Raw genomic sequence first — 65,439 nt, forward strand, 5'->3', positions numbered from 1 at the left:
ATAGTTTTGGCTATCGATATTATGGGACAAAAAACATAGTTTATTTTTTTAGTTTTTGCCACGATCGTAAAGGAGGATACATTGCACCATGGACAAGTATATAAAAACCACTCCAAAATGTTCGTATAGGTACTATTAATAAAGAAATATCTATTAAAGTATTTTTGTTTGTGTGTATTTTTCCTTAGTCTCTGGCAAAGAAAACGTTGAAGTGGTGGCCAGCAGCGACACCAGTTTTGAAGAAGAAGACCCAAAAATGACAAGAAGGAAGACATCGGAAGCGTGGGGATATTTCGATAGATCAAAAGATTGCAAATTTGCCAAATGCCGAATGTGCACAAAAGTATATAACACCAGCGGCAATATCACTAAACTTATGGACCATCTTAAAAGAGCACATCCATCATTTCGGCAAAATCCAAAGCTCGGCAAAAGTATCGAGTCTTTTTTTCCAGAAATCAACTAAATATGAACCCACCTCGCAGCGGAAGAAAGAAATTGATTACGCCTTAATGGCACACATCCAGCCATTTAGAATTGTGGAGGACAGGGGATTTCAAGAATTTGTAAGGTGTTTGGATCCGCTATATACTTTACTATCACGCGATATACTCTACCATCACGCAATTGATAATTGCTCAATTACCGGATGGACAGCCCGTGCAAATGAAGGATACTTGACCGTAACGTGCCACTTTGTATCAAATGATTTCGTTTGGCATTTTGCATTGTTATCAACAAAAAAACTTCGAGATTCTACTAACACTGTGCCGACAATATAGCATCCTCTTTGTGTGAGGTATTCGAGGATTGGAATGTGCATAAAGAAATTGTAACAATCGTCACCGATAATGACAGTACAATGCTTAAATCATGTGAATTATTACAAATAAGGATTATGCCATGCTTTGCTCACACGTTAAATCTTGCCATCCGCGATTGTTTAGCCCAACCAGTAGTTAAAGAAATCATATCTAAATGCAAGGGCATTGTAACGTTCTTTAAGTCGAGTACCATAGCGTATGAAAAATTCATAAACGCCCAAAGTAAAGCAAAGCCGTTTAGCCTTATACAGGAAGTACCTACTAGATGGAATAGCGCTTTCAAAATGATTGAAAGAATTCTAGAAACAAACGAATACATATCTGCTGTTCTGTTGGCAACATCGAAAGCGCCATCACCACTCACAGCAGATGAAATTGAGATTTTACAAGACCTAATTGATCATGCGACCCTCCAGGTATCATCAAGTTCGTTGGTCATAATTTCCTTAATAATCCCCCAGTCATATGGACTCTTACAAACCTTTGTGGAACAAAGAAGCAAAATGAAATCTGCGGAAGGGAAAGATGCGTTTAGGTTTTTAATACAAAGAATCAGAAAACGATTGTTTCCATATGAAGAGCGTACGGCTACTCGATTGGGTACTTTATTGCATCCCAGGTTCAAAAATGAGGCAATTCGAAATGCTAGTAATGGAGAACAAGATTTTCTAGACTCTGTTCAGTACACTATGCCAAAGTTCGAGCAAATCCAAAGATATATACTGACTTTTGTGCACCATTTTCATAAAATTGGTCAAAACTATATATGGTAGGTCTACTAAGTTTGAACCGATTTTCACGAAATTTAGCACACATCATTATAGATTCAATTCAGTACGCAATGTCAAATTTCGTGCAAATCGAAGGATATATAGGGACTTTGGTGCACCATTTACCTTTAATCGGACGAAAGTAGATATGGGAGCTATATATGAATCTGAACCGACTTTCACGAAATGTAGTACACATCATTATAGACACAATTCAGTAATAATTTCAATGTGGGTTTGCGCGACCTTTTTAAATAACTAAATGAAAAAAATATTTTAGTCATTAATAAGCAAAAGTTCAATAACATCTACTATTTTAAATAGTTTTGGGAAAAAAAGTCATAACCCTAATATGTATATTCGAAATAATATTTTTAAAACATATTTATACCCTACACAACTATGTTGTCGATCTAGATATGTGTGTTTGTCCGTCCGTCTGTCCATTATAATTTGTAAACACGATACAGGCCACAGTTATGGACCAATCTTCACGAAATTTTGCATGTAGGAAGGGTTCGGCCCAATGAAGGCCCCTATTGTTTTTGGTAAAGATCGGTTAATATTTAGGGGATGAAATGGACCAAATACTTAATTTTTGTCGGTTTTTCTGGTCGCTCCAGAGGCCGCAATTATGACCCAAACATCTCGAATTTTTCATGGAGAAGGGAATTGCCAAAGAATAACCATGCCTCTTTTGATAAAGATCGGTCAATATTTAGCGAGTCAAATGGACCCTGAATTTTGTGTGAAAAATGACAAAATTTGTATTCAATAGCGTATATATTTACTCCTGAAGGACATAGAGCCGAGAATTTGAGAGTATATCCAAGAGGAGTGGTTGGTGTTTAAATTGATACCAATTATATTGTCGTATGTACTCGGATGTGGGAGATACACTTAAATATTTACAGGTGCTTACGTATTTAGATATTATTTAATAAACCATTACCACACTGGAGGGCGGAAATATAGAACTGATCGCTTTTAAATGTTCCATGAGGTTCCAGTTATGGTCAAGGACAATGCCAATAATTTTCTGATGATCAGACAACAATTTTGGGATGAAGTGGACCGAAAACTTATTTTTTTTTTGATTTTTCGAGTCGATCTATAGGCCACAATTGAAAGCATTGAACATCACAACACAGCCCACGGTGAAGGGAATGTGGACAAGTAATTGGAAGGGCTGTACTGAATATGAATTGTAATATTCGGAAAATATGTCAGTGAAAGGAAGATGTGCTGTTTACCTCTAATCAGGCTAGAAGGACGAAATATTACCCAGGCTCGGAATAAACATCCGCAGAAAGTTAAAGTTCCGTGGTAGTTGTGTAGGGTATCGTATGTTCGGCCCCGTCCGACTATACTGCTCTGCTCACTGGTTTTAGACTCGTTGATTGTACAAACAAATGTGAATGACAATTTCATCCAAGTACACATAGTTAAGTAGTATTTGTGGGTGTCGGGGTGTTTGTATGTGTGGAAGTCGTTAAAATAAATCAAATTTAAAGATTCACTCAATATGGGTCAAAATTATTATATACTAGATAGTTTTTGTGGGTGTCGGGGGTGTTTGTATGTGTGGAAGTCGTTAAAATAAATCAAATTTAAAGATTCACTCAATATGGGTCAAAATTATTATATACTTAGGAGTTAATAATATCGTATACAATAAGAGTTTTCAAATGCCTAATCCGACTATTTTTTAAATTCATTCAATTGAAAATATTTTTTGTAATCTACCCCTATTTTCAGATAATATAAAAATTTTAATCTTCAATATCTCTTCAATTAACTCAGACAACTCGAATAATATTATAGAACTGGAATGTGATTTACGCACTTACTGTATAAAACATGTCCGTATACAAACATGTATTGTACGTTAGGTACAAAGGTGACTAATATCCGGATAACCGAACCTATTATAGGAGCACGGTTTGTAATATTTAATGTTTCTATTACATCGATCTAAATACTCCCACATGTGTTTTATATAATCCATATTCCGCGAACAGTGGTATTGTGTTTCAGGCCGTTATCTTTTTGGAAGGAAAGAAGTTTACCTCGATATTTCCATGGCACAATGAATAGGTAGTCCATTTAGAGCAGCCGATGTCTTGATTTTTGTAAAAACATTATTTTAATTATATGCCTAAAACTATGCTACACCAAATTATTAAATTTGATTATAATAGTACGTTTACATTGTACGGGATTTATTAAATCCAACAGTACCAAATTCTCAATACCATTACAGATATGTCAAATAAATCCTCATAGAAGTGATTAACCCTCAAGAAGTTCTAATGTAAATGCATATACCAAATGAAATTTAATATGTACAGATTAAAACGCCATTTACATTAGAAAGGAATTAACTATTTAATAAACCCAGTACAATTTAAACGTAATATAAAATTGTTCTAACATTTAATTTACATGAACTTTTTGTAGAAAAAAATTAAGTAAACGTCAACAATAGAAAATAGCATTAAATTTAAATTGGTAAAATTGGTAGAGTATCATTCCATTAAGCTTAAATTTATCAAAATTTTCAAAACAATTTATTTTTCAATTTGATTGACTTGTGTTGAAACTATTTTGGAAAAATAATTGAGAAGTATATCAACGTAGATACACGTGATCATTGTATGTCCACGTTTGCCAAAGAATGGACGTACATTTTGGTACAAATTCCTAGATCCATGTCCAAGTTTACTTAGCGTGAAAAAAATAACAATAGTTCTATAGCAACATGTTGCTCCTTCATGTATCTAAAATGTTGCTATGCAACAGGAAATATCAAATCAGGTGGTACCTTTATGTGGCGATTATATGTCTTTTCGTTGGGCACTATCTTTGAACTTATAAAGACAAAACCTCACATACATCCGATAACAAAAATGTGCATCACAGAGAAAATAACTATCCTAGGATATTTTCTTTGCAAAGTTCATTAACTCGTTTGGAGCCACCGTCCTTTTAAAAGAATACAATAATCTACAATAGAACTGCTAAAAAACTGTAAAAGCTGTAAAAAATCGATGGCAATATAGATAGTATCGACTCTTTTTTTTAATTGAATATCGATTGATAGTTTTGGCTATCGATATTATGGGACAAAAAACATAGTTTATTTTTTTAGTTTTTGCCACGATCGTAAAGGAGGATACATTGCACCATGGACAAGTATATAAAAACCACTCCAAAATGTTCGTATAGGTACTATTAATAAAGAAATATCTATTAAAGTATTTTTGTTTGTGTGTATTTTTCCTTAGTCTCTGGCAAAGAAAACGTTGAAGTGGTGGCCAGCAGCGACACCAGTTTTGAAGAAGAAGACCCAAAAATGACAAGAAGGAAGACATCGGAAGCGTGGGGATATTTCGATAGATCAAAAGATTGCAAATTTGCCAAATGCCGAATGTGCACAAAAGTATATAACACCAGCGGCAATATCACTAAACTTATGGACCATCTTAAAAGAGCACATCCATCATTTCGGCAAAATCCAAAGCTCGGCAAAAGTATCGAGTCTTTTTTTCCAGAAATCAACTAAATATGAACCCACCTCGCAGCGGAAGAAAGAAATTGATTACGCCTTAATGGCACACATCCAGCCATTTAGAATTGTGGAGGACAGGGGATTTCAAGAATTTGTAAGGTGTTTGGATCCGCTATATACTTTACTATCACGCGATATACTCTACCATCACGCAATTGATAATTGCTCAATTACCGGATGGACAGCCCGTGCAAATGAAGGATACTTGACCGTAACGTGCCACTTTGTATCAAATGATTTCGTTTGGCATTTTGCATTGTTATCAACAAAAAAACTTCGAGATTCTACTAACACTGTGCCGACAATATAGCATCCTCTTTGTGTGAGGTATTCGAGGATTGGAATGTGCATAAAGAAATTGTAACAATCGTCACCGATAATGACAGTACAATGCTTAAATCATGTGAATTATTACAAATAAGGATTATGCCATGCTTTGCTCACACGTTAAATCTTGCCATCCGCGATTGTTTAGCCCAACCAGTAGTTAAAGAAATCATATCTAAATGCAAGGGCATTGTAACGTTCTTTAAGTCGAGTACCATAGCGTATGAAAAATTCATAAACGCCCAAAGTAAAGCAAAGCCGTTTAGCCTTATACAGGAAGTACCTACTAGATGGAATAGCGCTTTCAAAATGATTGAAAGAATTCTAGAAACAAACGAATACATATCTGCTGTTCTGTTGGCAACATCGAAAGCGCCATCACCACTCACAGCAGATGAAATTGAGATTTTACAAGACCTAATTGATCATGCGACCCTCCAGGTATCATCAAGTTCGTTGGTCATAATTTCCTTAATAATCCCCCAGTCATATGGACTCTTACAAACCTTTGTGGAACAAAGAAGCAAAATGAAATCTGCGGAAGGGAAAGATGCGTTTAGGTTTTTAATACAAAGAATCAGAAAACGATTGTTTCCATATGAAGAGCGTACGGCTACTCGATTGGGTACTTTATTGCATCCCAGGTTCAAAAATGAGGCAATTCGAAATGCTAGTAATGGAGAACAAGATTTTCTAGACTCTGTTCAGTACACTATGCCAAAGTTCGAGCAAATCCAAAGATATATACTGACTTTTGTGCACCATTTTCATAAAATTGGTCAAAACTATATATGGTAGGTCTACTAAGTTTGAACCGATTTTCACGAAATTTAGCACACATCATTATAGATTCAATTCAGTACGCAATGTCAAATTTCGTGCAAATCGAAGGATATATAGGGACTTTGGTGCACCATTTACCTTTAATCGGACGAAAGTAGATATGGGAGCTATATATGAATCTGAACCGACTTTCACGAAATGTAGTACACATCATTATAGACACAATTCAGTAATAATTTCAATGTGGGTTTGCGCGACCTTTTTAAATAACTAAATGAAAAAAATATTTTAGTCATTAATAAGCAAAAGTTCAATAACATCTACTATTTTAAATAGTTTTGGGAAAAAAAGTCATAACCCTAATATGTATATTCGAAATAATATTTTTAAAACATATTTATACCCTACACAACTATGTTGTCGATCTAGATATGTGTGTTTGTCCGTCCGTCTGTCCATTATAATTTGTAAACACGATACAGGCCACAGTTATGGACCAATCTTCACGAAATTTTGCATGTAGGAAGGGTTCGGCCCAATGAAGGCCCCTATTGTTTTTGGTAAAGATCGGTTAATATTTAGGGGATGAAATGGACCAAATACTTAATTTTTGTCGGTTTTTCTGGTCGCTCCAGAGGCCGCAATTATGACCCAAACATCTCGAATTTTTCATGGAGAAGGGAATTGCCAAAGAATAACCATGCCTCTTTTGATAAAGATCGGTCAATATTTAGCGAGTCAAATGGACCCTGAATTTTGTGTGAAAAATGACAAAATTTGTATTCAATAGCGTATATATTTACTCCTGAAGGACATAGAGCCGAGAATTTGAGAGTATATCCAAGAGGAGTGGTTGGTGTTTAAATTGATACCAATTATATTGTCGTATGTACTCGGATGTGGGAGATACACTTAAATATTTACAGGTGCTTACGTATTTAGATATTATTTAATAAACCATTACCACACTGGAGGGCGGAAATATAGAACTGATCGCTTTTAAATGTTCCATGAGGTTCCAGTTATGGTCAAGGACAATGCCAATAATTTTCTGATGATCAGACAACAATTTTGGGATGAAGTGGACCGAAAACTTATTTTTTTTTTGATTTTTCGAGTCGATCTATAGGCCACAATTGAAAGCATTGAACATCACAACACAGCCCACGGTGAAGGGAATGTGGACAAGTAATTGGAAGGGCTGTACTGAATATGAATTGTAATATTCGGAAAATATGTCAGTGAAAGGAAGATGTGCTGTTTACCTCTAATCAGGCTAGAAGGACGAAATATTACCCAGGCTCGGAATAAACATCCGCAGAAAGTTAAAGTTCCGTGGTAGTTGTGTAGGGTATCGTATGTTCGGCCCCGTCCGACTATACTGCTCTGCTCACTGGTTTTAGACTCGTTGATTGTACAAACAAATGTGAATGACAATTTCATCCAAGTACACATAGTTAAGTAGTATTTGTGGGTGTCGGGGTGTTTGTATGTGTGGAAGTCGTTAAAATAAATCAAATTTAAAGATTCACTCAATATGGGTCAAAATTATTATATACTAGATAGTTTTTGTGGGTGTCGGGGGTGTTTGTATGTGTGGAAGTCGTTAAAATAAATCAAATTTAAAGATTCACTCAATATGGGTCAAAATTATTATATACTTAGGAGTTAATAATATCGTATACAATAAGAGTTTTCAAATGCCTAATCCGACTATTTTTTAAATTCATTCAATTGAAAATATTTTTTGTAATCTACCCCTATTTTCAGATAATATAAAAATTTTAATCTTCAATATCTCTTCAATTAACTCAGACAACTCGAATAATATTATAGAACTGGAATGTGATTTACGCACTTACTGTATAAAACATGTCCGTATACCAACATGTATTGTACGTTAGGTACAAAGGTGACTAATATCCGGATAACCGAACCTATTATAGGAGCACGGTTTGTAATATTTAATGTTTCTATTACATCGATCTAAATACTCCCACATGTGTTTTATATAATCCATATTCCGCGAACAGTGGTATTGTGTTTCAGGCCGTTATCTTTTTGGAAGGAAAGAAGTTTACCTCGATATTTCCATGGCACAATGAATAGGTAGTCCATTTAGAGCAGCCGATGTCTTGATTTTTGTAAAAACATTATTTTAATTATATGCCTAAAACTATGCTACACCAAATTATTAAATTTGATTATAATAGTACGTTTACATTGTACGGGATTTATTAAATCCAACAGTACCAAATTCTCAATACCATTACAGATATGTCAAATAAATCCTCATAGAAGTGATTAACCCTCAAGAAGTTCTAATGTAAATGCATATACCAAATGAAATTTAATATGTACAGATTAAAACGCCATTTACATTAGAAAGGAATTAACTATTTAATAAACCCAGTACAATTTAAACGTACTATAAAATTGTGCTAACATTTAATTTACATGAACTTTTTGTAGAAAAAAATTAAGTAAACGTCAACAATAGAAAATAGCATTAAATTTAAATTGGTAAAATTGGTAGAGTATCATTCCATTAAGCTTAAATTTATCAAAATTTTCAAAACAATTTATTTTTCAATTTGATTGACTTGTGTTGAAACTATTTTGGAAAAATAATTGAGAAGTATATCAACGTAGATACACGTGATCATTGTATGTCCACGTTTGCCAAAGAATGGACGTACATTTTGGTACAAATTCCTAGATCCATGTCCAAGTTTACTTAGCTTGAAAAAAATAACAATAGTTCTATAGCAACATGTTGCTCCTTCATGTATCTAAAATGTTGCTATGCAACAGGAAATATCAAATCAGGTGGTACCTTTATGTGGCGATTATATGTCTTTTCGTTGGGCACTATCTTTGAACTTATAAAGACAAAACCTCACATACATCCGATAACAAAAATGTGCATCACAGAGAAAATAACTATCCTAGGATATTTTCTTTGCAAAGTTCATTAACTCGTTTGGAGCCACCGTCCTTTTAAAAGAATACAATAATCTACAATAGAACTGCTAAAAAACTGTAAAAGCTGTAAAAAATCGATGGCAATATAGATAGTATCGACTCTTTTTTTTTAATTGAATATCGATTGATAGTTTTGGCTATCGATATTATGGGACAAAAAACATAGTTTTTTTTTTAGTTTTTGCCACGATCGTAAAGGAGGATACATTGCACCATGGACAAGTATATAAAAACCACTCCAAAATTTTCGTATAGGTACTATTAATAAAGAAATATCTATTAAAGTATTTTTGTTTGTGTGTATTTTTCCTTAGTCTCTGGCAAAGAAAACGTTGAAGTGGTGGCCAGCAGCGACACCAGTTTTGAAGAAGAAGACCCAAAAATGACAATAAGGAAGACATCGGAAGCGTGGGGATATTTCGATAGATCAAAAGATTGCAAATTTGCCAAATGCCGAATGTGCACAAAAGTATATAACACCAGCGGCAATATCACTAAACTTATGGACCATCTTAAAAGAGCACATCCATCATTTCGGCAAAATCCAAAGCTCGGCAAAAGTATCGAGTCTTTTTTTCCAGAAATCAACTAAATATGAACCCACCTCGCAGCGGAAGAAAGAAATTGATTACGCCTTAATGGCACACATCCAGCCATTTAGAATTGTGGAGGACAGGGGATTTCAAGAATTTGTAAGGTGTTTGGATCCGCTATATACTTTACCATCACGCGATATACTCTACCATCACGCAATTGATAATTGCTCAATTACCGGATGGACAGCCCGTGCAAATGAAGGATACTTGACCGTAACGTGCCACTTTGTATCAAATGATTTCGTTTGGCATTTTGCATTGTTATCAACAAAAAAACTTCGAGATTCTACTAACACTGTGCCGACAATATAGCATCCTCTTTGTGTGAGGTATTCGAGGATTGGAATGTGCATAAAGAAATTGTAACAATCGTCACCGATAATGACAGTACAATGCTCAAATCATGTGAATTATTACAAATAAGGATTATGCCATGCTTTGCTCACACGTTAAATCTTGCCATCCGCGATTGTTTAGCCCAACCAGTAGTTAAAGAAATCATATCTAAATGCAAGGGCATTGTAACGTTCTTTAAGTCGAGTACCATAGCGTATGAAAAATTCATAAACGCCCAAAGTAAAGCAAAGCCGTTTAGCCTTATACAGGAAGTACCTACTAGATGGAATAGCGCTTTCAAAATGATTGAAAGAATTCTAGAAACAAACGAATACATATCTGCTGTTCTGTTGGCAACATCGAAAGCGCCATCACCACTCACAGCAGATGAAATTGAGATTTTACAAGACCTAATTGATCATGCGAACCTCCAGGTATCATCAAGTTCGTTGGTCATAATTTCCTTAATAATCCCCCAGCCATATGGACTCTTACAAACCTTTGTGGAACAAAGAAGCAAAATGAAATCTGCGGAAGGGAAAGATGCGTTTAGGTTTTTAATACAAAGAATCAGAAAACGATTGTTTCCATATGAAGAGCGTACGGCTACTCGATTGGGTACTTTATTGCATCCCAGGTTCAAAAATGAGGCAATTCGAAATGCTAGTAATGGAGAACAAGTTGCCAACTTCGAATGCTATTCACAGTCAACCTGAGCAACCACTTTTAAAGTTTCTTGAAAATAAAGTAGCCATTAAATCAAGGACTAATAGAGCGGATGCTATTGTTACGATGCGACAGTACCTTGAAAACGAAAATACTCCAACCAATATACTGGAAGGTATAACATATTACTTATAAAAGCTTTATTTGTAATATTAAACATATTATTTAGGTAGGTTAATGGAAATAAGATGGGCTCCCTCCAGAAGTGTGCAAAGCGTTACCTGTGCATTCCTGCTACGTCGACAGAATCGGAGCGAATATTTAGCAATGCTGGAGATATAGTTTCAGATCGTAGAACACGTTTAAAATCTAAACATGTTGACATGCTGTTATTTCTCAACAAACATTTTTGGATTACGAAATAATTAATTTTTAAAATGTTACAGAATGAAAGTCAATAGAATAATTATATATTTATGTTATTCGTATGATATCTAATTAATAGCATGTTTGGAATATCAATGTATTTACAGCTCCAATAAGATTGTATGCTACTTATTAAGATTGTATGTTACATCTTTTGAAAATGTGTATCTCGGAAACATTCCTCTGGAGTCGCTCTTCATTGCGAAATTCTATCATTAAGTTCAACTCGAAAGAGATCCACTAACTCTAACCCAGCAATATAAAAAATAGCCTATAAATAGGAATAATATCTAAAAACTTCCCTCAAAACAATCTATATATATATATATATATAAAATAGAAAAAAAATTGTTTGTTTGTATGTTACCGATAGACGCAAAAACCGCTGAACAGATGTTGATGAGATTTACACAGTATGTCATGACATTCCCTAAAAGTAACATAAGCTACATAAACTATTAAAATTCCGCGTGGATGCAGAGTTATATCTTCAATAGTAAACATACCTCAAAAATTCAGAACATGTAATATGCGTATAACTTAAGAACGGTTACAGATACCATCTTCAAAATTTGTGTGAATAACGTAGGTGTAAATACACATCATCCATGCAAAAATGAGCCTGCTACAATTGGGGGAAATGCACTCACAGTTGCACTTTAATTATTTATATGTAGGAAATAAAAAATGTTTCGTTTCTAGATGCAAACACCGTAAAGTGATTTTACTGAGATTTTCACCGCACATCACACCATCCGAGGAAAATAACATGGACTATACAAACTTCTAAAATTAGGCGTGGAGTTATAGCATCGAAAGAAATCATAAATCTGAAATAATATTTCAATTCTATGCTTATATCATAAAAATGATTACAGATTCCAACTTCAAAATTTGTCTGAGTAACTTAGTTCCAAATATGAATCATCCCTACAAAAATTTACGATATAGAATGGGGGAAATTTACTCTCAATTGCGTTTAATTTATCTATACATAGGAAATAGAAACTATTTTGGTTGTAGACAAAAAATCTCTTAATAAACTCTACATAAATGTCCGCAGTGTTATTCCTTCCCATAGAAGTAAGACAGGCAAGATAAACTTCCAAAATTCCGCAATCACGAAGAGATATAGCATCCAAAGTATACATCTGAACTAATATTTAGTTTCTATGCATACCTATGAATATCTTGAATAAATTGGTTTATAAACATGTGGATGGTACTCAGATGATTACATATCCAATCTTAAAAGACCAGGAAGTAAAAATTTGGTCCAAATTAAGAATTTCCGACTCATAATTTTTGGTCGTTTACATATGTCATTATCAGTAATGATAACAACCACCAGTTAAATAATTCCGTTATCATCACATAATGGATAAAAATTTGTGTGAGATTAAAAATTATTGAAATTTTTACATTTTCTGAAAAAAAAAACAAATCAAACACACACACAATTATAAATGAGAAAATTTGAAAAATGAAACAAATATTTTTAAAATTGTAATTTATTTTCTTTTGTTTTCATACACTGAACGAAAAATGAGGATATTTTTGGCCAAAATCCGTTTGGCACAAGTCGAAGTATATGATTAATACAAAGGCAGGAGGTCAAAAAAGAAGCAAATATATCTTAAAATGGGAAAATATATCATCAACAAACTAATTTGCAATTCCTTAAATTATTAAATAAAAAATTTTACAATTTCTTAACAAATGAATGACAGAGAAACAGAAATGAAGAGAAAAATAAATTTTGAAATTTTTGTATTTAAAACAAATACAATCACACAAATTTTATATTAGTGTGGACAGCGCTGCTATAAATTCTATAAAATTATGCACCAACAATATGAGGGAGATATCAACAATAAAATGGCCTGAACTGAATATGACTAAAGCTGTTATTTCGAGAATGTATAAAGTAAACGACTAATTCAGTTGTCATTCTATATTGGGTATTGATCTTGGTTTGTTAAAAATACCAAGGTATGTACAGTTAAGCCCAATACTACATTGAGGTTCGGTTAAAATATAAAGTGGCGAAAATGTATTCATTTTTAAAACATTTTCTGGCAATGAAACAAATATACAAAATTCCAACTTAGTAAGAATTATACAGCAGGGGTCCATTGTTAACCGTGGGAATTATAGGTCATGAATCAAATCCCATATTTATTTAAGTTTGGCAGAATGCCATCAAATAGTAGCTTCTTTAAAAAAGCATTGCATTTACGTGGACTATCGTAGGTTAAAAACTGTAGTAGGGGCAGCGAAGCGCCACGGGTTCAGCTAGTTTATTATAAAATGGAGTCTCTTAAGTAAAAACGTTGTAATGTTTGACCTGTATGTAGGGACTGTATCAACATTTGGACCTAAATAAAAAAATATGTATTTTACCCTCCAATATTTCGAAATTACGTATTACAACCACTTGAAAGGGAAAAAGTGGTTGAAACCGAAACTGTGTCGGTGACATTATATATACACCAAAACATATATGGATTAGTCGAAATATTCTGTAACTGGCAAAATATGAAATTATAGCTGATTAGGTAGAAAAACGTGTCCAAACCCCCAAAATATCGAATAATGTCCCCATTATATGGGGGCTATTCTGAATCTTGGGCCAGTATGGATTTTTTCTGGTAAGAAGTTTGGTAGGATATTTTCCAGAATAATGACCTAAACTATTTGATTAAAATAGTTTTTCTAATATTCATCACAGTCCTTATAATTATTTGTCCATATTCCCTTCAACGTAGGTTGTATTGTTAAGTTCGGCTTATAATTGTGGCCTATACATCGACTCGAAAAAATCAAAAGAAAAAGTTTTCGGGCCATTTCATCCCAATATTATTATCTGATCATCACCGAAAATTATAGGTGTTTTCCTTGACCATACCTGGATCCTCATGGAAAATTTCAAAGCGATCAGCGCTTTTTCCGCCCTCTAGTGCAGGGTTTCCGTTGTGCGACTAAAGTCGCAATTTGCAATCTTTTTGATGCTCCGTAACTCTGTTTGCGACTTTTTAAGCTTTGTGCGATTTTCTTTCCTGCTTTTCTTAAGTTATATTTTTCTTTTTATGTGTAAATCCAAACTTATTTTGATTCATCTACCTGTTTTTGAGGTCTAAGGGAATCTGACATATTCGAGGAACAGTTTTATTGGCGATTTTACTTACAAATTCTCGGGTCTATGCCCTTCAGGGGTAAATTTTTTAGCTATAGAATACAAATTTTGTACTTTTTCACATAAAAGTCGGGGTCCATTTGACCAGCTAAATATTAACTAACTTTAATAAATATTAAATATTATCAAACCGGCATGCTTATTCTTTGGCCCGATCCCCTTTTCCATTTTAAAATACGGTCCATTTCATCCCCTAAATATTAACCGATCTTTACCAAAAACAATAGGAGTCTTCATTGGACCCACGGATGGTCGGACACACATGTCTAGATCGACTCAGCTAGTCGAGATATGATCGATATACTTAAAGGGGCAATATATCTCCTCGTTACAAACTATTGAGGCTGCACAAAGCTATAATACCCTGACAACATAATTGTGTAGGGTAAAAAATATACATTTCCGTAAGAGTTTAAATAGAACAATTCGACATGACAATATGGTACAACACTATTGGTATTATGAAGATGAGCCAAGAAACATTCCTTCACCAAGCCTTTAGAAATGCGGGCATTTTCATTAGATGTCAGATCTCTAATATCTAAAGCGATGAGTGGAATATCGAAGTTCGTTGAATTTGTGGAAGGTAAAAAACAAGGTTACACCTCTGCCATCGTCACCAGGAGTTTTGAGAGATGTACAAAATAATCCATCGTACATTTAAAAGCTATCTGTTCCTGTTTCTATGAGACCATCTACGTCATCTGCTATTAAAGTGGACACTCAAAAGCTACATGCTCCTTTGATACCATCTACATCATCAGTTATTCAAGAGAACAATGATTACTTGCTTCACCCCATCCAAAATATCTTCCGAGAAGCGATACCACCTAATGAGACAACGCCCCGAAATACATCGAGATTATTTGGACCACCAGACAAGTCACAACCGAAAAGGGAGACGAATATCTCGACAGTATCTTCATACCGTGTATAGTATTGACATACCCATACCTATCTTGCCGAACTTCCAAATTCCACATCGTTCGCAGTTTTACTCCTTCTTCATTCCACAGAAAATAGGACATCCTAGCCTTTATCCGATACAACCACCTTTTACTACGGATGCTTCGTCGGCACGCCATCAGCATCCGAGGGGGAGACTGAAGCAATCCACTATTTTTAAACATATCAACATTACTACAAATAGATGTAAACCTCATTTACATAATTTATCCAATTAGATTTAAACTTATGTATACAACACTAGTTTAAAATGATGTAACTACAACTCTGTAAATAATTTTAGAACGTTATCGATCTTTTTTTCTAAACCAGAAAAGGGTATAAATGATGCATTTTCCAATATTTATATAAGGTGCAGAGTAAACATCTCAATTTAGTAGTATTCAAGGTAACCCACAAAGATGATTAATCAGCTTAAGTGTTGAAAACCTTTAGCCTTTGTACCGCATTTATGCTGGTGACTATCAATTTGTGATATATCAGTCATAGCATAAAAGTATGTACATTAGGGTTATGCATATTTTGCAACCTGGTATACCAGTATCATAAATTTTTTACTCATTGTAATCAAATATATAATTATCTACAAGCTTTAGAGCCTCAATTGTTTTTAAGTATAAAAGTCATAACCCTAATGTACGTAACAAAAGTGATATATAGTATAGCGAACAAAAGAGAAGACGTAGAATAGAATTGTTTCAAAGAAGTTTGAAGTCATATTTTTGCGTTTGCTATTCTGACAATTCAACATCAGTGGCAGTCCAGACCATGATAAATGATGCGGCAGTTGGTTTTCCGCTACTGCCACAACGATGAAATGCTGAACTCAACAAAACATTCAAGTAATTTCACTATATAAAGAACGAACCATACTACTTGGAAATAAAAATATATATATGTTCGACCATTATTGCTGCAGTCACGGATAGACTGTGAAAAAAACTGGGAGATGGATACTTGTCAGAGGAATTCACATTTTGAACGGAAACTATAAATTTCCATTGTTCATCTTATCCACATAACTTGTTCGCAATATAATATGTTAGTAAAAGTTCTGAATGTTCATTTGGCGTTACATATTTGTTTACAGCTATTCAATATTGGAATATACTAAAGGACAAAAACAGTTTTAATAACATTTGACTTTTTAAATGTAATAGAAAGCCCGTTCTGAGAAAAAAATTTGTAATTGCAGACTTTTTGAAATTTTTTCTTCAGCCTGAATGCCCATATTAATTTGTATATCCCATACCGCACTGTTATACAGGGCATAATATTTTAGAGTATATGTGTTCGAAGCATGCAAAAGTAAACAAAACTTACCCATAGAGGCTGTCGATACAAGCTCCTTTTCGACCCAATACCAATGAAATTTGGCAAGACTCATTAAATTGGCCGAAGACGACCCATATTTAGCTCCCATTTATATATATATATATATATATATCTGGGATTGTTTGGACAATCGTAGTCAGGCTTCCTTTATATCGGATCAAATTTTAATATAGCTCTCATATATAATTTCGCGCAATTTCATGTAAATAATAAACGAAAGACTCTACCGGATACGGAGTTGAGATCAGAATGTCGTGTGATTAGCTATGAATCCCATATATGTCTTTGTCGGATTTCATGCAAATAATGCATCAAAGAGTCGATGTCTCTGTGATTGCGTAGACTTCCAAATTAAGCCTACTCTAATTCAAAGTAGCAATTCATAACAAAAATATAACCTTAATTATATGTTTACAAGTCTAACAGCGAAACTTAGAACATATTTGTTACAATATAAATGTATCTCTTTTAACACTAGATTGCCGAAGGCGGTCATTTTGACCGCATTTCAATTTCAAGTACAAAAACAACTGTGCATATAATTACACTTTTTTTAAATTTGGTGACATTTTTATAATAAACGTAATTCTGTGATACAAAAAGTCCCCAAATTTTAAAAAAATAGTGACATTATATGCACTGTTGTTTTTGTATTTGAAATTGAAAAGCGGTCAAAATGACGGCCTTCGGCAATCTAGTGTTAAGCAAGTAAAAAAGTGTCAGTTGTTATTATATATATATATATATATATATATATACTAGCAGACCCGGCAAACGTTGTTTTGCCTTACCAGAATTGCATCAATATGGGTAATATAGTTGGTAAAAATTAAATTCATGGAAAATATATTTCAGAAGCTATTTACCAAAATATATACATCAAATTTCCACAATCAAAAAATATGCATAATATTTTCCTGTTTTGATCACATACGATTCATAAGTCCTATAAAAGGTGTGTTGTGTTCAATTACTCCAATCTCCGACTTTTAATGCTTTTCTCAAAATTTCCTTTGGTAAAACTCTTTCCACTGAAATTAAAAACAATCGAAGGAAAATGTGAGTCAAATTGGTACTGTCGTTTCCAATGGAAAATTGTTCACATCATGAAAAATATATTTGAGGAACCATAAAAGCACATAGAGCATCTAATGAGCAATTGTCTCCATGTAGAATTCAAATTTATATATATCGCTCATTTGCTGCAAGAGAGACATAACTCGAAAACGTGGTTTTCGAGTTAATGATGTAAAAAAATCACTCTAATTGAGAAGCTTTATAAGTTCCTGTGTCCCATATAAGGTGTGAGTAAATTGAAAACATAAAACGCATCTTCTGCAAAATCGTTTTTTTTAATTAAGGCTGTCTTGCAGCAAATTAGCGATATACATACTTTCCATAGCTAGCTAAATTCTTGAGGTATTTGTAATGGACATTTTGGTATATCCTATGTATATTCATTGAAAATTGTCACAAATAAAGCTGGATTTATTTCCTATTTAGAATACGTTTAAGTTTCAGCCAATGATTCAGATATCGTGTGCGATATATGCCATGTGTTGGTTTTATAATGTAAACAATTGGCTTACCATTATTATGCGTTTTTAAGCTTCCCTATATTTGGTCCATATTTTGGCACAGTATACATTGCCTTTAATTCGGTATTTCATGTTGGATAAGGAACTTATCTGTAAATTGTCGGTATAGTATCACTTTATGGTATATGTCCCACATAATGGTAGGCAAATCGGTCTAGCCGTTCCTTAAAGATATGTTTTGCAAGATTTTCGTGGATTTTACTCAAAATGTTATTCCATGCAAGCCTTCCCACGTCAATTATAGACAACTGAAAGGAATTTTGAGTCAAATCGGTGCCGCCGTTCTCAATTGATGAGTTACTATACAATTTTGCAGTTTAAATTAATTTTACTTCAATTTGATAAGTTATTCTTTTTTCGTTTGACTCCCACGGGTCTTCACGAAAACAGGTTATGTATGAGTCGGTTTCGGAATACTTAACGTCGGCACACGCCGATTAAGCACCCAATCTTTAATCGGATAAAGGAGCTATATATCGCGCCATCTGTCGGACGAACTTAAAATTGAACACAAAAACACTACACTCGCCCCATAGACCATATACGTAATGTTTGGTCAAAATCGGTGCAGTAGTTCTTGAATTATGGTGAAAAACCACAAAAAACTAAATGTTGCGCCATCTGTAGGATGAACTTTAAACTACACAGAAACACTCCTCACGCCCCATAGAGCATGTACATACAATTTGGTCCCAATCGGTGCAGTAGTTTTTGAGTTTAGCGATCATGAACATACATGTAATTTTTATATATATATATAGATATATAGATATATATATATATATTCTCTACCCATCGTTTGCGGAGGTCTCTTGAGTTACACGCAGGTTTTATTATTCGCTTTAAGGGAACCCCACCCATTCTCGATTTTAATTTTTCAAGATTTTCAATGGGCTGGTAAATGAATACAAATGCTTGTTAAGGTTTGTAACTTTGGACATATATAATTGAAGATTTAAAAGAGAAGAAAAATAATTTACAAAAAATTTTTGTTATTGTTTTGTTGTTGTTTTTTGTAATTAAAGAAAAGTCCTTATTTTTGATGGCGGGCATGATAACTCCTCACTGGAACATCGGAATCCGAAAATTCCAACGGTGTTAGAAAGAGTACATGTCTGGCTCTCGTATGAACTAGGATTATTGACTTCGCTCTAAAATTAACAAAATGGCGGACCTTTGAAAAAATATTTTTTGAAAATCGCCGATTTTTTACCAAAAACAAAGTTAAAAAATCAGGAAGATCTTCACCGATTGGCTTTATCCTAGTTCATACGAGAGCTATACACTCACAGAGAAACGTGTTAAAATTTGAAATCAATTGGGTTATTAGTTTTTGAGTTATCGTGCCCGCCATTCACAAAAAAATGTTTAGAGAAAAACGCGTTTCAAGTTTGAGAAGCCCTTCACTCGTCACCTAATGCTGACACAATAAATCGCCTATATCTTCAAGAGTTCTTGAGATTTTCACTTGAAATTTTGTAGTGACATTTATTATTTAGTGTAGATTCGAATTATATCAACAAAAATTTTGACCCAGAGAATGGGTCAAAATAAGGTATGTTTTAATCAAAGATTTAATGTTGAACACATCGGTTATTTAATTTGTTTCAATTTAATAAAATTTACAAGTTTATAAAGCACTGACCCTTTCTGAGGGAGAACTTGATCTAGGCTTTGTAAAGATAATAGATTGTGCAAAGTTTCGTTCAAATCGGACATTGCTTTCCCCCAATATGTCCCAACTATGGAGGGAGGTACCAGAAGCAGTGGACCAATGGTTCCGATCTTCGGACTTCATCTACGTTTTGTAAAGGTAAATCGTATAGTCCGTTCCCATCTTCGGACTTTATCTAAGCTTGGTAAATATAATAGGTAGTGCAATATTTGATTCAAATCGATCATTCTATTCGCCTGAAATTGGATTTATTTATGTTGAAAATTTTGAACTTGTGAGGGTGAGGATTTGGTTCAAACATGGGGTCTAAAATCAATATTTGTCTAATTATGAAATTATAGATCTACCTCAGGAATAATTCGTCGTAATATTTTCCCCAAAGTATAAAAAGTTTATTGTAAAAAAAAGCTTAAATACTTTCATAATTTTAATAGGTAAATAAAATTATCTACAATTGCAATACCTGTGCACCGATTAAATGTAAACGTACTATAAAACGCAAAAGTCATTAACTAATGAACTAATGATAAATTATGCATACAAAGTTTTTACAAACTATTTAAAACCCGTGTTTTGTTAATGCTCACAGAAAATAAAAAGATCTAGTTGGATATTTGATGTCCATTTTGAATAAATATAATACCAGTAAAATTGTTAGCTGTTATAGATCGTTATATGTCAGTACGGCACAGGATGGTGCAAAAGGTACGCAATTCCCCCACAACCATTTCTAGTCAGTAGGCGAGTATATTAAAATTTCAGAATAGCTAATTCGCAATAGGTAAAGTTTTTTATTTTTGACATGACAAATCTGCAATGAAAACGTATGAAGAATATTTTTGTAAAACATATCCTCCTTCTATCTCAACTTCTTTCTTGAAACGTGAACTAAATGGGGGATAGGGGAGTACCTTTGAACAGCGCTCATAAAATGTGGGTTTAACATCTCGACATGTGTATCCGCCCGTCTGCCCCTATTGTTTTTGGTAAATATCTGTCAATATTTAGGGGATGAAATTGACCAAATACCTAAACATCGCGAAATATTACATGGAGAAGGGGATCGGGCCAAAGAATAAGCATGTCTGTTTTGATAAAGATCGGTCATCATTTAGCGGGTCAAATGGACCCAGAAACCATCAGCAAAACGTGAGCTGGCATTGTGGAATACGCAGGCACTATCAACGCTGTTGAGGAAATGCTGCGCAGATGAATCTATACAAGGAAAGGAGTGAGATAAATATGCACACCAAATTTTCATAAATAAATAAATCAATACTAATATCTAAGAGGAGTGATTGACCTTTAAATTGATACCAATTATATTGTTGTTTGTACTCGGATGTGGGAGTTATTTGAGATTTTACATGAAGTCCCTGTTATGGTCAAGGAGAACGTCTATAATTTTCGGTGATGTTGAAATGATATTTAGGTGGTGTAATGAACCGAAAACGTTGTTTTGTCAGATTTTCTAGTCGCTCTAGAGGCCATACTTAGAACGGCTGTTTAGATAATGATAGTTCAATATACCAAAACTTAAAGTGACCAAATTTTTATTTTATGGCGTAAATATCCACCTCGGAAAAACAAGATTTGGAAGATATGCCAGGGTTATAAAGTGGAACTGTTGACATATATTCGGTCAAGAGGGTGGAAATGTCGCGAAATATTGGCAGTCCATAATATAGAACCGCAGAAAGTTAGATTTTCGTGGTAGTTGTGTAGGGTATCATATGGTCGACCCTGTACGACTATACTGCTCCACTCACTGGTTTTTACATGGCAAACTTGTTTTCTAGCATCGTTCTCAACTTTGGGTGTCTTTTTCAGTTGTCGACCGAATGTAGATGAGTGAACATGTTTTCGCAGTGCCATTGTAAATTTGATTACCCTTCGCCACACTGTGGTACAGGGTATTATGACTTTGTGCACATGTTTGTAACATGTATAACTCCTATATATTAATTATGCTGCATAATGACATGTGTATATATTGATTTTAGTCGGTTCACATGCAAATAATATCTCATAGTTAAGATCGTCCAATTTCATTTAAATTTTTTTGTGTTTTTCACGAGACAGCTGGGATCGTCAAATTTTTAAACCAAATAATAAACCCAATTTTTGCACTAGTTTTTATCAACCGATTAAGGTTATATGCATATCATCTAAATCAAACAGACTTGCTAATCACATAAAATAAATTGTCTGCTCAAAATCAACTGTATCCGGTGCTAGAACCACCCCCAAAACCATTGCCCCGATTTTGGGCCATACTATTTGTAACTATTTATCAATAAGTTTGTTGTTTTGTAATGCAAGAACAATTAAAAAAGACATTTTCGACTTCCGTAATACCATCTATCACCAGGACCATTTTACCCTTTAAGAGTTCCAAATGCAAACGATGTAATAAAAATTTATGTATATTTTTCATAATAAAATAACTATCAAATTGTTAGAAAAATTGTAATAATTACAAAAGTAAGAAAATTTGATATTAAGATTGAATAACAACGCATATAAGCTATGATTTAAACAGGTATCGATTCGTGCAACCAAACACCGTTTCCGCCTTCTGCAAAATCAGCTGCTGTGTGATCATTTCCACGTAATATCCATTTACTAGTAAGTAGTCCTTCCACACCCACTGGTCCACGAGCATGGATGCGTGCTGTGGAGATACCAACTTCAGCACCGAGTCCAAAGCGGAAACCATCAGCAAAACGTGAGCTGGCATTGTGGAATACGCAGGCACTATCAACGCTGTTGAGGAAATGCTGCGCAGCTGAATCTATACAAGGAAAGGAGTGAGATAAATATGCACACCAAATTTTCATTATGAGTAAACTAATATTCAAAATTGACATAAAAATGTTCACGCTTTTTTATCTTACCATTTTCAGTCACAATAACATCTGTATGACCACTGCCGAATGTGTGAATGTGATCAATGGCCTCATCCAAGTCCTTGACAATTTCAATGCAGCACTCCAGTGAACCATATTCATGCTTTAAGCTCTTTGCAGCGGGTGGACCGAATGTGAGTTGTTGATTCAGTTTAGGTCCCGAATAGATTTTAACCCCTTCACGTTTCAGCATATTGCAAACATTATTGAAAATGTCACCACTCATTAAATCTTCGTGGATGAGCAGAGTCTCCATGGCGTTGCAGGCTGAAATAAGAGCAAATCGATGAAATTGCATTAAAAGATGGTTAAATAAAAATGCACAAAATGTTTGATTATGTATCTTTGAATGTAACAAACGATGTTGCAGCGATGGCAATAAACTTCTCTAATTAACGTAATAAACATGGAATAGACATAGCTAATAAGGATTCAAAATGACCTGCAGCATATATGACCCAATAAATACAGCGTCGAAATGAGGCATATACTTGATACTGTATTTAAAAATAATGTTGATGTACATAATAATAATTAAATATCATGATACGATTTTATAACCTTAACAAGTCCATAACAAAAAATTTATTAAAGTTTCTGTTCCAACAAAGTACTTAAAACTTCGCCAGAAGTATACTTATATATACATGCTATAATAAAATTCCACGAATATCTTCAAAAAGTGACGGTTACACACACTATAACATTTGTGTCTATGTGAAAAGCTGTAATATGCAAACGACGACTATTTACGTTTACATGAAAAATGTAAAACAAATTAGGTCAGGTCGGTTATTTTATACACTCTGAAAAAGTAATACCAATTTCAGTTTAAATATGTATATATTTAACAAGTATATTCAACTGATGGAATCCTGATGGAATCCTAACAGACGTCGCATTTTTAAAGACCAGTAAAATGAAATTGGATCAATAAACATGTCATTCTGCAACCGATACTGAATTTTTCATTTGGTCAGATATAGAAGCTATATGTAAATCTTAACCGATTTCAGGAAACTTAACACACATCATTCTAGACCTAATTCATTACGTTGTGCCAAATTTTGTGCAAATCGAAAGATATATAGGGACTTTGGTGCACCAAATACATTAAATCGGACGCATATATATGGGAGCTATATCTAAATCTGAACCCATTTTCATTCTAGACCTAATTCAATACGCTGTGCCAAATTTCGTGCAAATCGAAAGATATATAGGGACTTCGGTGGATCATTTACATTAAATCGGACGAAAATATATATGGGAGCTATATCTAAATCTCAACCAATGTCCCTATATATCTCTCGATTTTAAATTTCCAAGAAAATAATATTCATGAGAATCATTTTTATACCTATCGCCACTCTGTGGTACAGGGTATTATGTCTTTGTGCATATGTTTATAACAAGCAAAAGGAATCGTGTCCGTCTGTCCGATCCGATTTGGATGAAATTTGGCACAGGCCACTTATTTGGCTTAAGGACGAACCCTATTGAGATTGAAGAAAATCGGTTCATTTATAGTTTCGTCCGATTTTAGGTGAATTGTCCACCAAACTCGCAATATTTATCCGATTGAGATAAGTTTTTTCACAGCGTACTAGAATAGCTCCTGCTTGATGTGTGCAAAGTTTTTTTGAAATTGGTATTGGTATGTAAATGGTGCAACAAACTCCCATACTGAGTCTTGACGATTAAGTCAAGATTTTGCACATCATACTGAATTAAGTCCATATTGATATTTGTGAAGTTTCATTGAAATCTTTTCAGATTTAGATATATCCCCCAAATATAGTTTTGTCCGATTTTATGTAAATGGTGCACCAAAATTCCAATATTTTTCCGATAGAGACAAAATTTTGCACAGCCTACTAAATTAGGTCCTGTTTGATATTTATGAAGTTCTGTTGAAATTGGTTCTGAGTTAGATATAGCTCTCATATTTAATTTCCTCAGATTTTTGGTAAATGGTGCCCCGAAGGGCCTGCGTCTGGTATGGGTTTTTTAATTGGTTCAAATATCTATGTTCATTACACATTAGTTCCGCCCCATTCCATTTTAATGGTCCTCTAAAGATTATATGTCTGTTCTATCTGCAGGATATTGTATATATTAGCATCTCTTGTATGTATCCAAAGTGGTGAAGGGTATCATATAGTCGGCCCCGTCCGACTTTCGAACTTTCCTTACTGGTTTATTATTATTTATTTTTATACGATTTATTCCGAATGGAGTTGGCATTTTATTCGTCTTCCCCCATTGTATAAAAACGATGTGCCGAGTGCACATCCTCAAAACTATAAAACTTCATTACATTTTTAATTAGACACATGACATGAAGTTTCAACAGCTCATTTACAGATTAAAGAAGCAAAAAATTGATGCGTGAAATTTTAGAGTGTAATAAATCAAAACGTAACAGAGATTTTCTTATTAGGTATAAAAAACGGTATCACCACATATTCGCACTAATAATTATTTATATATGTCCATGTCGGTATTTTGAGAATTTTGACTGTAGTTTGGTATTTTGTATTCTAATTGGCTGTCAAATCTCACTACCAAAAATATCAATATTTATCTCCGTTTTAGAAAAAATGGTTTAAAAGAACACAAGCAAATAGAGGAGGATATGGATAGTACAACATGTCCATATACCTAAACAACATAACAATGAAATGTTAATTTTGTCGGTAAAATATTGCGATTATTTAGAATATATTTATAGAATAAACAAAATTTTTGCCGCTAAATTAATTTATCACCCAAAAATTCTGCTTCCAACACTAACAAAAATTATCAGGTTTGATGTGTGGTTTATGTGGATTCATAGCCAATATATAAAGATCAGACTAACCACCAAAAACCAAAGTATATAATTAAAGCACTTTTTTTAAACAACCTGTTGAATTCCAACATATACCACTACTCACCAGCTGGGTAGTCACATTTGGCATCACGAACAATTTTCAATGCCTTTTTAACATCAGCGTCTTTATCTATGAAAACGTGACAAACACCCTCGGCATGTCCCAGAACTGGAATGTGAAGTGATTGCTGTTGGATGCTGCGCACTAAATCCGATGAACCGCGTGGAATTATCAAATCGATGTGATCATCCATTGACAACAAATCGCTGATTTCCTCACGTGTCGATACCTGTCAATAATCGTTGAACATCAGTCAATCAAATGACGGATGAATACAATGAAATACGTACCAATGAAACAGCCTTTTCAGCACCGACAGTGGCTAAAGCTTCCTTAACCAATTCCATTAGGGCTTTGTTACTGTACGAGGCTTCCTTGCCGCCTTTCAACAACAAGCCATTAGCAGAAGCGATTGCCAATGCGGCCACCTGTGGCAAGGAGTCTGGGCGAGATTCAAATATAACCAGTAGGACACCGATGGGCACAGTGACTTGTGTCAAATCTAAATTCTCCGCTAATCGGGTACGCCTAAGAACTCGGCCAACATTCTACAAATAGTTAATAAATACATATATACTTCTTTATTGGGAATTATTTCATGGTGAATTAAAGAGAATAATTTTAAATGTTTTTAAAATTGAATATTACAGAAACATACTATCACTTTGTTAATTGAATTTTTGTTTTAAAATTTTTGCCATTACTCAATTTTGTTGACATATTCCCCACTTGTTACGAAACGACAGGTCATATTGTAAACAAAACAAAAAAACACTGAGTGTGCATAGACACTCGCTCGCTTTTATGTTGTGTTGTCATAACGATATGCTACAATTTACACTTCCAATTAAATACCATGTAGAAATATTTTTCATGAAAAATTTGATTTGCTACTGAAATCCAATTACCACTTTTTAGAGGTATATTTCGAACTTTCTTGTAATAATTTTGTTCTATGAGAATGTTTTATTGTTCCGTTAGTTTTGAAATTTTTTATTTTTAAATTTTACTGTTATTTTAACTGTTGTAATGGGAAAAGTTTCGCAAACTAAAACCAGTAAATCGGGCTGAGCCAACTATATGATACCCTTCACCACTTTGGGTATATTGTACACACGTATCTTTATAATTGCATGCCAATGTTCTCTCGAAGGAACATAAGCATGTCTTTCTGCAACCGATGCACAGTGGGTTAGAATACCCTGTTTCCTTGGATTAATTAAAAAATTAAATTTTAAGTATCGTTAAAATTTTTTGCACACGGTTAAAGTATATAAAATTCTACATCATTTGTCGTTGAAATTAATGTCAAAAGTGGACTGGTGTTTTTGTAGTGAAACTTCAAAGTCAAACTTCATACAAATTTTTGTGCCAAAAAAGGCTGAAAAAAGTGAAAACGTTCCCGTAGAAAATTTTATTTATTTTAAAAAGTATTGTAAAAGTTAAACATTTTTCAACGGAACCATGAAGTTTAGGTTATTTTGCAAATACTTCGTTAACATTTGAGTATGAAATTGTGTTTGGAAGTGATTAAGATTTAGTTATTTATATTGAAAATGCCAAAAAAATTAATATTTTTATATTTTAAATGGATAAATAGTTATTATTCGTCCACATTCGTGTCATAATTTTTGGTTTATATTAAAGAGGACATAAATCTGTGTTATATTGCAAAATTTTACGCTGCCCTTTTGTGCCTTTTAGAAGCTATGCGTTGTTTAATACAAGTGTTGTAGCAGTCAAATTAGCTAAAAGTCACATTGATCTCGTGGCTGGTGCTGTTGTTGAGTGTTGTGTTTTCTTGTTTTTCATGTTATTTTTTCTTATTATTTTATTGTTGTTATTTTTGTTTCTTTTAATGATATTCTTTGTTACAATAATATTTTGTTTTTGTTTATTTTAATAATATTCATTGTTTTAACAAATTGTGATTGTGTTGTGCAGTTTCAAGTAGTCGGGTAAAAGCGTTCTTTATTAGCATTTTTTATAGGTACAAGTTCGAACGTTGTTTTTTATAATCGTCGAAGCTTATGATGAATTCGAGTGCTCAAACAATGAATGACAAGATGACATTTTTAGCTAAAGAAATCAAAAAAACGCACCAAAACGCTAGAAAAATCTGCCGAAATAACAAAAATATATGTTAATTTAATAAAAATGCACGTGTCGGTTATAGCTGTATCCAGTGGCCATGAGATTAATAATGAAAAATTTCAAATATATGCACACAATACAGGACGACTTTTTGTTGAAACGTATCCTTTGTATAATATGCCTACCACTTTGCACAAGTTTTTTATTCACGGACCCGAAATTGTGTCAAATGCCCTTTTACATATTGAGCAATTATCAGAAGTTGGTGATGCTGCGGACAGAGGTGGCCTGTGAGAAACAGTGACGTAAATGACATACACCCACTCAAAACCATTATGTTTTTTATAAAATGGCTATTAACATTTATCGAGTTGGAAATAACGTATGCTTTACTCAAATTCATATCGAATATCAAAATTTTTTATTCGGAATTTTTTATCAGTTCTAGTAAAGAATAGCCAGATATACAGTAAAAATAATATATGTTCTTGAAAATGACTGTATATGGTGATAATATTGAAATAAATGACGTTTACTGCATTTTATACAGGTATATGTCGTTTTCGACGTTTACACCTTTTTGACAGTCGAAAACCTGAAAATTCGTCATACGGACCATCCCCGGCTGCGGATGATGACGATGTGGATGAATAACTTTAAGATGTATAAAATTCAATGTTTAAGTTATCATATTGTACTCCTTGCACTATATACCTACACTGATATTTGGCACTACTTAATAAAATTATACTCAAATATACTTAGAAAACATTTTTTTAACTTATTTTAATGGTATTAACTGAAAAATAAAGAAAAATTATTCTAACATAGCTTCCCTGATTTGATCCAAGAAAACATGGTACTCTAACCCACTGTGCGATGGTAAATTTAAATTCATTCGGGTAGATTTGAAGTCGACTGCGTACCATGGGACAAATTTATGAAAACGTTTTATAGCAAAATTGATACATGCTATTCGGTGGCCGCACTGTAAAAAATTTAATTTCAGTCAGACACCCGTTCGAAATACATATGGAAACTATAGCAGCATCTACATCTATTTCAACAAAACGCAATAACGTTATTCAATTTGATACATTAACATAAAAATGTTGGTGCACCATTTATGTGAAATCGGACGAATATATATGTATATGTGGGAGCTATATCGAAACCTGAACCGATTCTTCCGAAACTTAACACGCATCATTCTAGACTCAATTCAGTACGCTATGCCAAATTTCGTGCAAATCAAAGGATATATAGTGACATTTGGGCACCATTTACATCGGACGAAAAATCGGACGAAAATTTATATGGGAGCTATATCGAAATCTGAACCGATTTTCCCAAAACTCACCACTCATCATTGTACACTCGATTCAGAACGCGGTGCAGATCGAAAGATATAAAAGTACTTTTGTGCACTATTTACCTAAAATCGCACGAAAATATATATGAGAGCTATTGATTCTATGCATATTCTCAAAAGGGACCATGTGTCTATCTCGTTTGCTTTTGCCTGTTACAAACATATGCACAAAGGCATAATACCCTGTACCACAGTGTGGTGAAGGGTATAAACAACAATCTCCCTTTATCTGTAAGCAATGTCGCCAATGAGTGAAGTTGTTCCAACTCTAACAGGTAGTTCAAACCCTCTTAACATACACAAAATGTTTTCAAACAGTTTGTAGAAATTTAAAACAAAACTTTGTTGGTTGTATTCGAATATTCGGTGTACACATACTACAATTAGATTTGTATGCAGTACGTTCCGCATAAAACCACTTTATATATAAGAATAACACTTGAATATTAAATATATGTATTCCGTTTATATGCCCTTGAATCGTAAATTGGTAATTTTGCACTCGTTTATATTGACTTTATATATTCGTACACAATGTGAAAGTTGTAGTTACTGGCTCTTTTACAATTCAGACATACATATGTCATTCCGTTGCCAATAAGCCATACTTTGCTTACAATTTTAGATAAACATATAGACAAACGAACGGACATGCATAAATCGATATTGAAAGTGATTCTATACATATTCTCAAAAGGAACCACGTGTCTATCTCGTTTCCTTTTGCCTGCTCCCAACATATACACAAAGACATAATACCCTTAGCACAGTGTCATAAAAGGTACAAAAACCTTTATAACACTTATAGAGATAGAAGATCCTGAATAGATAGAATATATCAGTCTATATATTTTAGACCCTCTACATGTATTTTACAACTTTATACTTTTAGTACGGATTTCCTCAAATAAAAACCAGTAAAGAAAGTAGTAAAGTCGGACGGGGCCGACTATATGATACCCTTCACCACTATGGGTATATTAAACAGGACTATTAGCATGAAATTGGATGAAATAAAATATGTGATATTTATCTAAATGTGAATCTACGTAGATCTATCCATAAAGTATGTAAATCGACTTCAAACAAATATAAATAGGTCATCCGTTGGGCTATGTCTGTACTTCTAGAAAACGCAACTATATAGTTTTATGCTTAATTTTGTACGATGTGCAAACTTTGATGTCAATCTGACTAACATGAGGAGTTTGATGCCCAATTTACTTGAAATCGGGCGAAAATATATATGGTGCGTCAATTACTTAAAATCAATCTATAATAAAAAGGGCTATATCTGTCTAAATCTGCAACGATTTTCACGAAACTTGGCAGACATCATTCTACACATAAATGATTAGGCTGTACCAAATATCGTGCAAATCGAAATATATATAAGGACTTTGGGCACCATTTACATGAAATCGGACGAAACTATATATGGGGGATATATCTAAATCAGGACCGATTTTCATGAAACTTGGCAGGCATCATTCTAGGCTCAATTAAGTACGTTATGCCAAATTTCGTGCAAATCGAGGGATATATAGGTACTTTGGTGCACCATTTACATGAAATCGGACGAAACTATATATGGGAGATATATCTAAATCTGGACCGATTTTCTCGAAACTTGGCAGACATCACTCTATGCTTAATTCAGTACGTTATGCCAAATTTCGTGCAAATCGAAAGATATATAGGGGCTTTGGGGCACCATTTATATGAAATCGGACGAAACTATATATGGAAGCTATATCTAAATCTGGACCGATTTTCTCGAAACTAGGCACACATCATTCTAGACCTAAATGATTAGGCTGTACCAAATTTCGTGCGAATCGAAAGATATATAGGGACTTTGGGGCACCATTTACATGAAATCAGGACCGATTTTCATGAAACTAGGCAGACATCATTCTAGGCTCAATTAAGTATGTTATGCCAAATTTCGTGCAAATCGAAGGATATATAGGGGCTTTGGTGCACCATTTACATGAAATCGGACGAAACTATATATGGGAGCTATATCTAAATCTGGACCGATTTTCTCGAAAGTTGGCAGACATAATTCTAGACCTAACTGATTAGGCTGTACCAAATTTCGTGCAAATCGAAAGATATATAGGGACCGTTTACATTAAATCGGTTAAATATATATATATGGGAGCTATATCTAAATCTGAACCGATTTTTCCCAATTTCAATAGGGTTTGTCCTTGGGCCGAATAAGTGCCTATGCCAAATTTCATCCAATTCGGATCATAAATGCGACCTGTACTTTGTTTACAATTTAACATGGACAGACAGACGGACGGACGGACGGACATGCATAAATCGACTTAGAAAGTGATTCTATGTATATTCTCAAAAGGAACCATGGGTCTATCTCGATTATTTTTGCCAGTTACAAACATATGCACAAAGACATAATACCCTGTACCACAGTGTGGTGAAGGGTATAAATACGCTTAGTACGCTTAGTACATATAGGAATGCATGTCCTTGGGGAGTATATTAAGAATACAGAAGGAATTAAGAAGCCATAGGTCAAGTTTTAGTGTTATAACGGGATTAAATTTTTGCTGGTAACTCTATATCCTTGTATGTGGCTATAGTTGGCAATTGGAGTTATGTATTTGACTGTAATAACGCATTACTACCCTTGTGAATACCAAAGAAATAGTGTGTCATTGTGTTCACGTATCCATTACTGACTTGCAGTTTGCGACAAATGTTCAAATGTGTTTCCCTTCAGAGTGTTAAAATGAAACATGAGCGAAAATGTAAAGTTTGGCATCAATGAACTTTACATTTCTAACAAACATTTCGCCAACAAAAACTTTTGTTATACATAACACATGTGTATATATGTATATACCCACGTAGGTACGTGGTGACAGTATAGAGGAATAATGTAATAACCCACATTGCAATATTTTATATCATCAATTGAAAAACAAGTAGAATATATATCCACATTTAATTTTTAATTGTTTGGAAATCTCATCAAGGTCAAAACTTCTTGTTGATGATTAAAGTATGTTTATGTTTCCAACCAATATATGACATAATTCAACTAAAACCAGAGTTTGAGATATTTGACCAGGAATTGTACTCTACACAATTATATCTCAGACTACTGTTTTAATTGAGGATTAAACATTTCTTCTGTCACGGTGGTAAAACACAAAAAATTTATGGATTTTGGATCTTAACGCTTTTAAAATTGTTAAGTACAATTTTTTTGGTTTTCATATAATACCCCAATTATCGTAAAGAATTTTAAATTAATTTGTAATGAAAAGAGACGACAATATTTATTATAACAATCATGCAAAGTTATAATGTCATTAACATTAATGGAGCACTGAATTCGGATTTGAAATTAACATTTTTAAACAGCGCGTGACATATTTTATTCAACGTCAGAATTTCCCGTGTAAGTTAGTTTAAATATAAGAATAAAAGTGCAAATGTGTTTCGATCAAATATCTGGTTTCATAACTGTTGATGAGACATGGGTTTACCACTATTCTCCAGAGACAAACGAACAATCCAAACAATGGACTGAAACTGGAGGAAGTGCCCCAAAGAAGGCAAAAACAATTCAATCGGCTGGTAAGGTTATGGCCACGGTTTTTGGGACTTCAAAGGTATTTTATTGATTGACTATCTGCAAAAGGGTAAAACAGTGAATTCAGTGTACTATTGCAACCTTCTGGATCAATTAAATGTACAAATTCGAGAAAAGCGACCTGGCTTTCAACACAAAAAATAATGTTTCATCAAGACAACGGACCAGCGCACAAGAGTATTTTAACAATGGCTAAAATCAACAAATTAAAGTACGAGTTGCTTGACCACCCACCTTATTCTCCTGACTAAAAAAATTCTTGATGGCAAGCGTTTTACCTCAAATGAAGATGCAATTACAGTTGTAAATCACTATTTTGAAGACCATGAGGAAGGGATAAAATTCCTAGAAAAGCATTGGACTAAGTGTATTGATATTTCGGGAGATTATATTGAAAAATAAACATATTTTTGAAAAACTAACTATTCTCTTTTATTGATAGCCTAAGAAATTTACGAACCGACGTACATTGCTACTACTACTAGGAAGTTTAATTTGGATTCAAATTGTTTCACTCATGTCTCAGGATAGGTCCGATGTAGCGGTACTTTCAATTAATTGGTATGTTAAGGATATTGGTTAGGTGATTTAATTTGATATTTTGGATTCATATTCGTTTTCAAATTTACCACGGTGTAGATGGACGAACATTTGTAAATCGACACCAAATTGTCTGAAACGGATTGGGTCTAAAGAAACAAGGGGTCTTAAACCAATACAGTTTTAAAGTATATACACTCATTAGCCATAAGGCATAAGCTATATATATATATGCACTTCACCAACGAAATTGTTCAATTTTATAACGATTCTGTTCGATAGAATCGAAAATTTGTTAAAATAACTCAAATGAAACCCAAAATTTTCACAACATACGTTAAATACCTTTTTGTAGTATTTTAATTGTAGTATTTAATTGAGAGACTCCGTTTTTTATTATTCATAAAAGAGTGGTCATTCAAGCTACTTCAAATATGCATGACTTTAGAAATCATTGCTAATAGTGGGAAAACTCTCTTTCCATAACTTCACTCATATAAGCACAAATAAATAAAAGTTCAACGGCTTTGTTTTACCATTTCGCGGAAATGTCCCTATGTTATGTACCCATTGTGGTGTAGGGTATAACATTGTCGAACCCGATGTTGTACTTATACTTTTCTTATTTTTCACCACATTATTTCGCATTACATTACAGTTGATTAAAAGCTTCTTTTCCAAAAATGTAAATACATCTATAGTGATGGCCAATTTGCTATCTAATATTTCAACATCTTTGCTTTTTTCTCAGCATGTAAAAAAGGATACTTCTTAAAAAAATAAAAAACAAAGGAAAAATATACAAAAACATATTGGATATGTTTAGTTTTTATTATCACAATATGCTTTAGTATGTAGTTTATAGATACAGAGGGTTTCGACATCATTGTATATGAATAACAAATGCTGACCCATTTGAAAAATAACATTATGTAAAAAGTTTCCCAACCCAAATTGTTATTACTGTACGTTTCCCCCAGCTTTCAAATTCCCAAAATAATTTCAACATCAACAAAACCAAACAACAAGTGCTGACCCTGGTGTCGAAGGTGATTAAAGCAAATGGTCGTTGGTCATGTTCATAGAGTTATGGAATTGTACGTGTGTGTGTCTGGTTATCCTCAAATGTATATGAACTACTGCTAAAATAAAGTTTATATAAACTTTGAAAATTGGCTCACTTGGCTATGGGGATTATCGAGGAAACTCACATGCACAAACACTTTAATAATCATTTTAACTTGAATAGCAGTATGCCGAATGTTTTATTGAATGTTGAATTTGCAGGATTTCTTAGAAAAGTGTACACTAGAGAAAATTAAATATACGCATTTTTCAACGAACATTAATTACAATTTATTCAGAAAAGGAAGTTTGATAAAATTAAGTTGTTAGCACGGAGTTAATTGTAAGGACTAAGGAAAAGTTGTAATAAGAAATACAATTTCATGAGAATATCTCGAATTTTTGTTCATGGAGCGTTATTTAATTACACTGGGTGTATATATACATACAATTTGGTCAGTTACTTCAATCCTAAAATGTCAATGTGTTCAATACTGTAATAATACCGAAAATCAGGCGTTAACATTAGATGGCGACTATTCATATGATCCACCTTTTGAGCCGAAATGAAAATGTTCATATGTGCCTATATGCCAACAATATACGTAACATACTATAACAATATACGTACAAATACCGTTATCTTCACTGTTTCATAAGTCCTGATTTATATTAGGCGAGTTTACTTGCGGCAATTTTTATCGCTCTCTTTTGAATTTGCTTCATGCGTCTATACAAGGCAATTCGGTTTCAAAAATATATGTATATTTTTTACATTTTGTGACAATCCGCTAATCCTGGTCCCTCAAACACGTTCACAACCGTTGAAATCTTTGAAGTAGTGAGTAACAAATTTTGGATAACCGTCGAATTACTATCGCAGAGGTCGTGGATAATATTAGCATATCTTTCTACTCATGCCAGTTTTTATACCACACAGGTACAGGGTATTATGTGAGGGGTTTTTTTATTTTTTATAGGTTCTGATACAAATCTTAGTTTTCTAGAAAAGTTTACAAAACATATTAATGTGTAAGATGAAATTTGGTGCAGCTCATTTATTTCACCCAGAGATGAACCTATTGAAATTGGAAAAAAATCGACTCAGATTTAGATATTGCTCCTATGCAACATATCAAATTCAAGAAATTGTATTAATACATGACTATTTAAAGAAATAACATAAAAATAGGGGAGTATAGAACAATATACAACAAGAAAATGAAATAATAATACCAATGTTAGTATAATCGAGTGTGTGTCAAGTAATCTTGAAGTTGGTTCAAATTTATATAAAATGCAAAAAGGAGTAACTAACAAAAGCATAATTGTGTAGGGGAAGCAAAAAACTGTTTTGAATAAAAACTATAAACATGTCATGTGAAATGAAAACGTATGCCCGGCAGAGTGATATAATGGCAGTCATAACAATTAAGAAAAAATTTGAAGTTTTTGTTAGTTATGCGTTTTTGCTAAACCCACTTGTAGTTACGTCTTTTTGTTTTTTGTTTGTTTGACCGCAGACGTGTAAAACTTTGTCAACACATGTAGTTATTTGACATTCACAATATTCATTCAAAAAGTCAATTTTCACTTTTTTGTGTTAGTTACGCCTTTTTGCATTTTAGCTAACGATATAGCTTTCGTTTTTCGTCCGATTTTATATAAATGGTGCACCAAAGAGCCTATGCTTGTTCGATTTACATATCGTATTGAATTTAGTCTAGAATAAAATATGCTAAGTTTTGTTGAAATGGCTCCCATACATACGTTCCTCCAATTTCATGGAATTGTTCACTAAATTAAGCCTAAAATAGCCCTGTTCAACCATGGGAACTGGTGCCCTTGTTTACATGTATAAAAAAGTGCGTTCTCTGTGTTCTCTTTTAGTAAGTCATTTCATTTGTTCTCTGAGAATTTTTTCGTTGCACACCTCTAGCCTAAAATGACGTGTATTTGGCTTTTTTATAATATACTAGCGGGCCCGGCAAACGTTGTCTTGCCTCCGCAATATTGTTAAGAAATAATTTTCGGTATTTTAGATTTCTTTTTAAATTTCTATTCATACTTGAATCAACATATTTTTTGGTAAGAAATATGCAGGAACATGATTGATTTACATAAACTTTTTATATTTTTTCTCACATATCGATCTTGTTCGTTACATCGGAAGCTTTAGCACACATTTAAATATAATTCTCTACAGTATAAAATATCAAGTTTCAGTTGGGTTGGGTCCAAAACACATCGTTTGTATTACCTAAGGCAGCATTACAGTTTTGAGTATATACTATTTGATGTTTATGACCGAGTCTTGTTGCTAAAGAAAATAAATGAATTTATAATTGACAAATTTGCCAGGATATTTTACGATTTTTATTCTTGAGTTATAAGCGGTGAAATTGTCAAAAAGGCAAACGTTGTTTTACCTTCTAAAATTTTCTTGGATATAATTTTTGTAATAATTAAATTCATGGAAAATAAATTTAAATAAAGTCATATCATTTAGACATCAAGAGCTGGAATTATCGTTTAGGATTCGGTTTAAATAGATTCTTTCCCAATATGTTTATACGACTTCCATATAACGGTAGCCCAATGCTAAGTAAGCTTATTATATCTTTCACCATATGGTAAAGTGTATATTAAATTGGTTCGAAATCACGATAGTGATTGCAATATTTAACCCTTTAAGATAGAGATTAATGATTGGATGCACAAAATTTGACATCGATATATCCTTGCAAAATTTGACATCGATATATGAAAATGGGAAAAAATAAAGTCCAATATATAGTCAGAAAAATCATTTTAAATTATCCTCTGAGAATCAAAAATAATGATGGTATACACGGTTTTCAACCAAATTTTTTAATTTTTTTAATTTTCTGCAATTTGGTATTTTGCTTTTTTAATGTATAGCGAACCTACTTACTAAAAATAATTAATATTGACTCAAGTTTCGAGGTAGCCCCACATATAACGGTACCTCCAATATTTCGCATTTTGTCTGTGATTTGCTACCTTTGACGACATCGTCCCACTTTTTATGATAGCTCCCATATAACGATACTCCCCATTATTCCTTATTTTATGTTGTTTGGCTAATTCGGCTAAAATTTAGATTTTGAATTCTCATATGGTAGCAAATCTTTCTACCAAAAACTATGAATATAGGTTCACTTTTTAAGATATCCCCCATATAACGGTACCACCATTAGTGTTTAGTGTTTTAATCTACAGCATGGATTTTAGAATCAAAATTCTATGAATGGACACAAACTCGATTCAGAATGACTTCTAATTTTCCATCCTTGCATTTGTTCCAAAATTATGTGAAATATACAAATACAATGATCGCGTGTGCAATCAATGATATACTTCTCAATTATTTTTTTGTATTCTCACATAAAATACAATGTCAATCTTATTGAAAAAATAAAATATTTTGGAAATTTTCAATAATTGACAAATTTGGGATTAAAAGGAACGATACGCTACCAATTTTTGACCAAAATATCTCAAATTAAAACTACGACATGGTGCAATCAAAATACCCCAATACTAAACTCGTGGAAATGCAAATTTGCTACATAATATTTGTTTGCAAATTTTTCGCGGTTTTCGATTTTTTCTCACCTTTTAAACTTTCCCTGGATCTCCACGAACATTTCAAGACTAAAATAAGAAAAATCCGATCAGCCGTTCTCGAGTTTTAGCGAGACTAACGAACAACAATTCGTTTTTATATATGTATGTATATAGATATACATATAGTATATATGCATATTTTCCTCCGATTTCATGAAAATTGTGCACCAAATTAATAAAGACCCCAAGTCTGCCCGAAATCAATCATGGAGCTTGACCTGACTACAGACAAAAACAAAAAACATGTGTAGAAAATGTCAACCCTCTTTCTCAATTTTTCGTAACATTATGTGATTACCACAACCGATCTTCTGCAACAATTTACATTGAACTCAATTAAAATGCTCAATATCATTGTTGTCTGATCATGTTTCGTTATTTATTATAGCCCCCATACAATCAGTGTTCGTAATGTATATATATATATATGTAACTGTATTATGTATTTATCGCTGTAATCAATAGCAATTGATTAATATCGATATGACATTCGCAATTTAAAAGTGTTGTTTAATATTTTACGAACACAAAATGATATTATCTTTAGGATATATGATATATTGTCTGCAATAAGCAACTGATAATATTAACTGTATGTATTCATAAATTACAAATTACATACTAACATGCATTATTCCCCTCAAAAATTCAATATAAACTCAAAAACCACTTTATAATATATACAGACATGTAAGAAGACAATTACACATGCTCGAATACTTACATTATGACTAGCGTCGGCAATTTGTTTCAATCCAACTGACAAATTTCTCAATTTGCCGGTGTTCAGGGACAGACGTGACAACAATGGTTTGGCCAAACCATTGCGTTGTGCTTCGACGAGATCCTTGGCGTTGGCCTCCAGAATGAAAGCCTCACGGCTAACCAATAAATCAGCCAACGTATTAACAGCACAAGCTCTTTGCTCTGCTGACAAGCTTTGCAACTGACGGCTGCCAATGCGTGCTACAGTTTCCCGACAAGAAGAAATACACGCAACGAATTCATAAACGAACCATAGCCAAGTGTAACATGAAAAGAAAGCAGAAAATCAGAATCAGAGAATATACGTGAACATGACTTGTTTTGAAGCAGTTTCATTTTTTACAATTCTATTTTTGGTTTGCCTTTCTGACAATTCAACGTAAATGTTAGTTCGGACCATGATAAATGATGCGGCAGTTTCATTTCCGCCACTGTCTCTAACATTCAATTCTTACAACACAAACGTATTTTTAAAACAAACCAAACGAATAAAAATGAACATCCAGTGATTCCTAAAGATAATAAAACTATATTTTCTTTGAAATAAAGACATGTTTATGCTCGACTGTTATTGCCAAAGTTATTGATGAATTGCAAAAAGATGATTAATGGAAATATGACAACTGAGACCACTTTTTAAATTGAAATCATAGATTTATATTAAATAGAGCAACAATTCGGATGTTAAGTACATACAGATGTAACAGCATAACCACATAGTGATGTAGGATAGGAATATGTTAAAAATGTTTAATAGTTGTACTATGAGTGACAGAAATTGGATGCAATGTGAGTTTTCAATGGTTTTGGTATATAATCTTATTGCCTTTTCACACTAAGCCAGCGATTTTTGATGTTTATCTATATGTGAACCGACGTAAATAATTCCACACACATGTCATTGTGCAACCTATGCTAAATTTCATTTCATATCTCTAGCACACGTCATTATAGACTCAATAGGGTATAGTATTCCAGATTTTGTCTTTTGATTTGGACATATGTATATTGGAAGTTTAGTGCACTATTTAAATAAAATATATATGAACCGAACATATATATGAACCGATTTTTTCAATTTCAGTAGGTTTCGTCCTTGGGCCAAATAAATGAGTTGTGCCAAATTTCATCAAATTCGGATCATAAATGCGACCTGTTCACATGTCATTCCTCAATTTACGCTAGATTTCATTTCATTCGGACATATATAAATCTATTTCAACCAAACTTGACACACACTATTCGGTATGGTGCAGCACAGCGCACTGTGCAAAATTTAATCTCAATCGGACACCCGCTGATCATTTAGTGCATAATTAACATATAGGAGCTAGATCTGCATCTGCACCAATTTCTACGAAGCGCAATAACGACATGTATGGCAAATTCTTACACGTTGTTCAAAATTTCTTTTTAATTAATATTAATCGGAAAAAACTGGCTGTCTTTTGCCACACTTACATCAAATCGCGCAAAAATATATAAGGGGGTTATATCAAAATCTCAACCAATCTCAAGAAGACTTAACACACGTTAGGTTATACTTGCGTTAGTAAGTTTTGTAACATTTCGTGCTAATCGAGAATCTATTGGGTCCTTCATGCACCCTTTACTTAAAATGGGATCTGTATCTAAGTCTAAACTGATTTCAACGAAACTTAACACATATTATTACACACTAAATACGGTATGGTGTTCCAAATTTGGTCTTAATCTGAAGAATATTGGGAGTTTAGTAGACCATTTACATCAAATCGGCCAAATATTAAAGGTTTATATCTTAATGTGGACATGTCATTCAGACAAAATTCTGTGCGTTATGCAAAATTTCGTGCAAATCGAAAGAGATATAAGGGCTTTTGCGAACCCTAATAAACACGAACGAAAATATATATGGGAGCTATATCAAAATCTGAACCGATTTTCACGAAACTTAACACACGTCATTGCATACTCAATATGGTATGGTATTTTGAATTTGGTCTTAGTCGGATAAACATTATGAGTTTAGTGCACCATTAACCTCAAATCTAGGCACAATTCGCTATACAAAATTTCGTGCAAATCTAAAAATAATATATGGACTGTAGAGAACCATTTACATGAAATCAGACGAAAATATATATGGGAGCTATATCTAAATTTGATTTTTTTTTTTAATTTCGATAGGGCTTGTCTTTGGGACAAATAAGTAAGGTGTACCAGATTTCATCTAAATCGTATAATAAGTGCGACATGTACTTTGTTTACAAGTTTACATCAACAGACAGACGGAATGACGGAAGGAAACATTTGACATTTTTAATTTTGCACAAACATTGCTAATACTCCTAGGATTTTTTGGTGTATTTTGGGAGTTTGGACACGTCTTTTTACCGAATTGGCTGTAATTTGGTACTTTGGGTTTTCAGTATAGTATGAGTCGGACGGGGCCGACCATACGACACCATACACAACTATCTCGGACATCTATCATTCTGCGGAGGTTTATTGCGAGCCAGGGAAATATTTCGTGATATTTGCACCCTCATGCATCACTATAGGTGAAAAACACTTCTTCCTTACTGACTGACATATTTTCGAATATTATTAATTTCAGTGCAGCCCTTCTAATTACTTGTCCAGATTCCTTCACAGTGGGTTGTGTTGTGATGTAATTGTGGCCTGCAGATCGACTCTAACAAACACAAAAAAGTAAGTTTTCGGTCCACTTTATCCCAAAATTATAATCTGATCATCGCTTCTCACGTCTTTTTCGGTATTTTCAAGTTTCTAACATAGGATGAGTTTTCCCTAGGAGTCCCCATTAATTTTACATATTTTGAATGTCATCCTAATGGTGGAGGATATAAAAAGTTTGGACGATCTAAAACTATTAACCTTTTCTGATATACTACAATAAATCCCGACTCAAAAGAGGGTGAACATCGGCTTCAGCTATGTTTAAAAAATTGTCAATATTTTCTATAAATATTCCTTATTTCTTTTCATACACCCAAACTTGCAAAGTTCTTGTTATTATTCAAATTTCAATTAGCATTTCAAATTCATTCCAAAAGCACAATAAATAATTAATTATCATTTTATAGAATTTCTAATTTAATTTGGACCAATTTCAGATTGTTTTTAATTTCCTTTCAAATAAAAGTTCATGTATTGACATTTTAATGTAATACAAAGTTGAAAGACCAATAACAATTGCATCCACCCAACATATTTAACGAAATGAAACCACAATTCATACTAGCTACTAGAAAATATTCACAATGTAAACTCTTAAAATTTTCTTTTGTTGTATCGAGCAATTGCATTCATTCTTCATTTTTGGTAATTTACGTCAATTAAAAAAAAAACATTTTAATTAAAATAGTTCTGCTTAACCACAAAGCAAAAAAACAAAAATGTCCAAAACTAGAAGTAGTAGTCGTGAACTTACTCGACATATGGAGAGTGGACAGTTGTGTGGTAAAACTTATATTTTTAGCCGAGAATAATTCAGTTAAACTGTAATTTGAATTAAGCCCACAAGGATTTTACTCCAAGTATCCACAGTGTGTGGAAGGCCAGTTTCGAATAAATTATTGTACCACAAAAAAAAAAATAATAATAATAATGTTCCCAATGAATTGTTATGCTCAAAATGCCGAAAGGGATGAAGATAATGTTTTCCTTATTTTACGTATATATATCTCATCAATATGTATATGTACAAAAAACACAATTTGTAACACTGTCCTGCTGATTTATCCGTGCCAAGGAATTTGGTTACAAAAATTCAAATAATAAAAGTTTGATGAAACTTTCGAAGCATTTGCTTAACAAGAACACAAACACTGGCATAGAAAATGAAAAATTGTTAGGCCGTAACAATGAGGGCGACATAAAATGGAAATTTACAACAAATTGCACTGCACGCCCATCTAATGGCATGAAATTAAGTTTTTTCTTTAAAAACGAAAACTTAATGTTCAACGCTTAGAAACTAGTATTATACGTACCGTTTTCTGCAAGTTCTTCGACAGGAGTCGTGTAGCCCTCTGTTGATTCTGTAAAGAATGTTCCCACTTTCCTGCCACCAATTATAGTCTTAATGGCCTTTTCTTGCATACCGTTACATATTACAACACTAACGCCACGGTCTAGTGCCCATGTAGCTGCTTTGACTTTGGAGTCCATGCCACCTGTACCAACCTAAAAAAACAACAAAAAGGGAAAACGTAATGCTTATAGCGATATGTTCACTCCAACACTTTTATAAAATATGCAATATACATTTGGAAGTACCACCATTAGTATTAATGGTTTGTACGTTGCACTAAAATATATTCAAATTACATAATTTCTGATTAGTTCTTGAAAGAGAAAAACTACAAAAGTTACTATTTAATTTATACTAAAAGGGTCAATATATCATATGTACTGAGATTCTGCTAATATTTGATATTAATCACAAAAATTGCGATGTTTTGGACAATAAATACTGAATTTACTCTATATAGAAATCTGTTAAGAATTGCAATGGTGAGAGTGGGTGATTTCACTCAAAGTTTTAATTAGTAAAATGCAAGCATCATTTACGGAAATGCAATTAGTTTCTTTGCCAATCCCTCCTTCAACCTTGTAATGTAGCTAAAAATATTCTGTTTACTTTTGAAACCTTTGAAAATCTTTACCAACCTTTTGAAAAAAGTTTTAAAATACTTTGCTTCAGGTCAGATGTTAAAATTGTATAAAGGGGGAAACAACATAAATATTTACATTCAGACAATTGGATATCTAGCTAATTTAAATTCAACTAATAATTTAACTTGTAACTACATAGTTATGAGATTGAAATTGAACTTAATCTTCTATTCGTCGAAATTTTTTTCGATTTAGAAATAGGGCCAAAAAGTCATTTATTGCCTTTTTCCTGATGTCATATATTTTCATTTCCAAAACGGAGTTACAAACTTATTAGACCCTTATATCATTTATATACAATGTTGGGTTTATAATTTTTAAATCTTGGTCTTTTTTTAAATCTAAAATTGTTGTAAAAAGAAAAAATATATTTGTTCACATACATACTAACAAATCAATATGTGAAAAAATTGCATTCCGAAATTTACCATCATCTTTATGCATATATATATATATTGTCCTTGCCTAAATGTGTGGGGTATAGAAAGGGATAATACCCGTCTTCCCTTTACATACATATATGCCAATGCACACATATATATATATATATCAAGCAAACACAGAATATGTATAGAATGGAAAATACCTGGGATTAAATTCAGAAGATTTTTTGTGCATTTTCACTACCATTTTTTTTAGCTTAAAGCGAATTTAAATGTTCTTTCGGTTTTACTTTTTTTCTCTTCTTCTTATTTAATACCTGGTGTGTGACTGCTCCTGATAAACTACACAAGAAATATTTGAAATGACGTGATTCTTGTACGTCATCTATGAATAAAAAAACGTTAGTGAATAAAAAATGTTAGTGTTCCGTAACCACCAAAGTGCCTTTTGTGGGAAATTCAATTTTGTTAAAAGTTTCAACTGGAAATGAAAAACATTCTAACCTTTTTATAAGTGTTAAAGACAAATTGGTTGGTTAGTTTCCGAGCAGCAGAGTTTAAGAGGAAAATTCTGTTACTTTTTTCTCCCCGCCGTAGTATCTTCACTGTGTTTTTCGTTTTTCCCATTTCTTAACAATATTGCCATAGAAGTTTGCTTGATGGCCTTATTGCAAATGTACTTTCAGTGGCAAACAGTCAATGTCCTTGGATGTAAGTTAAAGTGAAATTTGTGCGAGGGCTGTTAAAATCAATTGGTTGAAAACTCAAATGAGTAATCCTATCAGTTGTAGTCTATTTAAAAATTGGGAAGGAACGAAACTTCGACATTTGTTGTAATGTTGCAGACTTTGTATCTTTTCTGATATTTGGAATATATCAAAATAAAAGGATATTTCTATGCGATTATAGGAGAGTAGCGTGCTGGAACATAGTTTGCGATTGTTTAAAGGTGTATTTAAAAATTCAAAAATCAAAACAAATTTTAAAAAAATTCAAAAATCAAAACAATGTTCCCAATTTTCAAAACTATTTTTTATTTCAAGCCTACAGACCAAGAGTATTACTTATACCAAATTTCAAGATTCAATCTCTATACTTTAACTAAACTTATAATTCAGCCGTCGATTTAAATATAAATAATATAAAAAATTAACACCTCGCCCTGGCGACAATATCATTAATTAAAATTATGTGAATTGAGGGACGACAAATTGTTGCAAAAATTGCATTTCATAGTTCATTGTGACAAGGAATCATAAAAAATGTAAAGCAATGAAGTTCTAAGAAAAAATTGAGTAATTATTCTCTCATGATTGCATGTCTGAATTGCCAAGAATGTTAAGTGGACTACAAGAAAGAAATTGTCGCAAGAGGGCCATGAACTTCATAAATATTAGTTCGTATGTCCAAGTGTTTTTGGCTGTTGAAAAGTAAAATATATAAAAACAATATAATGTGGCTCAATTTACATTTCAAATTTTCTTTGCATTGAGCAAATTTGTGTAGGCTTTCATTTAAGTTTTTATTAGTTTATTGTAATGGTGTTATAGTTCAACCAACCACTTGGACATATTCTGAATGAATTTTATGTCAACATTTAAATTTAACGAGACCCGCTATAGAGTATCCTACAAAACATCGGGTGTGTAATATATCTTTGTAGAATTCATAGTTTAACCTACCAAAACTTGGAAAATTACCAGAATAAATGATATTTATAGATTGTAAAAGGGGCTTGCTTCTTTTAGAAAAAAGACGGGCCGATTTTTAATAACCTCCACCATGAGGTGCATATTTAGAATATATAACATCGATTGGGCTTTTCAGGAGGATGGGAAATACCAAACTACAGATACTAAGATTGTGGGGAGGATGCTTACATTGTGAACCCAAAACATCAAACTACAGTCACTTCCATTGAAAAACGTGTCTAAAATCCCCGAAATACCGAACATTGGAGGATAATGTTATATGGGGGCTAACCCGAATCTTGGGTGAATGTTTTAAGTGTAGAGGTTCATAATACATTAGGAACCCAAAAGTACAAAATTGTTGTCAATTCGATTGAAACATGAGCCAATTTGACGACAAACGTTATCTTAACACTAGAAAGACTGGAATTTTGTACATACCTATATTGCCTAAAATCGGTCAAATGACCTCATTCTGAAAGAATGATTATTGTGTAAAGAAATTTTTTAATACTTATTTTTTAATATTTTTACATTATTCACAATCATACAAAACGTTGTTATTATTTGTTTTCGGTGGGGTCTCTCGAGTTTCCCTTTTTGAAAAATAATAGCGCGGACAAAATGTTCGAAAAGGAGTATGTGTTTTCTCTAAGAGTGAAATCGACTGGAAATATAAAATTTATTTTGCCCGAGCTGTGTGTTCGTTTGTGTTTCTAGAGTATCAAACGTATGTCGATGTTGTTGTACTGATCTGGTCATATAAAAAATTTATTTTATACAATTATAAAAGTATTTTGATTATTTATTTCACAAGAGGTCAAAATGGCCGGTTTTAGGCAATATAGGTATATCACATGTGAATACGGGGAATGAAAGATGGGGGAAGCAGCTACTATTATTAATATACGTAGTTCTGTGTGGTACAAAAAGTCACCAAATTTTAAAAAGGTATGTCATAATATACACAATTGTTTTGTACTTGAAATTACCGCCTTCGGCAATCTAGTGTTTATGTGGTCATCATCCATCCCATTGTTATAGTACCCTCCAGAAGGAGATGCTTGTTTGACATGAAACTTGTACTTGTCTTTATGTTCTACAAACATAGTATTCATTAATTTATCAATTTTTTCATGCAAATTATGGAATGCAAAACAACGTTAGCTGGGTCAGCTACTATACAATAATAGCATTCCCCAAAGTTCACAAGTCAAGGTCCATTTATTCACCAATCACTCATCGTATAGTCGGCCCGCTCGACTTTGATGCTCCCCTTAATAGTATAAAGTGTATTTTTAATGATTTCTTTAATCATTTAATTTGCCACAAATTTTAATGGCCATCTATATATATTTCCAAAATTGCATATTTTCATAATGACTTCAGCAAGCATTTTTACCTTCTCACATTTCTCATGCTATAATTATTCTGTAAAGTAGCGATAGGAACCCGATGAAACAAAATTAATAATTATTACTGTTAATCTTAATTGAATGTCGAAAATTTAATTTGTTTCATACAAATTTCATTTCATACTTATATTACGAATGGCATTTCTATTGGACATACCCAACAAGTCTGAATTTACAAACGAACTTTTAAGAATTAGAGATGAAATTGTGTTTGTCCAACTAAAAACTTTTTTCGTTTTTTACTAAATGCCTACAAATGTGCCACTATCCCTTGTATATTTTTTATTATTCGTAACAACGAAGACATACATACACAAGATTTTTTCTCTTGGGACATATTTTTCAGCTCAGTAAATGTTCCACACAAACCTGTCTGTCAACAAACTATAGCATTTGTTCTGCAAACTGTGCCACGAATGCGGAACAAAATTAATCCTATGAATACCATTTTAATGTACTTACCTTGGACTTCTTTCCGAACTCGATGAGACGGCTGTCGTTGGTTGTGTACGTGTGCATCAATTTGGCGCCATCTTCCCACGGTGGTTTATTGTAAATGCCATCAACATCCGACATAAGGATAAGCAAGTCTGCTTGTACCTCAGCAGCCAGCATGGCTGACAAACTATCGTTATCCTTTATGGCAATTCCCTAAATAAACGCAAACGACAGGACAATGAAATGAGTTAGTCAAGCCTTTCGGTGTGTTCTTTTCAAAACGACAGCCACAGTTGCCACCGGCAGTATTAGCCTGGCTAATACATTCTGTCATTTACTGAAAGTTACATGAACAGTTTGTGGTGCTCTGACAATGGCAGCATCTGCATTCTTGCATTTCTTACCTTTTTGGATCCCGCGGGAAGATCATCATCTACTATGAACATGGGTGGAGAAACGGCGTCGTTTGTATTTATAATTGGCACAATGTTCAAACTAATTAGCTCCGACAAGGTGCAGAATAAATTGTTGCGAGTCTCATCGTTGTAGAAGTCGGGTTTTGTGACGAGGACCTAAATAAATTGTGCAAAAGAAAAGATGCAAAAGTTAATGATGATAATCCATTTGAACAATGTGTAGCGTTGTATGTTTGTATGAACTGTGGAGCATATTAATTTTTTACATTATTTTTTGTAATTTAAATAGAAATTATTTTCTATATTACCTAGATCAGTTAAGCTTTACGCCATTTTAACTAACGTTATACGACGAACAACTGATGCTGATTGGTATAAAAAACCAGAAAGGAAAATTCAAAAGTCGGACGGCGCCGACTATATGATACCCTTCACAACTTTGAGTACATATAAGATATTTTAATGTGTATATATCCTGCAGATAGAACAGACATCTGATCCGATTCCAACAAAACTTCGCATACATCAATAAGAAGCTAATTCAGTGCAACACTTTGTTTCAATCGGACAAACATTGGTAATTTGGTACTATATTTACATAAAATCGGAGAAAACTATATATGAGAGCTATATCTAAATCCGAACTGATTTTCTCCAATTGCAATACAACAGAATGGTAAAGTGTATAACAGCATCTGAATTTTGACAAAGAAAGAAATTATGGTTCACCTTTTGATGCAGTGTATATTAATTTTAACATTCCATTTGAATGAGTCTTTAACAGAGAACTTGAAAATTATGTCGAAAAATAAACCCTTTTCAGGAGGAGCTTCATTTTAGCCGTTCTCATGATGAACAGTGTGGCATAAAATGCTACCCTTATGCACTACGGTACTTGTTCAAGAATTTTCCACATCCGGTTTTGAAGAATTTCCAACATCCATTACATCACATCGAAATAAATCTGTAGTGGATGTGATACTGTTAAACACTACATAAGCAAGGTTCGAGGTTCCTTTCAATTCCTTATTTTAATTCTGAAGTGCTGAACTTTAGCATTTTTGGGATTTACTATAGCATTTATATGGTTCTCATTTGGTAATAAAAATAACCTGGTAATAAAAAAACCTCTATTAATGACCACGTCAAATTTTTGTATGTTTAAGGCAGCATTTTGAGAATGAAGAGAGTAAATTTCTCTTTAGTACGGAAGATATTTGCAATTAAAATCTACATTTTAACGTTAGGTATCCCTAAGGTTTTGCCTGTTTTTTTTCAGTCAGAATGGCTTAGCAGGAAATCTTATAATATTTTGGTATTACGTTCTATTATAACCCTTTCGAGCAATGGATTTTTAGTATAGCTCTAAAGCTCTCACAATATTGTTTACATTATGCTCCACAGTTAAATATATTTACTACGCAAAATGAATGAAATGAATGAAATCATTTTATATTTACCTGTGCTATTTTAACACCATATTGTGCAAACATGGCATCATACAGTGACATTAAACCAGATTGACCAACGGCAGCAGCTGCTCTCGGATCCAATAAGAACCCATCTTCCTATAAGTATGAAAAACAAGTTAATTTTGCTCATTGTCAGCTTTAATCGAAAATGGTTCAGATTAATATTTACCGCTTTAGAGTGATCCTTGGGCGCAAGTGTCTCACGCATAGACAGTGACATCAACAGTTCCTGGGTTAATTTTTGTTTACCAAAGGCAACAGCACCGCTGGTAACCATCATAACTTCACGGCCCTCCAAGTGGCATTCAGCAACCTTGCGATAAGAAGTGTTAAACATACATACTATGTGTAAATATGCAAAATCATAATTATAAAAAAATTACATACATATATGTATGCATGTGTGTGTTATTAAAGGTTACTTTATTACAACGAACTACATTTTTGTTATTAAAATATATTTCTTACTAGTACACACGCACATATCCATTTACAAATCTGATTACAAGATTAAAAATATAATATGTATGATGCTTATCTTTTTAAATGGATATTGATTTACTATTTTTAAGGAGAATTATAATAAAAAATATTCATACTTCGTTATTTCATACAATCAAAGAATTTTTAAATTTAATATTTCGTATAATGAAAATTTGTCAGCGTTAAATTTTATTAATATGAAAAACTAACTGCAAATTATTAAAGAATTTTAAAAAGTTAACATATATATATATTTGCAATATTTTCATCGTTCTTTTTTTCCTTACTTTATCTGTATAATTAACAACATTATTATTCTTGACTAACCTGCTCAACAATGGAGGCTAGACGGCCAAGAGCAAGGCCATGATTATCTTCACGGGTGATAACAGCACTTCCCAGTTTCACAACGAGGCGGCGGGCATATTTCAGTTGACTTCTTTCCGTGAATGTTGGTTGTTTCCGTTCCAGACTAAGACGTTTCTCCGGCGTTGTAATCTAATAGAGTAGACAAAATAGAGAGAACGTTATTTCATAAGCATAAGAATTGAGGCCACATAATTTAATCACAAACAAATCACGTCATTGAAATATATTTTCCCATAACAATGTGAATCGTAATGATTTAAAGGGTCGCTATTGAAATTAATCGAACAATATTTTTGTCGTTATTTAAAAAAACTACGTTAATATTCGTTAACTGACTAAAGCCCGTTTTATAATAAATATATTTTCTATATTCCGTGTTTAAAATAGTAACAGGGATGCCAGCGTATAAATAGACCAGGAATTGAATTTAATGGATGAACATGTAGTTTTCTCATAATATTTGTTCTCTCAGATCGGGTTCCTTGGAATTTTGAAATATATTTCTTTAACTTAATTTTAATAGATGGATAAACTGTAGTCAACAATACATAAATAACAGGGGCGAAGTAGGACAAGGTACTCCGCAGGGAGGGTTACGTGGCTGTGAGGACTTTACAGCTGTAAGGACCTTAACTGAGGAGGGATTTGAACCCGTCAGTTATACAGATGATGTTGTAATGGGGAAAGAACCTTTAGTTTTTATGTAGGAAGGCTGAAACCTCGTTAAACATTGCCTAAAATCAGGCGAGGGCGATCCTTTATAACGTAAATCCGGCCACTGGGATGACCAAAAATAGGACAGTCTGAAGAACACATCTTTCAAAACAAAGTGGTAAGCATATCAAATAAAGTTAATGGGAAGACCACATACAGGACTGGGTAGATAAGGCCCACAGATGCTGGTCCTCCTGTATAAGAGCTGTAGTCTACAAATGGGTTTAATGCAAATTTGATACACTGGATCTATAAGAGCGTTATAAGGCACATTCTAACATACATAGTCTAGTGGACAGCAATGAACAAAAATTGTAATTTAAAATAGTTACAGAAAGAGAACATGCTTCCTAGGTATATGCGGGCCAATGAGGACAACACCAGCTAGAGCTTTGGTGACAATATTGTATATATATCTAAATAAGTCTTAATGCTGCGTCCGTCGCAGCTTCAAGACATAAAGCTATAAACAAGTGGATCTACTCCGGAAACAATAGACGCATCAACGACCTTCACGAGGCGCGGATTTTTTTAAATATTTTTTTCAATGTCCCCCACAAGGAATGGATTTTTTAAAAAATGTTTTCAATGGCCTCCACAAGGCGTGGATTTTTTAAATAGTTTTTTCTTAGACCAACATAAGGTGTGGATTTTTTAAATATATTTTTCTTAGACCTACTAAGGCGTGGATTTTTTAAATAATTTTTTCTTAGACCTACATAAGACGTGGATTTTTTAAATAATTTTTTCATAAACCTACATAAGACGTCGATTTTTTTAAATATTTTTTTCTTAGACCTACATAAAGCGCGGATTTTTTAAATAAGTTTTTCTTAGACCTACATAAGGCTTGGTTTTTTTAAACATTTTTTTCTTAGACCTACATAAGACGTCGATTTTTTAAATATTTTTTTCATAGACCGACATAAGGCGTGGATTTTTTATATAATTTTTTATTCCACCTACATAAGGTTGGATTTTTTATATAATTTTTTCTTCCACCTACATAGGCGTGGATTTTTTAATTAACTTTTTTCTTCGACCTACATAAGCGTGGATTTTTTAATTAACTTTTTTCTTCGACCTACATAAGCCTGGATTTTTTAAATAAATTTTCTTCGACCTACATAAGCGTTCATTTTTTAAGAAAATTTTCTTCGACCTACATAAGCGTGGATTTGTATACCCTTCACCACAGTGTTGTGTAGGGTATTATGTCTTTGTGCATATGTTTGTAACATGCAAAAGGAAACGAGATAGACACAATATGCATAGAATTTTCTTCGATTTATGCATGTCCGTCCGTCTGTCTGTCTGTCCATGTTAAATTGTAAACAAAGTACAGGTCGCATTTATTTGGATGAAATTTGGCATAGGTCACTTGGGAAAAATCGGTTCAGATTTAGATATAGCTCCTATATATATATTTAACCGATTTGATGTAAACGGTCCATATATATCTTTCGATTTGCACGAAATTTGGTACAGCCTAATCATTTTTTGCCAAGTTTCGTGAAAATCGGTCCAGATTTAGATATAGCTCCCATATATAGTTTCGTCCGATTTCATGTAAATGGTGCCCCAAAGTCCCTATATATCTTTTCATTTGCACGAAATTTGGTATAACGTGCTGAATTAAGCCTAGAGTGATGTATGCCAAGTTTGGAGAAAATCGGTCCAGATTTAGTCCGATTTGATGTAAATGGTCCACCAAAGCCGCTAAATATCTTTCGATTTGCACGAATTTTGGCATAACGTACTGAATTGAGTCTAGAATGATGTCTGCCAAGTTTCGTGAAAATAGGTCCAGATTTACATATAGCTCCCTTTTATTATAGATTGATTTTAAGTAATAGATTGATTTAATTTTATGGAACCAATAGGAACAAAACGTTCTGAAATTAGTATAACCTAACCTGCGACAAGTGTGTTTGAAATCGCTCAATATTTGGATAGAGCTTCCAGATATATTTTCGCCCGATTTCAAGTAAATTGGGCATCAAACTCCTCATGTTAGTCAGATTGGCATCAAATTTTGCAAAATTGAGCATAGAATTACGTAGTTGCGTTTTCTAGAAGTGCAGACATAGCCTAACGGATGACCTATTTATATTTGTTTGAAGTCGATTGACATACTTTATGGATAGATCTAGGTAGATTCACATTTAGATAAATATCACATTGTTTTTCATCCAATTTTATATTTTATTTTTTATCATATAATCGGCCCCGTCCGACTTTACTACTTTCCTTACCGGTTTAAATAATTTTTCTTTGACCTACATAAGCGTGGATTTTTTAAATAATTTTTCTTTGACCTACATAAGCGTGGATTTTTTAAATAATTTTTCTTCGACCTACATAAGCGTGGATTTTTTAAATATTTTTTCTTCGACCTACATAAGCGTGGATTTTTTAAATAATTTTTCTTCGACCTACATAAGCGTGGATTTTTTAAATAATTTTTCTTCGACCTACATAAGCGTGGATTTTTTAAATAATTTTTCTTCGACCTACATAAGCGTGGATTTTTTAAATAATTTTTCTTCGACCTACATAAGCGTGGATTTTTTAAATAATTTTTCTTCGACCTACATAAGCGTGGATTTTTTAAATAATTTTTCTTCGACCTACATAAGCGTGGATTTTTTAAATAATTTTTCTTCGACCTACATAAGTGTGGATTTTTTAAATAATTTTTCTTCGACCTACATAAGCGTGGATTTTTTAAATAATTTTTCTTCGACCTACATAAGCGTGGATTTTTTAAATAATTTTTCTTCGACCTACATAAGCGTGGATTTTTTAAATAATTTTTCTTCGACCTACATAAGCGTGGATTTTTTAAATAATTTTTCTTCGACCTACATAAGCGTGGATTTTTTAAATAATTTTTCTTCGACCTACATAAGCGTGGATTTTTTAAATAATTTTTTTTCGACCTACATAAGCGTGGATTTTTTAAATAATTTTTTTTCGACCTACATAAGCGTGGATTTTTTAAATAATTTTTCTTCGACCTTCATTCCTCCTAGGATGCCCTAATGTAAATACATACAAAAGTTCAAGCTGAATTTAACCACATTTTAATAGTATGCAAAATTATTCAATAATTTGGATTGTTTTGGCAACACATCTCTTTTGCCGAACCATTATGAGAGATTACGATAACTTTCTGTGGATTGACAACATAAAGAAATATGTACTTTGTGGATTTTGGTGCATAGATACCAAATTATTTACACACTTAACTTTTGTGGTATATCATCGATTGGAATACTGAATTGGCTACTGACACCAACTTCTATGCTAATTAACTCTTTAGTGGATTTAACTAATTACTAGCTCTCCAAAAATTACATTGAAATGATTAATTCAATTGAAAACCATTTGTTAGCATTTTTAATTTTTGTTTTTGTGTGTAAAAGACATATACAGTGTTTTTATAATTTAAACATGTAATGCGTCTCATTGAGTCAATAATATAATCAACTTCGATAGGTTTTTATAATGTTTTTTTCTTTTTATTAAATGCTAGCACATTTTTAATGTCAATAGTAACTATGTTCAAAGTCATTTCTTTTTTTCTGTAAAAATAAAATGTAAATATAGTAGCTCATATACTGATTTAATTTAATAACTCCCATTAACGTTATTTCACATTCACATGCTTTGAGTTTTTTTTTTATTAAGGTATAAAAATAAAATGCATGTGTACATATATGGATCAACATTCCCGTTAATTGTTTATTTTTAAAGAATAAACCCTATGGCAATATTCATTTGAAAATTAAATTATTTAAATTTATGTTGTTTATGGAACGATAAAAACGATGCTTGCGTGAGAAACGTTACAACTGGTTTAACATTGAATGTATGACTATTTTAGTGCAGGCATAAATTGAAACTCAATTGGCAATGAATATATAGTATACACGCAAATAAATATACTTACAAATAAATATACAAATATGACCACGGGGTTACATGATAAGAATTACATAGGGTAGTCTCATTTCAGTAATTAGTAATGGCAAAGCCTTTTCAAATGTATCTCACCCGTCAATCTTTTCTATACATTTGAAACAGAAAATAATATTTGAATATTTTCGAAACGTCGGCCGCGCCCAGGTTTCTATTTGTTTTAGTGATGACTTGGAAACAATTAGTTTAAACGCGGTCATAACCCCAAAAATACCAGTTAATATGAGCTACTCTAAAAAGTGTGCCAATGTGAATCCAAACAAGTGCGGAAAGCGTATACTGACAGGAACTTGGAATAAAAATATAGGGAACATACCAAAAAGTGAAGCTATACCGACATTTCTACAAACAAATGGTATGGTGGAACATCCCAAAAATACTGCTATTTATAGGTCACAGTTATATTAGGGGGTTGGGTGGAATCTGCTGGTATGATATGAAAATTGTATGAGTATATCACCGAAGGTTGTACCTAAAGCGGGAACATTTTTGCATCGACCTACAGGGAGGGAGATTTTTTACCATGTACGACTACAAAAACCAAATTAAAGATATTGGGGGTACCCTTTATATGGGAGCAATATCTAAACGTGGACCGATGTAGCTGATTTTCGAGCTTGACCTGCCGGCAAAGAAATGAAGACTCTATGTAAATTTTTTCTATGAGTTACAAACGGAAATAAATTACCAATATTGAGAACTCTTGGTGTTATAGGATTAAAACCCAAAGTACCTAATCACAGCTATGTCGGCAGAAAAGCAAGCCAAAAATTCCCAATATTTGGGGGTTCCCCCATATTGGGGCTATGCTAAAGAGGGGACCAATAATAAAAATAATTGTGGTAGTAAGATTTGACACCCAATTTAATATACCAAGTTGAGGGGTACCTTTATATGGTGGCCATTTTCAAAGCTCTGCCTACAATATTGCGAGCCCTATCGTGATTTCAACAGACAGCAATAAAACAGTTTCGGTTATCCATCGAAGAAGAAGAAGTCAACTCCACAAAAATGTTGATTATATATATATTTAACGGTATACTTTAATATATTTTTCAATGAACATCGTCTGGGTTTAAAATTAAAAAAATCTATATTTCTGAAATGTTTAATATAAAAATTATTAATGCCAAGATATTGTCTTTCATTCAATTAAATCAATTGTTTCAATTGATTTAATTTGAAATATTTCTATGATGACAGGTGTTCATAAGTACCATTGAGAATTTCACAGAACAAATCTCTAACAACCTGTATGAATAGACAACAACGACTTGTTAATGGCAATTTTAGAACATTGTCGACGACATTTTTGTTTGTGTCTGAATACTATCCTTATCTATAAAGTGCTGGAAAATGTAAACAAAAACACAAAAGAACATTTCCACTGCTCATTTCATTCTTTATCTGTGAAGACAATAACGATGATAAGTACTTCGAGCACACAAAAAAAGATGACAAACAATAACAAAAGCAATCACCAATCTGACAATAGAAATTCAAAGTTACTTACATTCATCTATACACCTAAATGAATGTATTTCTAAAAATTTACAAAAAAAAAAAAATAGAAAAAATATAAACAAACAACATACCCATGGTAGCAAACCCTCATTCCATGCTCAATCATTTTTCGATTGAAAGCATTAAAAACAAAATATTCGGATGTATTGAAGTCATTTTCCAATGTATTGAATTTATATTTGTTCTTTTGCCCATAGCGAGGGCAATCAACCATTCCATCATTTGTGATATGATGCGAGTGAGCGAACATAAATAACGTCAATAATATTTGAAAACGCAGTTTAGCAAATATTTGTAAAAATCTTTTAAATTTATAAATTGTATCTAAAATCCAATAGAGAAGTGTTATTTTATCCACCTGTTCACAAGGTAGGTGTATCTGAGTCTAGTGTTAGTATGTACAGCCAATTTGTATTCTTCTTCCTTTGATTCAAAGGAAAACATTATTAGATTTGAGCGAACCTAAAAACAAGTCTTTGCCTGAAGGAGATAACAAAAGACATTTACATAAACATTCAAAATATGAAAAAAATAACAAGAAAGGAGAATTTGTTTTTAAACTCATTACAAATTAACTATTTGTTTGTCAATGTTACTAGACGAATATTTGAACAGGTTGAAGTAAATTTTATACACTAAAGTAAAAAATACATGACCGGGACGCAGTCAGCGAGTGTCTAAATTGTCACACAATTATTAAAAAAATATTATCAAAGTGATAATTAATTCCCAGTAAGTAAAGTTCAAAAGTCAGGCGGGGCCGACTATATGATACCCTTCACCACTTTGGGTACATACAAGAGATGCTAACATGTATAATATCCTATAGATAGAACAGCATACCATGTTTGGAGGAAGTGGTTGAATTGTCTAAGATTCCTACCTCTTAATCAAATGTATGTAGATAAAGATATTATTTCTACATATATTTTTTTCGGCCCTTGATATGTAATTGGTTGATTAAACATTTTTCATGTTTTGACATAGCCCCTATATAAAGGTCCCGCACAAATTTCGGTGTTTTGAGGGGTTTAGCCATGTTTTACCACCTAAAAAAGATGTATTTTGGTATTTTAGGTTCCTGTTAAAAAAGTTCACTTCAGAAAATGTAAGTTTTGGTAAATTTTTTAAATACACATAGAGATTTTGCGAATTTTTTGCTATGTTAAAGTTTTTGGCTTAGTTTGTGTATGTAATTTGATATTTAATTTTTCACGGGTATAAACAACCTACAATTTACAATGACCTCATATAAAGGTCCCGACTTTTGAAGATATATTGAATATTAAAACCTTCCTTGCTAAATATTAATATTAATACAAAGGTATGCGGACTACGTTTAAGAATTTTAAATATTTACATTAGAACCGTAACTTGTTTTTCGAGTTCCAAATGCAATATTTGTCTAAATTATAATTGAATGCTTTCTAAATGCAATTTTTCCTCATAGCGGATGATATAAAAAATCAAACCAACAAAACAACATTTTTTATTTAATTTCAAAATATGACAATAATTTTAAAACAATGTTAATTTAACTTAACTTAACCATTGATATTGCTTAAATATTACACGTCAATGTAATATCATGATATGTCCTAAATTCACACATTTAGTGCATTATGATTTGGTCTTAAATTTCATATTTGTATCATGAGTTTTAAAAATAGACATTTATCTTTTCCTATAATTGTTTACCATTTTGTTACATTTGATGCATGAGATGGATGCCTATCATACTGTAACTATGGCGCTGTAAAAGCTTTTGTTGAAATAAAATCAACAACAACAACAAAAACAAAGAGAACACAATTTTAAAGATTTCATTTAATGGCCACGTGTCGATGTGGGTGAGTTTGTTTTCACAACATCATAAATGCACATAAATGTGAAGATATTGTTACTAAGACATTGAATTTAATTAGGCTACTTTTTACATGTTCTTTTTTACGGCCTAACCCTCAGTTTCTGTCATTTTTCCAATTAAATTGTCTATTCTATAATTTAAAATTATTATTATTATTATTATTGTGCTATATTGGAAGTTGTTTAATCGATTGGAATCTCGACAAATCAAATTCAGTATTTAATTAAAAATCATTGAGATTAATAGTAATTTTTATGGTATGGCTATCATAAATAATAATCGTCAATATTTATTGACGACACCACACTCAATTGAGTTTCTGGTAATATAATTCAAATATATACCATATATGAACATAATCATGTACACTAGGGCAGATCATTGCTTTTGGTTTTCAAGAATTAAATTGTAGTTGATTCATTAACAATATGAAATAAAATGTATGTTAAATTCGTTCTAAATAATGTTCCACCCTACTTTTTCGTTCAATCACTGTGATTAGTTTGAAGTAAATGTTTATAAATTCCATTATCGGTGTTTTTGTGTTTTGTTGACTATAGAACCTACACCACTAATTGAATGGCATTCCAGAGTTTATAAGGCCTGCTTGCTTTATTCTACTGAAGATGCTATCAGTTGCTGCCTTATCATCCATTCACTTCAACAACTCGTCGCCTTAATTGTGTCAGAGAGAACTTAAAAATGCCGTTGGTTACTTTTGAAGTGTGTATAGAATTTTTTAGTTGTTTTTGTTCCCTGAAAATTAAATAAGATTATGTAGATGAGTGGTCGTAGCACCTAATTAGAGATAATCTACATTGAGCCCTTGAGGGTTAACATCCAGTTAAGAAAAATCTAGAGGTTAATTGTGAAAACGACTTAATTTTGAGAAATGTAGTGACTTCTACTGAAGTTTGTCAAAAGGTTAGTTAAAGTTTAATATTTCAGTAGCAAGAATATAAAAGAATTTTAAACACAGAAAAATGAAATGAAATTCTATTTAATGTAAAGCAACATGTTCCCTATGAATAAGAATTGGTGTGAATAAGGGATGCATATCTCAGATATCACAGAGATTTCCCCTATAAAAAAACAAAACCTCAACATGTGGACTGATTTTGACGACGCATGGTAGGGTGAACAAAACACTGCAATTTAGAGGGCAAAGTTGTATAAAGTCATTTCCAACGTACACAGGATTTTTTCGGGGGTGTGGTGGAAGCCGCTGGTTCAATATTATGATTGTCATTGCTATGGAGGACGGATATAGCCCAATTTCCAACCTAACATTTTTGCATCACAATATCTTCTCTTACGGTAAATATTAAAAATACCGAAATCAGTAGGTATCATCACATCCTCCGAAGGTAGAATGATTACAAAAGATGGCTAAATCTATCTATGGTGGAATACGATTATGGAGACAAACTCAAAACGCAGAACAAATCAGTCACTATTTTAATATAAAACAAGAAAACCAGTAAAGAAAGTAGTAAAGTCGGACTGGTCCGACTATATGATACCCTTCACCACTTTTGGTATATTCTACATATGGGAAATTACAAAAATTTGATTTGTGGCTAAACAACACAACGCACGCACTTGATAGAATGATAAGTTGCAGAATACCCCATGGACAATATGATTCGAATGTATGATTTTTCGATATAATCACTGCATCCACCCAAAATCGATGATGACACTTTTGAAGCCGGATTTTCGGTGTTTTTTTGAATTTTTCTTATAATTAGGACGCGCATCCAGATAATGAACTAAAGTAATTATAGGATTGTAGAACTCGTTATTTTGCTTCCTTTTGTTTATCTCATGAAAGTGCTCACCGTAGCTTCTGTACTATTGGGTTCCAAAGACGAAAATTTGGTGCGTAAATTTTTATAAAAAACTTATTTTTTGAGCCTAAAATTAAGAAAGTCCATTCAAATTCCGTGGAACCCAGCATGATTTTAGTTTTTTTACGTGCCGGATCTAATGAGCCCATCCATGTTCAATTCCGCCCAATAAAACGGCGGATATAGGTACCTTGAATGTGGGAAAAACTGCGAAAACTTAATTTGACAAATTCGCGTATATAATCGCTTTTTTCTTCGAATTCTTGTGTTATCATATTCGCGAATCTGTGTGGAAATAGGTCAAAAATATATCGATACGCGAATAAGATGCGTATTTTATCTAAAATCGATTGTGGAGGCACATCCGCGGTTCTTAACCGATCCTTTTAAAATTGGTGTCCTTTTGTGTATTTTCATAGGAGATTATTGAAATCGGATACGCATAAAAATCGTATGCACGTTGCGCCATTTTTAGTAATTTTTAGGGTTTTTGCATAGTAAAGTGCATCGAGCGGTACACTTTGGCCGCTTAATGAAACCTCGAAAAATGCATAATTATTGGAAGAGTTTGATTCGGTTTATACGAAACCCGCATGCGCATCAACTGATTTCAACGAATACGCTAACTGTATGCTTTTTAATGTTGATAATTATACCCTACACAACTATGTTGTCAGGGTATTATAGCTTTGTGCAGCCCCAAAAGTTTGTAACGCCGCGAAATATTGGTCCTAGACCCACCTTTAAGTATACCGATCGTCATATCTGTATGTCCGACATGTGTGTCCGTCCGTCTGTCCATTATAATTTGTAAACACGATACAGGCCACAGTTATGGACCAATCTTCACGAAATTTTGCATGTAGAATGGGTTCTGGCCAATGAAGACCCCTATTGTTTTTGGGAAAGATCGGTTAATATTTAGGGGATGAAATGGACCAAATACTCAATTTTTGTCGGTTTTTCTGGTCGCTCCAGAGGCCGCAATAATGGCTCGAACATCTTGAAATTTTGCATGGAGAAGGGGATCGGGCCAAAGAATAAGCATGCATGTTTTGATAAAGATCGGTCAATATTTAACGGGTCAAATGGACCCAGACTTTTGTGTGAAAAATGACCAAATTTGTATTCTATAGCGTATATATTTGTCCCTGATGGACATAGACCCGAGAAGTTGATTTTATATCCACGAGGAGTGGTTGACCTTTAAATTAATACCAATTATATTGTTGTATGTGCTCGGATGTGGGAGTTACACCCAAGTATTTACAGGTATCTCCGTATACGTATATTATTTAGTAACCCATTACCATACTGGAGGGCGGAAATATAGCGCTGATCGCTTTGAAATGTTCCATGAGGTTCCAGTTATGGTCAAGGACAACGCCTATAATTTTCGGTGATGATCAGATAATAATTTTGGAATGAAGTGGACCGAAAACTTAATTTGTTGTGTTATTTTCGAGTCCATTTATAGACCACAAAATAAAAGCCGAAGGAATCTGGAATCTGGACAATAGCTGTACTGAATACTCGAAATATTCGGAAAATATGTCACTGTGAGGTGCTGTTTACTTCTAATCGGGCAAGAGGGGGAAAATATCACGAAATATTGCCCAGGCTCGGAATAAACATCCGCAAAAAATTTGAGTTCCGTGGTAGTTGTGTAGGGTATCGTATGGTCGGCCCCGTCCGACTATACTGCCCCGCTCACTGGTTTTTTATATACTGTAACTGCAATATATTTGGTAATTTTTAAAGACAAAACTCTTAACAAAGGAATCTACGGATATTTAACAATCATCTAAAAGAAGTTGTAGAAGAAATCGTCACGTGTTGTAGAAGATCTAGACTAAACCGTATTATCTTAACCATACCAAAAAATCGAAAATTGAAAAAAAAACAGTAGTGTTGGCGGGTTATTTGGGATACCATTTGTATTTTGTTTTTGCAAAATAGTCAGGCTGAATCCCAGAAGCTAGCTTCTTTTCAAAACACCTTTCATACCCAAATGTCTCTTGTGACAATTCGAAGTTCTTACGTTACCAGCGATACGACCCCAATGAGAAGTTGCAAATAAAACAAATGTGTTTAACCATTTGTGAAGAAATTCGCGAATTACAACGAATAGGAATTAATTTAATTTATATTTGAAATACAGGATTTAAAACCGCTATAACTTTTGTGAGCAGTATCCGAATTTGTGAACGCGAACAGATTTCGAATCACCATATTTTCCTTCACCTATGTACCAAAAATCATGAATGTGCTCACAAAAAAAAAATTAATATCTTTTTTATGGAATTGTAAAGGAATTTTGTAATTTCCCATATGACGTCGCCTTTTTGAAGGAACATTGACATGAAATGGAATTTTGTTCCGACTAACATCAATCCCTACACATGGAATTGTAAAGCAATTTTGTAATTTCCCATATGACGTCGCCTATTTGAAGGAACATTGACATGAAATGGAATTTTGTTCCGACTAACATCAATCCCTACACATGCCATTCGGCAACCTATGCTACATTTTGTTAATCGCTTTAAAGCAAAGTATACTGCACTGTTTAAAATTTAAACTCAATCAGACACCCTTTCAATAAACATGAATAGGTCTAAATTATATTTGGAAGCTATGCTATATCTAAATCTGAACCGATTTCAAGGAAACTTGCCAGAGATTAATTTATATTAATTTCAGTACGTTGTGTCAATCGGCCTAGCTATGGGTCTTGAGTGCACCATTTAAACTTTGGGTCTTTTGTGCACAATTTTCATTAAATCGAACGAAAATATATATGTCAGCTATATCTAAAACTGATTTTCACAAAACGTAGCCCACATCATTCTAGACTTAATTCATTACGCTATGCCAAATTTCGTGCAAATAGAAAGATATAGATTATAAATGCGACCTGTACTTTGTTTACAATTTAACATCAACAGACGGACGGACGGACGGACGGACGGACATGCTTAAAACGTCTCAGAAAGTGATTCTGTGGATATTCTCAAAAGGAACCGTGGGTTAATCTCGCTTCCTTTTGTCTGGTACAAACATGTGCACTAAGACATAATACCCTGTACCACAGTGGTGCGAAGGGTATAAAAGGGAGATTTGCTATCATATACACTACAATATACCAGATTACAGCTAATTCGGTTGAAAAACTCGTTCAAGAACTCCAAGATTCCGAAAATTTGGGGTAAGCTTTTATGGGGGCTACCCGAAAAAATAGCCCTATATTTATAATTTTAAGAGGACAGATTTGCTACCCAATAACGTCTCAGTGTACTAAATTGTAGCGAATTCAGTCGAAAAATACGCTCAAAGTCCCCAAAATACTGAAAATAGTGGGGTACCGATACATGGGGGCTAGCAGAAAAAGTGAACCGATATAATTTTTAATGAAGGAATTTGGTACCCAATAGGAAATTAAAATTATACACTGAAAAACAAAGACAACTATGCAAAATTTTGGCTATGTATCTCAATTCGTTTAGACGCTAGAGTGATTACAACAGACAGATGGACACGTTTAAATCGTCATAGAATTTTACGCTGTTCAACAATGCATGTAGATTACAGTGTCGGTAATGATTATTTGAGGTGTTACAAACGGAAAAATAAACTTAATATACCCTCCATAATATGGTGGATGATATAAAAAAGTTCTGTGATTATTCCAGAATACTAAATTACAATCATTTTAGTTGGACTAGAGCTCGCAATACTTAATATAGACCTCAGCAATTTTCTTTTCTTTGGTATTGGAAATGCAATATATCGGTCCACTTTTTAGGGAAGCCCTAGTTCGTGGAGTAGTTCATGTATTGTTGTTTATGATATAATTAAGTGATATACTCTTAATTTTAAGCTTTTGGAGTAGTCCATGTAAGGAAGTTTTTGGAATCGCTCATGGCCCTTTGCGCTAGGTTCTTGTTTATGAAATAAATTGGATTGAATATACCCACAATGTACGGGATCTTGATGCTAATGGACACGTTTTTCAGAAGAATTGATTCTAACTTGATTTAATAGATTGTCATATAAAGTTACCGATCCATTTTTGGGTTTTTGAAGCTTTATCCACCAATGTGGCCGCAAATAGTTCTTTAAGACTGGCATACATATATGTAGAATATAATAAATGTAGGTAAATTTTTGGGCATAGCCCCCATATAAGGGTTGCCCTTTTGTTTCCAGAAATTATTCAATATAGGCTATAGGCAAACAAATATACTGTTTATTTTTCGATATGTTAAAGTTGCTCCAACATGAGTGTAATTTGGAACATTATTTTTCAGAGTGTGAACAACCAACTACCACATAATCAAATGACATAACCTTCAATCAATAACATAACCACATAATCAAATAACATAACCCACCACATGGTGGAGGGAGTAACTATATTTTTATTTGTTTTCTAACCAAAATATAGCCATTTCGGCAGAAAAATATGCTTAGTTACTATTGGACCAGAGATGGGCCGATGTTGAAAATAGTTGTTAGATTTACGATCCCAAATTTTAAATTTCAAAGTAGTGACAATTTTGAGGTACCATTATATATGGGAGCCGTACATAAATTTCAATCAATATAGAATTTCACAATCAGTGGAAACTACATATATCGAAGTTTAGTCATACTGAAAATTGAGGGGTACCATTATAATGGGTCTACATCCAAATATACATCACTTTATCAATACCAAATGCACTAGGAGTAACGGCTCGAAGAATGTCAATGTATTCTTAATGTATTCCCATTATATATGCCATTTGTGGTTAAAAAACAATTCCAATTTGCATACGAAAACATCCGATGAAGAAGTTCATTTGATATCCAACATCTTCAACAGCTTATTTTACCTTCAGTACAATGATATTTGCAATAGCCACAAAAAGTCTACACAAAACACAAGATCCTACCTAGCCTGAACAAATACACTTTCAGGTGCTTCAATCCATTAAGGGATAAAAGGAAACTAAAACGAAAGCAATTACAGAAATGTACAGGCGCATCATGTTACTGCTAACAAACAGAAAAAAGTAACAAAACCATTAACTATCTACATACAGTGATGAGATTTTGAGACAATTTTTAATTTATTCGATCGATTTT

The 65,439-nt window shown here is 33.1% G+C and overlaps 1 protein-coding gene across 1 annotated transcript; it reads right to left on the reverse strand.

Moving 5' to 3' along the window:
- Window positions 1–22,579: 22,579 nt before the first annotated feature.
- LOC133332486 (delta-1-pyrroline-5-carboxylate synthase) lies at window positions 22,580–50,502 on the reverse strand. The gene is made up of 11 exons (XM_061540888.1): window positions 50,329–50,502; window positions 49,688–49,831; window positions 49,507–49,614; window positions 48,035–48,202; window positions 47,655–47,843; window positions 43,019–43,211; window positions 38,980–39,221; window positions 26,190–26,447; window positions 25,903–26,128; window positions 22,952–23,230; window positions 22,580–22,848 (listed from the first exon to the last, which is right to left on the reverse strand). Exons 2-11 carry the CDS (start codon window positions 49,796–49,798, stop codon window positions 22,589–22,591), a joined length of 2,034 nt encoding a protein of 677 aa, XP_061396872.1. The 5' UTR covers window positions 49,799–49,831; window positions 50,329–50,502; the 3' UTR covers window positions 22,580–22,588.
- Window positions 50,503–65,439: the final 14,937 nt, after the last annotated feature.

Source organism: Musca vetustissima, unplaced genomic scaffold (assembly GCF_032173495.1).
Source record: "Musca vetustissima isolate MV318-11 ecotype Yass unplaced genomic scaffold, APGP_CSIRO_Mvet_v1 utg83149, whole genome shotgun sequence".
Taxonomy (NCBI): Eukaryota; Metazoa; Arthropoda; class Insecta; order Diptera; family Muscidae; genus Musca; species Musca vetustissima.

Excerpts from the sequence above, each read along its gene's own strand:
- LOC133332486 (XM_061540888.1), bottom strand. The coding sequence starts at position 49,798 with ATGATGGTTACCAGCGGTGCTGTTGCCTTTGGTAAACAAAAATTAACC. Across the intron at positions 26,129-26,189 it reads CTGAAAAGGCTGTTTCATTG|GTATCGACACGTGAGGAAAT; the intron begins GTACGTATTTCA and ends GATTATTGACAG. Across the intron at positions 22,849-22,951 it reads TGTTATTGTGACTGAAAATG|ATTCAGCTGCGCAGCATTTC; the intron begins GTAAGATAAAAA and ends TTCCTTGTATAG.